At 39.4% G+C, this 72,089-nt stretch overlaps 2 protein-coding genes and 1 pseudogene across 2 annotated transcripts; all 3 read left to right on the top strand.

Annotated features, from left to right (window-relative positions):
- Positions 1 to 13,719: 13,719 nt before the first annotated feature.
- Positions 13,720 to 14,643, top strand: LOC118835731 (vomeronasal type-1 receptor 1-like). Its single transcript, XM_036742973.1, has one exon. The coding sequence runs from the start codon at positions 13,720 to 13,722 to the stop codon at positions 14,641 to 14,643; it is 924 nt and encodes a 307-aa protein (XP_036598868.1).
- Positions 14,644 to 32,154: 17,511 nt separating this feature from the next.
- On the top strand, positions 32,155 to 33,093 carry LOC118835727 (vomeronasal type-1 receptor 1-like). The gene has a single exon (XM_036742969.1). It carries the CDS (start codon positions 32,155 to 32,157, stop codon positions 33,091 to 33,093), a length of 939 nt encoding a protein of 312 aa, XP_036598864.1.
- A 133-nt stretch (positions 33,094 to 33,226) lies between these two features.
- LOC118835723 lies at positions 33,227 to 65,858 on the top strand (annotated as a pseudogene).
- The last annotated feature ends 6,231 nt before the right edge of the window (positions 65,859 to 72,089 follow it).

The raw sequence follows: 72,089 nt of genomic DNA, 5'->3' as shown, positions 1-72,089 counted from the left end.
CCCCTCCCCTCCTATCCCTTTTCCCCTTACTTTCTTGTAGGGCAAGATAGATTTCTATGCTCCATTGCCTGTATATCATTTCCCAGTTGCATGCAAAAACAACTTTTTTTTTGAGCATCTGCTTTTAAAACTTTGAGTTCCAAATTCTCTCCCCTCTTCCCTCCCCACGCACTCTCCCTAAGAAGGCAAGCAATTCAACATAGGCTACACATGTATCATTATGCAACACATACCCATAAATAGTCATGTTGTAAAAGATTAACTATATTTCCCTCCCTCCTGTCCTATCCCCCTTTATTCAGTTTTCTCCCTTGACCCTGTCTCTTTTCAAAAGGGTTTGCTTTTGATTACTTCTTCCCCCATCTGTCCTCCCTTCTGTTGTTCCCCCCTTTTGATTCCCTTCCCCCTACTTTCATGTGGGGTAAGATACCCTACTGAGTGTGTATGTTATTCCCTCCTCAGGTCAAATCCGATGAAAGCAAGATTCACTCATTCCCCCTCACCTGCCCCCTCTTCCCTTCCAATGAACTGCTTCTTCTTGCCACTTTTCTGTGAGATAATTTACCCCATTCTATCTCTCCCTTTCTCCCTCTCTCAATACATTCCTCTCTCATCCATTTATTTTATTTTTTAGATTTCATATTCAACTCACCCTGTGCCCTCAGTCCATACACACACACACACACACATACACATATGTATATATTTCCTTCAACTACCTTAATACTGAGAAAGGTCTCATGTGTTACACACATCATCTTTCCATGCAGGAATGTAAGAAAAGCAGTTCCACTTTAGTAAGTCCGTTATGATTTCTCTTTCTTGTTTACCTTTCCATGCTTCTCTTGATTCTTGTGTTTGAAAGTCAAATTTTCTATTCAGCTCTGGTATTTTCACTGAGAAAACTTGAAAGTCCTCTTTTTTATTGAAAATCCATATTTTGCCTTGGAGCATGACACTCAGTTTTGCTGGGTAGGTGATTTTTGGTTCTAATCCTAGCTCCTTTGACCTCCAGAATATCATATTCCAAGCCCTTCGATTCCTTAATGTGGAAGCTGCTAGATCTTGTGTTATCCTGATTGTGTTTCCACATACTCAAATTGTTTCTTTCTGGCTGTTTACAGTATTTTCTCCTGGACTTGGGAATTCTGGAATTTGGTGACAATATTCCTAGGAGTTTTCTTTTTGGGATCTTTTCCAAGAGGTGATTGTTGGATTCTTTCAATTTCTATTTTACCCTCTGGCTTTAGAATATCAGGGCAGTTCTCCTTGATAATTTCTTGAAAGATGATATCTAGGCTCTTTTTTTGATCATGGCTTTCAGGTAGTCCAATAATTTTTAAATTATCTCTCCTGGATCTATTTTCCAGGTCAGTGGTTTTTCCAATGAGGTATTTCACATTGTCTTCTATTTTTTCATTCCTTTGGTTCTGTTTTATAATATCTTGATTTCTCATAAAGTCACTAGCTTCCACTTGCTCCAATCTAATTTTTAAGGTAGTGTTTTCTTCAGTGGTCTTTTGGACCTCCTTTTCCATTTGGCTAATTCTGCCTTTCAGGGCATTCTTCTCCTCATTGGCTTTTTGGAGCTCTTTTGCCATTTGAGTTAGTCTACTCTTTAAGGTGTTATTTTCTTCAGTATTTTTTTTGGATCTCCTTTAGCAAGTCATTGACTTGTTTTTCATGATTTTCTTGCCTCACTCTCATTTCTCTTCGCAAATTTTCCTCTCCTTCTTTTACTTGCTTTTCCAAGTCCTTTTTGAGCACTTCAATGGCCTGAGACCAGTTCATGGTTTTTCTTGGAGGCTTTTGTTGTAGGCTCTTTGACTTTGTTGACTTCTTCTGACTGTATGTTTGGATCTTCTTTGTTGCCAAAAAAAAGATTCCAAAGTCTGAGTCTGAATCTGAGAGCATTTTTGCTGCCTATTAATTTTCCTAGCCAACCACTTGACCCTTCAGCTTTTTGTCGAGGCATGACTGCTTGTAGAGTAGAGAGCACTTTGTCCCAAGCTTTAGGGAATGCCCTGCTGTTTTCAGAGGCATTTCTACACAGTAAGTTCTGCCACACCAGCCATCTTCCTCTCCCAAGAACCCCCAACCCAGACCGCGACTCAGATCCAAGCAGGCTCTGCACTCTTGCTCTGATCTGCCACTTAATTCCTCCAACCAGGTGGGTCTGGGGCTGAAAGCAACTATACCTGGAGCTCTGGAAGCAGCCCTGGAGCTGCACCATTTCTGCGCCCCTGGGGCTGGGGCCAACTGCACACTCCTTTCACTCCATTCTAGCAATTTTTCCCACTAACCTTCTCTGTTGTCTTTGACATTTGTGAGTTGAGAAGTCTGGTAACTGCCACAGCTAAATGATTCAGGGCCCTTCTGCCTGTTCCACCAAGCTCCCAGTCTGGTTGGTCCTGGCACGGTCCATGCTGGGCTGTGCTCCGCTCCGCTCCCAACTCCATACAATAGACCCTTCCCAGCGACCACCCAGGCTTTCCTGGGCTGGAGCCCTGCTTCCCTCTGCAATTTTGTGGGTTTTGCAGCTCTAGAATTTGTTCAGAGCCATTTTTTACAGGTGTCTGGAGGGACCTGGGGGAGAGCTTAAGCAAGTCCCTGATTTCCAGCCACCATTTTGGCTCTGCCCCCCTGCTCTGCTGTTTTACTCCTGGTTTTATCTTGGCTTGTTCTCCAGGATTGTGCTGCATTTATGTTAGGCAGTGCTGACATATGTGCTATTTGGTTTATGACAGAGACTTTCCAATCTCTGAGTATTTCTGCTATCCCTCCTTTTTTTGTTCAATGGGCAACAGAGTGCCCTGCACAAAGCCAAGCAGGCAGAAACCCAGGGTATCTCTACACTTAGTTTCAGAGACCCAAAGTCCATTGCAGGAAGGAGTAATCTCTTAAGCCTTTCAAGGGGCCTGCTTGGTGGAGGGAGTAGTATGCTGGTGAATAGGATCTGCTATACCTCAAAGGGGAGAGAGCGAGACAGTAAGTAGGTGGCCCAACACCAGGGGTTGTACCTTGCCACTCAGGGCCATGGTGGCAGCAACATCACTGACCTGATAGAGGTGGAGGTAAGCAACAGGATGGGGTGGCCCCCATGGGTCTGGGTCATTACCCCAGAGGCAAATTCAGAGGTCTAGTGGCAAAAGAAAATATATAGTCTGGGATTCTGAGGGCAGAGGCTGGTTGGAGGGCAGCTGGGAGTTTCTCAAAAGATTCCTGGACCTCAGGTGGCCAAGGCAAAGGCTGGTCAGTGATGTCTTTGGTAGTCTGAACTTCCAGAGGTTTCACAATCTGAGTAGTCGTGGATCCAGAGGTGGCAATAGCCAACCATACCACGTAAGCATTGAAGGGCCTTCCTGCTCTCAGAAGAGTGCAAGTTCATAATGTCCTGGATGCAGTTGGGGAAAAGACACATCTGACCATGGGACAGGGTTGGATATTTTTTTTCTGGAGACCTCAGAAGCCAGGTAATGCAATACCAACAATAAGTTCATAGTGCCCTTCTTCCAGGATAACAGGATCAAATCATTGACATATTGAACCAAAGTGGAACTGTGAGGAGGCTGGAAAATCTGTAGATCCCAGAAGTAATTGCATGAAAAAATTGTAGGGGAGTCCCCTGGGGCAAACAAGTCCAAGTTTACCTCTGCCCTTGAAAGTGAAGACAACAGAATTGGAGGTTGGGGTGCACAGGTATGATGAAGAATGAAGACTATAGATCAATGACAGTAAATCAAGTGGATTCAGGAGGTACCAGGGGAATTATGGAAATGGAATTGGGGACCACAAGGTATAAGAGAATCACAAAATTGTTGGCCAGAGGTCCTGGACAAACCAATAGATCAGTGTCCCTTCAGGTATAAATTTCCCTTTGTTATGGGCAGGATGGTGAAAAATATCAAACTTAATATTATCTCTAATTTCTGCTGTATTGATTTTATGATGTAATTGATTTTTCTGCTGTATTGATTTTTATAACTGAGTTAATATCTGCCTAAAGCCACTTTTCTATGTTCTTGAGATAAGGTCAGGGATATACCTTACCCTCCAAGGTAGTTTAAAGGTATAATTAAAAGAAGGGTTGTTATCACTCATATCATTATTTCTTGGGACACCTGCTTGTTTTCTTTAAGTCCACCAACTTAACCTGGTATCATCCCCCAAAAGGTATGTCATCTTTCCTTGCCTGTCCTTGGAAGAGATTTTATCTCTTCCAAGAGGACAGCAAGTCTGATAGTTTTGGTCCCCCAGTAAAGATTACAAAAGGCAGATGGATCCCATAAAACAATTAACAGTCCTTAAGTGTCAGAGAGGAGCATGATTAGCTTCCCCTAAATTCCAGCTCACTTTTCTTAGTATAGCCAATTATAAGGTTTCATGACTACCAAGACCCCATTCTTTCTAGTGTATCAATAAAGACAGTGCCCCCTTCTTGTTAGGTTGCCAGCTTTACTGAGGTGACTAGTCTGATCTACTCGGCTAACAGTTATATGCATTACTATGTGGGGTATGGGGTGTTCGGGGAGGACTAGCACTTTTGGTATGAGGACTTGCTGAGCCTTTTTCAGGGCCAATCAATCACCCACCTTTGATATCCACCTGTCATCTAGCTCTTACCTGTGGCTACAAGAAGCTGTAGCATGCACAGTGGTTACACCCTGATAAAATTATCTTGGCAGACATGCTAAACCTGGTTGAGGGTTATTGACAGACCTCAAACCTATCAGTGAGTTAGGGGGATATCTACCCCAAGAACGTGAAAATTTCCCCTAGAAGAATGGGTGCATGAGAATAATTTGTTCCAGTAGCCATGAAGATGACTGAAGCAGGCACTGTAGAGTGCTTAGATCTTGGTTAGCCATAGAAGATGCCAAGGTTGTCTACTGCATCCAGGATCATTGCCAGTCTTCTTGACTTTTGTCTTGCCACTGGACTTTGATGACTTTGGAAGAGAGAGTGAGGTTGACAACTTTGTGGAACTCTGCCTCACTTAATCCTAATCCATGCACAAGTCAAGACATCACTCCACAATGTCACTGGTTCTCTTCGAAAACAAAGGACAAACAACAATAACAACGAGTCACTGTTAGTAAACTGATTTTGCTTGGAGTATGTACCTGAGTTTACTTTTATTAAATTTACTCATGACAGTTTGGAGGTTCCACTGAGACCAAGGAGAGAGCTTGGTTCCCCAGCTCTCTTGAAGGAACCCTTCCCTTTTCTTTTAGGTTCTCCCTTCCCTACCCCCTGCCATGGAACTTTAAATCTGAAGGGAGGTCTTCTTCTAGAGAACTGTGATTGAGACCTGACTCTGCCCTTGAACCTAGATCTTCTCTGAGCTGGAAAGGTAATCACCCCTTTGGGGAAAAATTCCCTTTGTCCATCTATGTCTGTCTTGGCTGTCTTGGGCCACTGTTTTGGTTCGATGTGATAATTTAGTAATTATTGGAAATACAGAACCCGAGAATCCCCCCTCCATTGCTGATGCCTCTCATCTGACACATCTTTAGGGAAGTCATTAAAATGTTCCTGAAGACATTTTATAGAAGCAGAGCCCTGGTTTTAGCCTGGAAAGGCTACTTTCTAAACAAGGTTGAAGAGGCCTGGAAAAACAGTGAAACATTCCTAGTTAGGATAAAAAGGGGCAGGGGAAATTTAGGCTTTCCATTTGAGAGGGCAATAACTAAAATTATAACAAACCTAATCAAAGAACCCTGAAAATAGCCCCAAACAGCCACAGTGCAGTGTTCCTCTTTCTTTCAGGTAAGAACTTTTATGTTCATAATTGGAGCAATGGTTAGTTAGCAACCTTAAATACTTGTTTTCTTCGCAGTAAGTCATTCTCAGCCCTCTATGGTTGGCACATTTCCCTCTATTCCCCTTTCTTCCCCTACTCCTAGTTCTATTACACTTTAATGAAATATAATTATGTCTAAATGGTATTTTTCTGAATTTTCTTCCTTGTTACATGTGAAACATATTCTCTTTCCCATGAAGACTAATCCACAGTCAGCTTTTCTTCAGAGCTTGGCTTGGCCTGTCACACATCTAAGGTATTCCTCTGATGATTTAATCATGGGGGTTGTGGGGGTGAAGAGGTGACCCTGGATTCTTTTTTTTAATTAAGATTTTTCTTTAGTTTACAACACTCAGTTCCACATGTTTTTGAGTTCCAAATTTTCTTCTCCTCCCTTCCCTCCCCCCTAAAACAGCATGGAATCCCATATATGTTCTACACATACCTTTGCATTAAACTTATTTACACAATAGTCAAGTTGTAAAGAAGAATTATGATCAGTGGAATGAATCATGAGAAAGAAGAAACAAAACCAAAAAAAGAGAGAGAAAAAGAAAAAAAGAACAAATTGTTTACCTCAATCTGCATTCAGACTCCATAGTTCTTTCTCTGGATATAGATAGCTCTTTCCATCCCGAGTCCTTAGGAGTTGTCTTTGAACCTGGTATTGCTGAGAAGAGCCCAGTCTATCAAAGTTAGACATCACAGAAGAAATATATCTGCGGTTGTGTACAATGTTCTCCTGGTTCTGCTCTGCTCCCTCAACATCATATCATGTAGGTCTTTCCGGGTTATTTTGAAGTCTATATCTTATTCATTTCTTACAGCACAATAGTACTCCATTACATTCATGTACCACAACTTGTTTAGCCATTCCTCAATTGATAGGCATGCCCTTGAATTCCAATTCTTTGCTACCACAAAAAAGATGCTATAAATATTTTTGTACATACGGGTCCCTTACCCACTTATTTGATCTCTGTTTTTAAAATTTTATTATTTATTTAATATTTTTAGTTCTCAGCATTGATTTCCACAAGATTTTGAGTTACAAATTTTCTCCCCGTTTCTACCCTCCCCCCACTCCAAGATGGCATATATTCTGATTGTCCCATTTCCCAGTCAGCCCTCCCTTCTGTCACCCCATTCCCCCCATCCCCTTTTCCCTTACTTTCTTGTAGGGCAAGATAGATTTCTATGCCCCATTGCCTGTATATCTTATTTTCCACTTGCATGTAAAACAACTTTTTTTTTGAACTTTTGCTTTTAAAACTTTGAGTTTCAAATTCTCTCCTCTGTTCCCTCCCTAAGAAGGCAAGAAATTCAATATAGGCCACATGTGTATCATTATGCAAAACCCTTCCACAATACTCATGTTGTGAAAGACTTAACTATACTTTGGTCCCTCCTATCCTGTCCCCCTCTATTCAATTTTCTCCCTTGCCCCTGTCCCTTTTCAAAAGTGTTTGCTTTTGATTACCTCCTCCCCCTATCTGCCCTCCCTTCTATCATCCCCCCTTTTTTCTACTTCCCCTTCTTTCCTGTGGGGTAAGATACTCAATTGAGTGTGTATGTTATTCCCTCCTCAAGTCAAATCTGATGAGAGCAAGATTCACTGATTTCCCCTCACCTGCCCCCTCTTCCCTTCCAATGAACTGCTTTTCTTGCCACTTTTATCTGAGATAATTTATCCCATTCTATCTCTCCCTTTCTCCCTCTCTCAATATATTCCTCTCTCATCCCTTAATTCGATTTTATTTTTTTCCAATATCATCCCTTCATGTTCAACTCACCCTGTGCCCTCTGTCTAAATATATATATATATATATATATACATATATATATATATATACATACATGTATACACACACACATGTATATTCCCTTCAGCTACCCTAATACTGAGGTTTCATGAATTATACACATCATCTTTCCATGTAGGAATGTAAACAAAACAGTTCAACTTTAGTAAGTCTCTTATGATTTCTCGTTCTTGTTACCTTTTCATGCTTCTCTTGATTCTTGTGTTTGAAAGTCAAATTTTCTATTCAGCTCTGGTATTTTCACTGAGAAAGCTTGAAAATCGTCTATTTTATTGAAAATCCGTCTGTTGCCTTGGAGCACTGTACTTAGTTTTGCTGGGTAGGTGATTCTTGGTTTTAATCCCAGCTCCTTTGACCTCTAGAATATCATATTCCAAGCCCTTTGATCCCTTAATGTAGAAACTGCTAGATCTTGTGTTACCAGTTATGTGATCTCTTTGGGATACAGCCCTAGAAGTGGTATTGCTGGGTTAAAGGGTATGAACAAAAATGGTAGCTGCACCTATTCTAGGGTAGTATAGCATTGTAAACCCAGATGTAGAAAAGAAGGGTCAAAAGGGGAAACTTGTATTCTTCAAGTAAAGCTTTATTTGTATAGAATCTATGGGTTTTTCCTTAGCCATGAATCTAGCACCAGTTCTGGCACTAAAAACTGGTCTCCAGTTTTGAACACCATGAACCACCAGAAAGACTCCTGCTAGGGTTTCCTGAACCCTTATTAAAATCTATGAACTGAGTACCAGGCCTGTGACTAGGCCATTCAGCTAAGCCACTTGGCCCCTCAGGAGAGATTCCTGAAAAATGATTAAAACCTTAGGCATTCTTGGGGACTGTATCTCTATTAACAAATGTGAATCTCTCCTCAAATGATTTTGAGCCGCCCCCCCCCCCCCCCCCCAGATCTGAGAAAGGCCTAAACCTGAATTGGCCAATCAGGATAAAGATATTTTTGGCTCACTCTCTCACTCTGAGCTTAACCTACCCTTATGTTTTGCATGCTCTGGCATAACAGACATGCTTTGCTTTTTTCTCTGAGTGAACTCAAAATGCCCTTTCCTGCATCAGCAACTATAAGGCTAGATGAAGCTGAGGAGGAGCATTCTTCTGTTTATGACTATCCAGGGCAGGATGCCTTGAACCAGACACTATCTTGAATAATGGGATTTTTTTTAATCTTGGTATTTTATGGATACGTTAGGCTTTGTTATGCTACACGTGTGTGTGTGTGTGTGTGTGTGTGTGTATACGTATATGTGTATAGATAGATCTATAGATAGATAGATAGATAGAAGGTCACGTTAATGATAAAAGAAACACAGATAACCTGTATTTATAATTTCATTTGACACCTTGACATTCTCTTATTTTATCATATTTACAATCTATCCCATTAAGAAATTCCTTTCTCATATTATGGTTAACGCATATGGAGACTCTAATTTTGGCTGACACAGGCATCCTGAGCCAGGAAGGGAGGGAGGGGTTATTATAAAGGAGACCCAAGATTCAATTCGGAAGTTGGTGTCTCAAGCATTTTATTCAAGAGGCTGAAGAGTTTCCCGTCTCGATTCTCGAGAAATGGGGACAACTCCTCAGAAAGGAAGAATGTGCCCAGTATAGAGATGTGAGTGAACTTTATAGGATTAGTAACTGCAAACCCCTCCCCCCCTTCTGGGTCAGGATTGGTCCTGATCTTTCTGGGTTACAATATTCCCTATATGCTCATTTTAGTTACAAGCAATTGCTACACTGTTGCTGGCCAGGAGTTAACTCTGGCCACTTTGCCTGGGGTCCCAAAGTTTGTGGTTTCTGAGCTCCTTCCATAGGTTGCTGACTGGGCAAGATTTTTTTTTATCTTTTCCAAGCAACTTTTGAGTTGTCACAAGGTTGGGGCCCTATGGCTCCAACTGTGTGGAAACTTATTTCACAAGATTGTCACAAGATTGGGGTCCTATTCATCTTACAGGATGAGAAAAACTTTATTGGATTGTTTGAGCCTAGCCCTGCATGGCCTGGAAACAGAACTGTTTCAACGTACCTTTAACCAAGGACCTCTGTTATGCTGTTTTCTCTCAATTGTCAACCCATATGTCTTCTAAAGGCCCCATCAGGTCTTTCTGCCTACTCCCGCAGCTGCCGCTTCGTGGTTGTGGACTCTTGGGTCATCTGAAGATGTCTGCGCCAAGTGGACATCTCTTCCCACTCCCCGGGGAAGAGCAAAGTTTTGCCTTCCTTGGTCTGCAGGTGGTACCTTTTGTCGCATCTTTCCAAAAGGAGGGGAATGTGAACCATTTTGAGTCCCCCCCCCCCCAAGACCTGAGAAAGGCCTAAAATCTGGATTGGCCAATTAGGAGAAAGACATTTTTGGCCCACTCTGAGCTTAACCTACCATAATGCCTTGCATACTCTGGCATAATAGATACGTGTTGCTTTGCTCTCTGAGTACACCTAAGCTCTCCTTCTGGATTTTGCTGACTGGGAATATTCTTCTGCCAATGACAAGGTACCTTGAGCCTGACACTATTTTGAGTAATGACATCCTTCTTCCTTGTCATTTATGAGCACTGTTATGCTATGTTATGTCCTGTTAATGATAGAAAGAACACAGACATCTTAGAAGTACAATTTCACTTGACACTTTGACCCATCTCTTATATTATTGTATTTATGAATCTATCTTATCAGGAAAATTCCTTTCTTGTACTATGGTTAACACAGATGGAGACTATAATTTTGGCTGACACAGGCGTCCTAAGTCAGGGAAGGAGCGGGAATTTCTCTGAAGATATAAGGTCCCCATGCTCTGTCCTTCCTTCAGTTCATTGTCCCAATGAACTCCCATGCATATCTCTATATGGCATGATTCATCAGCATTGAGAGGGATAAACATGCAGCCTAATTTTGTTTGTCTTTCTTAGAAAAAAATCTGTAAAGGTTAATGGTTGATAAGAGAAATAGTGAATCTGCAGAGAAAAATCTATCTAGATTCTGAAAACTGCGAAGGGAGATTCCAAGGTGAAGAGTAAGTGAAAAAGAAGAAGAAAAAAAAAGAGTAAGTAAAATTTAATTTGGAAAAATACATTGTGTTACTTCTCTGAATGATATGACAGAACTTAAATGTTATTTGAATTGAACATCTTAAACGGACTTTGGGAAGTTTGCAGCTAGGATTAAGACTAAGATTATGCAGTATTAGCCTCTCTCCCCTTCTGGGAGAGTGAGAGAAGTAGAAGGTGATTTCATTCCCTAGAGAATAACAGAATTACAACACTCAGCAATAATTCAACAGTTTATAATTGCTTTAGATAAATTAATGACAAAGTCACCTGAGTTGCAATGCACTATGTAATTTAGGAAGTAAAAGTTTGGTAAGTAATTGGTTTTGTTCAACAACAGTTTGTTCTAAAGAAGAAATTCAGTACAGTAAAGATTGGTTTTATAGATAGTCTGGGATATGATTGAAATACAGACTCTAGAGAAATTAAACAAGTAAAAAGAGTTTAGGGGAAGAATATGAAAGAACTTAGAAAAGTGTGGTTTTGAAGGTTGCTGGAGAGGTGTAGAAAGAAAAGAAGGTAGAAAATTTGAGCAAAAGGTTTAAGAAAGAAGGGGGTTGGAGTTTTGCAAAGAGAGGTGTGAGGTAGTTTTTTTGATCTCTTGCTATAACAAGGATTTGAGAATCATTATGTGAACATACCTATAGGATGCCGTACAGGGCTGTTGACACCTTGTTTTGGGCTGCTTGCTATTTCTGTTTTTAAAAATAAATAAATTTATTTATTTTTGTTTTCAACCTTCACTTCCATTAGTTTTAAATTTTCTTCTCCTCCCTCCCCTCCCTCCTCCTTAAGATGGCGTGTAATCTGATATAGGTTCTACATATACATTCTTATTCAATATTTTTTCACATTAGTCATGTTGCATAGAAGAATTAGAATGAGTGGGAGAAACCATGAGAAAGAAGAAGCAAAACAGAGCAAAACAACAAAAGAAAGAGAGCAAATAGTATGCTTCCATTTGCATTCAGACTCCATGTTTCTTTCTCTGGATGTGGATGGCATTTTTCATCATGAGTCTTTTGGAGTTGCTTTAGGTCCTTGCATTGCTGAGAAGAGCCAGGTTTATCAAAGTCAGTCATTATACAATGTGGCTGTTACTGTATACAATGTTCTCCTGGTTCTGCTTGTTTCACTCAGTGTCAGTTCATATAAGTCTTTCCAGGTTTTACTGAAGTCTGTCTGCTCATCATTTCTTATTGCACAACAGTACTCCATTACAATCATATGTCACAACTTGTTCAGTCATTCCCCAGTTGATGGGTATCCACTCAATTTCCAGTTGTTGGCCACCACAAAAAGCACTGCTATAAATATTTTTGTACATGTGGATCTTTTCCCCATATTTATAATTCTTTGGGATACAGCCCTAGAAGTGCTATTGCTGTATCAAAGGGTATGTACATTTTTATAGACCTTTGGACATAGTTCCAAATGGCTCTCCAGAATGGTTGGAGCAGTTCACCACTCCAACAACAATGTTCCAATTTCCCCCCATCTTTTCCAGCATTTATCAGTTTCCTGTTTTGTCATGTTAACCAATCTGATAGGTGTGATGTGGTGCCTCAGAGCTGTCTTCATTTGATGTTATCTAATCAACAGTGATTTAGGGCATTTTTTCACATGACTATAGATAGCTTTAATTTTTACCTCTGAAAACTGCCTATTCATATCCTTTGACCTTTTCTCAATTGGGGAGTGACTTGTATTCTTATAAATTTGACTCAATTCTCTATATATTTTAGAAATGAGACCTTTATCAGAGACACTGGCTGTAAAAATTCTTTCCCAATTTTCTGTTTCCCTACTAATCTTGGTTGCATTGGCTTGGTTTGTGCAAAAACTTTTTAATTTAATGTAATCAAAATTATCCATTTTGCATTTCATAAAATTCTCTATCTCTTGTTTGGTCATAAATTCCTCCATTCTCCTAATTTGCTTATAGTATCTGCCTTTATATCTAAATCATGTACCTATTTAGACTTTATCTTTGTATGTGCTGTAAGACATTGGTCTATGCCCACTTTCTGTCACATTATTTTCCAGTTTTTGCAGCAGTTTTTGTCAAATTGTGAGTTCTTATCCCAGAAGCTTGGGTGGCTTCTTGCCATTTCAAGAAGGAAGTAGGTCAAGTGACATAATGGGGAGGTAGTAGTGGTGGCAGGATGATAAGGTCAGGACGCATCAGCATCTATTGAGTACTTTTTATTTGTAATGTATTCTGATGGCTGGTTCTGGAGTAATACTAGAGAAATGGAAATAGTCCCTGGAATTGAGAAGTCTTTTTTTTCTGGCACATTCCCACAGGGAAAAAGAAATACAAGCAAATATATAGGAACATAAAGCAACTCTGGCATTGTTAGAAAGTAGAAACCCATTGCATTCTTATCCTATAAGGATGAGTAGCATAATTGGATCTCTCTGAGCTTACCTAGCTGCCTGCACAGTGGCACCAATTTCTTCAGTGTATCTTTATTTATGACATGTTCCTTCCTTTGTTGGCATGCTTAAGTGAGGAAAAAGTTTTATTTGTGTTTTTGTATATACAGCACTTAGTTCAGCCCTTGGCTCTTAGCAAGCATTTAATAAATGTTTAGTAACTGAATGGTTAATACTATTGATTGATTCCCAAAGCAAAAATGCTACTTAAGAAATTGGCTTTGAAGCCTGTCTTAGGGGTTGGGTTTAATAATTTTGACCACTATGTCTTCCCACTGTTCCTAACCATTCATAGAGGGTACTCTTCATGACTGTTATAATCATACATCATATGATCATTATAAAATTATAATCATACTGATAATTCTTTGAATGTTTCATAGACTACAAGTCCCCTTACCTAAAGCCGATCCATTGTTCACAGACCTCAGGGGCAAGGATGAGTGTAAGAATTTCTGTACAATGAACCGAAGGAGATATCATCATAGGTTCTTCCTCCTGAGTTTAGAAGGCAGTATTTACAAATACCATCAACTTGTGTTTTCTTCTAGGTCCATCTGAAGCTCATGGACATTCTTCTCCCCCAATCACAAAAGACATGATCCTGAGTATTTTCTTCTTTTTCCAAACAGTAATTGGAGTTACAGGAAATTTCTTTCTTATTAGTCTCTTCATCATCATGTTTCTCAGTAGACATAGGCTTAGACCCATAGACACAATTCTCACACAGCTTGCCTTGACCAATTGTTTGGCACTTCTCTCAAAGGGTGTTCCTAAGACAATGGTAGCCTTGGGAATGAAGAATTTCCTTGATAACACTGGTTGTAAAATTACTCTGTACCTTCAAAGAGTTGCTCGATGTCTTTCTGTCACCTTGACCTGCCTCTTGAGTGGCTTTCAGGCCATCACCATCAGCCCTAGCAACTCAAGGTCAGCAGGTCTTAAAGCCAGAACCCCAAAGTACATCATTCCTACCAGTCTCCTATGTTGGACTTTCCAGCTGCTTCAAAATGTCTTTATTCCTATAGGAATTATTGATCCAAAGCACACAAGGAACGTCACTGAGAGACAGAATTATGGATATTGTTCTCATTTAGTTCCTTCTGGATTTCGTGCTTTCCTGTATGCTTTCATTCTCTCATTTCCTGATGCTGTATTTCTGGGATTCATGGTCTTTGCCAGTGGCTACATGGTGTTTCTGCTGTACAGGCACCACAAGCACATTGAGAAAATTCACATTGCCTGCATCTCTGCCCGAGTCTCCCTTGAGACCAGGGCCACCAAAACTATCCTACTGCTGGTGACCATTTTTGTCTCCTCTTATTCCCTTGATTGTATCTTGGCAGCTTATATGTCTTTTATGAAGTCCTCACCCAGGCTGGTACACACTTCTGTATTCATGACTTCTTTTTTCCCATCTATTAGCCCTTATGTGTTGATTAGCAGTGACTCACAAGTTCCCAAGTACTGCTATACTCTTCTTGGGAGGAAATGCTCCAATTTTAACAGTAACAGCAAGTAAATATCCTCTGTTGTAGGGGACCCATGGAAGGTTAGAAGGAATTGTGACAACAGATAAAACCTGAATCTGACTCTAGATATTAGGCCAACCTCCTGTTCCTTAAAAGCAAGGATACCTTGGGGGTCTTGATAATAGGGTCACAGTAACTATAGGTTTCTCAGACCCTTATTCTTTGTGGCTATAACAACAATGTGGCTAGCAGCTACTGCTGAGGTATAAGACCCAATGACACCAGCACACAGAAGGACTGGCAGCACAGGGTCTTTGATCAGCTTTTGTAAAGAAAGCAACTTTAAGAGATAAACAATCTTACTTTAATTAAACATACATATACCATTCACTTAGTTAAGGGGAAAAGCCAGCATCCTGAACTTCAGAGCAAATAGAAACAGAAATTACAAACAGAAAATATCAACAGATCAAATAATACAATTCAATAAACAGGCTTTGTCTGATTAAGACATCACATACAGGGTTACCAAAAAGGGAGTTACCAAAAAATTTCGAGTTCCAAATTCTATCTCTCCCTCTCTTCCTCCCCCCCCACCCCTGGCAGTAAATAATCTGATATAGGTTATATATGTGCAAACATATAAAACATTTCCATAGTAGTCATTTTCTACAAGAAAACTAGAAGGAAGGGAGAGAGGGAGGGGGCACAGAGAGAGAGAGAGAGAGAGAGAGAGAATGATTTGGTCTATATTCAGACAATATCATTTCTTTCTTTCTCCGGAGGTAGACTGCGTGTTTTATCATGAGTCTTTTGGAATTGTCTGGGATCATTGTGTTGCTGAGAATAGCTAAGATATTCACAGTAGTTCATTGTACCATGTTTCTATTACTGTGTATAACATTCTCCTGCTTCTGCTCACTTCACTTTGAATCAGTTCATGTCAGTCTTTCCAGGTTTTTATGAAATCATCCTTCTTGTCATTTCTTATAGCACAATAATATTCAATCATAATCATATACTACAGCTTGTTCAGCCATTCCCTAGTTGATGGACACCCCTTTGATTTCCCATTCATAGCCACCACAAAAAATGCTACTCCAAATATTTTTGTACAAATAGGTCCTCTCTCTCTTTAAAATTCTCCTGAAAGTCATATCCAGCATACCAATTTATTAAGCAATGCATGCCAGTTGTGTAACAAATCAGGACCAGGCTTCCACAGCCTGGCACTGGACCCTAAATCCAGGGAGAAAAAGATCTTACACATTAAAAGAAAAAAAATGTACAGGTTATAAAGCAGGATACAAGATTAAGTATTCTGATTTCTAATTGAAAAAAAGATTAGGTACTTTCCAAATTGGGGGTGGGAGAATGAACACTTGCAGTTCTCTGAAATCAGAAGAGGTATCCCATTCCCCTTCCCCCATATCTTATTCATTCAAAAGAACATGGAAACAGTAACTGATTAGCCAGTATCAGGCCAGTTTTCAGGTAACACATATGAAGTGCTTGAGATGAATAATTTTGAGAAAACTTTCATCACTTTGGATCTGACTGGATTTCTGGTCAGCATAACCAAGTCCTTAGTTAAGGGTCTCTAAGCAACAGGTAGATGTGGTCCAGCTTCCCAGCCATGCAGAGCTAGGTTCAAACAATGCAATAAAGTTTTCTCAGAATTCTTGTAATTGAATAGAAAGGGAAGTGAACTAGATCCAGAATTGAGTCACAAGGTGGAGCTAGAGTGGTTCACTCATTTCCTACATAGGCTATCTATCCACTGGCTACAACTCTCAGTAGGTCTGATCTAGCATCAAATGCCCTTTCCCTATGTTAGCCAATTGTACCCTTTCCAGCATATATCGGTGTGTACATGTGAAATGATTCCCCTCCTCTATCTACAAAAGTTTATGGAATTGCTATCTAAAAGACAGATAAATAATCTTTCAAAGTACATTTCCAAATTATGATGGGAGTGGGTTTTGACTGTTAAGTGCTTGAGCATTCTAGTTGGGATCTTGAAGGTGTGTCTCATTAAGATTATCTTAAAAAGTAGTTTTTTTAAACAGGAATCTAGATACAAATGCTCTCAGACCAGCCTGTCTAACTTTTCCTTATAAAGCTAGCTGTTTATATTGTTTTATTCTGTTAGGGGAAGGGGAAAGAATTTACAATTTGGAAAGGAGTCTCTGAGTTTAGAAACACTTCCATCCCTGAAAATTAAATCCCCTCAGATCCACATCAGGGAATCCTAATGTTCACAACTATTTTGTGGAGCGTACCACAAACATGTAGGACAATTTAACATATTTTCTGGCAATGTTTTGGATTTGGACCGATCACAAAACACACTCTAGTGTTTTAGAGAAGCTATAAGAATATGTTCCTATTATTTATGAATCTCAAAGCCAAGACCAATTTAATTAGAAAACTGGCTTACAAAAGAACTAAGTTATTCTGTCCCCCATGCTCATACATGCATTTACACATCCAGATTTCCAACAAAGATTGTGTTAATTTTGTCGCACTTTGTTAAGGGAATATCTTGAAAAGTTTATTTTTTACAAGAAAGAAATGATTGACAGTGAACTCTAGGACCACTGATTATTATGAAATCTATGGAAATCAGCTACACAGAGGGGGCTTGTGGTAAGACAAAGCCCTGCTTGGATTCTAAAAATGCTGGATTCCCTCCACCCTAGAAGCTCAGTCTAAGTTTAGAGAGGCTTGAAGATGAACAGTAGAAAGACTTCTGCTAGCTATCCTCCACTAGCACAAGCATCCTGCAGAAATCTGGGATAGTCAAGTTGCCAAAGGGCCAGGTTGAGAGCCTGCAGTCCATTCAAATTTAGAATGGTGCCAGAACTTCCTACATGAGCTCCACAGTGCCTCAGTTCTCCTCCTGAGCTGCAGGAGACAAGCCTTAGGGAATTCTGGACGGATCAAACAAGGAACTACTAGTCCATGTGGGCAACCTGGGAACTCAGTCAAATCCTTGGCTTGCTGGGTAGCAGGCTGGGGACTAGTGGGCCTGCTGGTTAGCTGGCCCCTGGGTGGAGAGAGGGGCCCCAGGGACTTCAAAGAGGGTCCAGGACAGCTCTCCTGAACACAGAACCTGAAACTAGCAGAGTTCAAAAATCCTGGTCTACATTAGAGAATAGCCTTGGTCATTCAGAGAAAGGTCCAGAGAGGGCATCAGTTGCCTGAACCAAGGTATAGGAGAGATATCCTGGGCACATCAGTCTAAGCAATTCCTGAAACCAGTGGTGCAAGCCTAATGTTGGAGTAGCCCATGCACCCAGCACCAAAGGAAAAGGACCTGAGGTGAATAGTATGGCAGTTTACCCACAAATTGACCCACACCAAGAAAAACTCTAAGACTATGAGGAAATGCATTGGCCTGAGACTTAGCAAAAGGTAAATAGTGAAAGAGAAGAGTGATCTAACAATTCTCAGTGAAGCACCAGAGAAAAAATGACTCCTGGCCACAGGAACTGAAGGAGTGCCCTGGGAAAATTAACAAGACATAGAGAATGAGAAAGGCAGAGAGAAAAGAACACTAAGGAAAACTAATAACTCAGAATTGATGTGGAAAAGCTCATTCAGAAATGGAATACTCTGAATATTAGAAGGGATAAGGCAGAAAACAATTACTCAACAATACAAAGAATGTGCTGGAGCAAAGATTGGCAGAGCAAGACAAGGGAGTCACCTGAGATTTCCCAAATTCCTATCCAAGCAACTTTAAAGTAATACCTCAAAATGAATCCTAGAATGACAGGACCAATAAAAGATCAGGGCGAAGCAACTTTCCAGCCCAAGACAACTTAGAAGGTCTACAGGAAAGAGCTGTCTCACTGGAGTAAGAGAGGACTAGTCTAGTGCAAGCTGCATCAGTGCAGGGTATGTCACTGCAGACCCTACTTCAGCAATCCAGCAGCACATGATTTGGGAAAAGGAAAAGAATGTGCATGTTCTAAATATTTATACAAGCTCTCTTTGTGGTAGCAAAGAACTGGAAATTGCAGGAATGCCCTTCAATTGGAAAACACTGAATAAGTTGTGGTATACAATTGTGAAGTAATACTACTGTGCTGTAAGAAATTATGAACTCAAGGATCTTAGGAAAACATGGACTTGCATCAAATAATGAAATGTGAAATGAGCAGAACCAAGAGAACATCGTACACAGTAACAGCAATATTGTTTCATTTTTTTTTCCTTTGGAGAGAAGGCGGGGCAATTGGGGTTAAGTGACTTGCCCAAGGTCATACAGCTAGTAAGTGTGTCAAGTGTCTGAGGCTGGATTTGGACTCAGGCCCTCCTAACTCCAGGGCCGGTGCTCTACTCAGTGTGCCACCTAGCTGCCCCCAAGCAATATTGTTTTAAGAACAACTTTGAATGAATAATTAGTTTTGACTATTATAAATTCACTACAAAAGACAATGCAGACACTATGTGCATTCAGAGAAAGAACTAATAAATAGAAGTATGTGTAGAATGATTTTACACATATATAAATATTTATGACTAATGGTGGCTGTCTCTAGGGGAGAGGTGAGGAGAGGGGAAGGAAAAAAAGAAAATTTCCTGATAACTTTATTATATATTTAGAAGGAATAGCAAGTTGTTCACAACATATTTATAGTTTCATGTGCAATCATTTTTTTAAATTTATTTAACATATTTAGTTTTCAGCATTGATTTTCACAAGAGTTTGAATTACAAATTTTCTCCCCATTTCTACCCTCCCCCCCACTCCAAGATGGCGTATATTCTGGTTGCCCTGTTCCCCAGTCAGCCCTCCCTTCTGTCACCCCTCTCCCCCCCATCCCCTTTTCCCTTCCTTTCTTGTAGGGCAAGATAAATTTCTACACCCCATTGTCTGTGTATCTTATTTTCTAGTTGCATGCAAAAACATTTTTGTTTGTTTTTGAACATCTGTTTTTAAAACTTTGAGTTCCAGATTCTCTCCCCACTTCCCTTTCCCCCCACCTTCCCTAAGAAGTCAAGCAATTCAACATAGGCCACATGTGCATCATTATGTATAACCCTTCCACAATACTCATGTTGTGAATGACTAACTATATTTTGCTCCTTCCCAACCCATCACCCTTTATTGAATTTTCTCCCTTGACCCTGTCCCCTTTTGAAAGTGTTTGTTTTTGACTACCTCCACCCCCATCTGCCCTCCCCCTCCATCATCCCCCCCATTTATTTTTATCTTCTTCCCTCTTCTTTCCTGTGGGGTAAGCTTCCCCATTGGGTATGTATGGTATTCCCTCCTCAGGCCAAATCCGATGAGAGCAATGTTCACTCATTCCCCCCTCTTCCGCCCTCTCCCCTCCTCCCACAGAACTGATTGCTCTTGCCTCCTTTATGCGAGATAATCCACCCCATTCTATCTCTCCTTATCTCCCTCTCTCAGTATGTTCCTCTCTCATCCCTTAATTTGATTTTATTTCTTTTAGATATCATCCCTTCATCTTCAATTCACCCTGTGTCCGCTCTCTCTCTCTCTCTCTCTCTCTCTCTATATATATATATATATATATACACACACACACATAGATATACATACATACACCTTCACCCATATATATACATAAACATATATGTATACATATTCCCTTCAGCTACCCTAATACTGAGGTCTCATGAATCATACTCGTCATCTTTCCATGTAGGAATGTCAACAAAACAGTTCACCTTTAGTAAGTTCCTTGCAATTTCTTTTTCTTGTTCTTTTTCTTGATTACCTTTTCATGCTTCTCTTAATTCTTGTGTTTGAAAGTCAAATTTTCTATTCAGTTCTGGTCTTTTCACTGAGAAAGCTTGAAAGTCCTCTATTTTATTGAAAATCCATATTTTGCCTTGGAGCATGATACTCAGTTTTGCTGGGTAGGTGATTCTTGGTTTTAATCCTAGCTCCATTGACCTCCGGAATATCGTATTCCAAGCCCTTCGATCTCTTAATGTAGAGGCTGCCAGATCTTGGGTTATTCTGATTGTGTTTCCACAATACTCAAATTGTTTCTTTCTGCCTGCTTGCAGTATTTTCTCCTTGATCTGGGAGCTCTGGAATTTGGCGACAATATTCCTGGGAGATTTTTTTTTGGGATCTATTTGAGGAGGCAATCAATGGATTCTTTCAATTTCTATTTTGCCCTGTGGCTCTAGAATATCAGGGCAGTTCTCCTTGATAATTTCTTGAAAGATGATATCTAGGCTCTTTTTTTGATCATGGCTTTCAGGTAGTCCAATAATATTTAAATTATCTCTCCTGGATCTATTTTCCAGGTCAGTGGTTTTTCCAATGAGATATTTGACATTGTCTTCCATTTTTTCATTCCTTTGGTTCTGTTTTATAATATCTTGATTTCTCATAAAGTCACTAGCTTCCACTTGCTCCAATCTAATTTTTAAGGTAGTGTTTTCTTCAGTGGTCTTTTGGACCTCCTTTTCCATTTGGCTAATTCTGCCTTTCAAGGCATTCTTCTCCTCATTGGCTTTTTGGAGCTCTTTTGCCATTTGAGTTAGTCTGTTTTTTAAGGTGTTGTTTTCTTCAGTGTATTTTTCAGTATTTTTTTGGGTCTCCTTTAGCAAGTCATTGACTTGTTTTTCATGGTTTTCTTGCATCCTTCTCATTTCTCTTCCCAATTTTTCCTCTGCTTTTCTAACTTGCTTTTCCAAATCCTTCCATGGCCTGGAACCAGTTCATGTTTTTCTTGGGGGCTTTTGTTATAGGTTCTTTGACTTTGTTAACTTCTTCTGTCTGTATGTTTTGGTCTTCTTTGTCACCAAAGAAAGAATCCAAAGTCTGAGACTGAATCTGGGTGTGTTTTCGCTGCCTGGCCATATTCCCAACCAACTAACTTGACCCTTGAATTTTTCAGCAGGGTATGACTGCTTGTAGACTAAAAAGTTCTATGTTCCACGTTTGGGGGGGATGTGCCAGCTGTGCCACACCAGCACTCCTCCTTCCCTAAGAACCACCAACCCAGACTGGGCTTAGATCTTCAGCAGGCTGTGCACTCCTGCTCTGATCCGCCACTTAATTCCTCCCACCAGGTGGGCCTGGGGCTGGAAGCAACTGCAGTTGCAGCTGCCCCACCTCTGCTGCCCTGGGGGCAGTGGCCAAACCGCGAACTCCTTCCACTCCTGCAGCTTTTCCCACTAACCTTCTCTGTTGTCTTTGGTGTTTGTGGGTTGAGAAGTCTGGTAACTGCTGCAGCTCACTGATTCGGGGCACTAGGGCACTTGGCTCCTGGTCTGGTTGGTCCGCGTCACTCATGCTGGGTTCTGCTCCGCCCCACTCCCAGCTCCCAGCTCCGCGTGGGATAGACCTCACCCAGAGACCATCCAGGCTGTCCTGGGCTGGAGCCTTGCTTCCCTGTGCTGTTTTGTGGGTTCTGCAGTTCTAGAATTGGTTCAGAGCCATTTTTTTATAGGTTTTTGGCGGGCGGCTCAGGCTAGGCCCTGCTTTCCAGCTGCCATCTTGGCTCTGCCCCGCCAAAGTCTTAATTTATTTGCCTACAGGGTCAGAATTTAAAATGGACTCCAAGGGAGGCATGTACCTGGACCTGAAAGTATACAGTAGGATCTCCAGAGCTTAATAGTAATTCTGCATATGGTGTTTGAATATTTTAAAAGTGTTTCACACTTGCTACACCTTTTGGTCTTCAGAACCACCCAGTGAAAGAGGTGCTACTAGGGGCAGCTAGGTGGCACAGTGAGTAGAGCACTGGCCCTGGAGTTAGGAGGACCTGAGTTCAAGTGTGGCCTCAGATAGTTGATATACTTACTTAACCCTAATTGCCCTGCTTTCCCCTCAAAAAAGGGGTGCTACTTGAGAAATTGTCCAACTAAAGAAACAGGTTGGGAGAGGTTCAGCATCTTGTCCAGGGTCACATATTTGGTAAGTGTCTGAGGCAGGACATGAACTCAGGTTTGCTGGACTCAAAGGACAATACTTCAGCCATTATGAAAGTAGCATCCTCAAGTCTGGTTCAGGACAGAGGCACAGAGGCCTTCACTTCTCAGGCCTATTCACTATCCTTTTCCTCTTCTCTGGGTGATCAGGTCTGACATTCTCATCCCCCTCCCTCAGGGCACAGAAAAGTTTCTTGCCCAGCTGCTCCTACCCGCTCATTTGTCATTTCTCCTTATTTATAATTAGTTTCAATTAGGGAGTTCTTATTAATTAACAGTAATTTCTGATGGTAATTTGCATTGGGGCAAAAAGTTCTCTCCTCCTGGAACATCCCTTGGCTCCTTCTGCCAACAATGTCGATGTCATTGACACAATAAATACAGTTCCCTGATGGGAATAGGATGGGAGGGGGCAGATCCTCTGCAGGAATCAAGACCCTTTAACTAGGGCCCTGGCTTCACACACCCCACCCACTCACACACTGATTGCCACTACCATGCCTGACAGACCAGCAGCTGAGACCAGCCTGGTAAGTGTCTCAGACATGTGCTACATCTATTCAAAGGGAGAAAGCATTCTAGTCTAGGACAAGGAAGGGAGACAGGACCTGGTACACATTTTCTACAATATGGGGGCAGAGAAGTAAATATAAAGGAATACTCTGGAACAAGGCACATGATTTTGCTGAGGATCCAAGAAAGATATAACCTTTTCCTTCCCTCCTCACAGCTCAGCTCAGGGCATCCTCCCTCCCTCTCTGCCGAGCTCCTTCTGGTGCCTCTGTCTCGCTTCCCTTCCTCCATTGTGTCCTTGTCATAGAGTAATCTAAGACTTGTTTTCTGCTTTTGCAACCTATTGTTTGGAAAGCCAGAGGCTTCTAGAACCAGAGATTTGAAGTCAGAAAAGACGTCATAGGACAGAGGAGGGAACTGTGGCACAGAGATATTTTGTGAACTGGCCATTGTGACCTGTGTATGGAATACACTGTATCCAGCATAATAAGGGAAGTGAAGTAGCTTATGAAGTAGGATGAAGTGACACCATAACACACCAGAGACTCTTATGTGGATATCTATTGAATTCTTATGTATTTTAGATCAATGTAGGTAGCTCTTCAGGGAGCTCCCTAAATTAACTCCAATAGCATATAGAAAAGTGGCCTTTGTTCAGGATATATTCTGTAGCCCATGAAATTGAACCAATAAATGAAATGCATATAATCCATTAATAAAGGACAGTCAATGTATACCTCCATTTGTGCGAAAGACCCAGATGGAAGGCAAATGGCAAGTTTTATACCTAAATGTATCTTCCTTCTGATTGGATTGACTGTACATAATTGGAATTTCTTCTCGCAATGTTGCTTGGTGGATATTTTAATGAAGAGATAGACCAAGAGTTCTCAGCTCCTCCCCTTCTTGGGGAGGGCAAAAGGCAGTGTGTTGGCCCTCAGATGTGGCCAATCATATCCCTCTCTGAGCCCTAAGGAAAGGAATGTTTACTAGTTTATGAAGGTCACCTTGCCTCTAGCAAAGTTGGCCAGAAGTCGGTTTATATGTATTATAAGCCATTTCAAACTGACACTTACTGGCTTAGTCCTTTTTTTATAAACTATGTGACTCCAAATGTTGATGAGGAGAAAAGGAAAGAGAGAGATATGTCTCCAAGAAAGACCTAGCTCTAGCTGGCTTTTGTTTAAAGGGGAATAAACAAATTAAGGGTCTCTGACAAGGTAGAAACCTTGGGGGCTAGGAGCCTTCCCGTTACTCTGGTCATCCCCTTCAAGGACTACCTCTTGTTTTAGGAGTGAGGTCTTGAGAAAAGAAAAAGAAGGAGAAAGATGCATCACAAGTAGTTGATTTATTAGTATAATAGTATAATACTGATTTTCCTCAGTTCTCTTGGGATGGCCACCTTTGGTGTTAATCTATAAAAGTGAGCCAAGAGAACATTCTTCTACCTCCCCACCCCCAATGGCTCCTGTCAACTTTTTTCCGGACATGCTGTGAGAATACTGCAGAGTTAAGTGTGGGACTTGGGTTCACGGATGTCTTTCTACCTCAGGTAGGTCTTTGCACAGTTGGCTTGGGTCAAGGCACAAAGGTTCTATCTGACTAAGGTAACTAAGCATCTCAGAGCTGGAAGTTGTGCACTAATAAGACTTCATCTCCCTTTCATTCCTCCTGTCACTTAATTAGATAGTACAGGTGCCATGGGAAGGGGGTTTGCCTTCTAGCAGCACTGGGTACTTTCCATGATGAGGAAGAACCCAAACCTTACTGTAATACTCTTAGGGTGAAAGTGGGACTCCCTGGAATGGCCAGCATTGCCTGTGTAACAGCCCCAACTTTGTGTCACTTTGTGCAGACTCCAAACCAAGACAGCCGTTATAAGTCCATGTGACTGTATTGGATCTGGGAGCAAGATGGGAATGAGCAGAAAGCACAGAGAATCGTAACAGTAATCCCTGTGCTACTGTGAGTTCTTTATGCATGTTCCATAGTTTCTATGATGAGAACAAAAGCTGCCCTGTACTTGACACGCCTTGCTACCTTCAGTGTTCTTTGGGAGATGTGGAGGTAGGGATGGAAGGCCTGGGGAGGAGCCTTTTACCCACAATGTGTGTCCACACTGATTCAGTGGAAAACAAGCTGTATTTATAGCCTAAGGACGTGGTTTCAAATGCCAGTTTTGTTTCTTATTCTTTGGAAAATTTCTTTTACCTGACAAGGACTATAATTCTCTCATCAATAAATCAGTGAATGAAAGTAGATCACACTTTAGTTCTATTTCGCTTCTACACAATAAGCTTATGAAATGTAGTGGCCAAGTCATAGGGTGCAATTTAGAAAACTCCCATTGAAACTCAGAATCATAGAAAAGCAATCTAAAAAGCTAATAGTTGTATTATATATAACAATTAATAATAATAATGGTAGATTGATAGAATTTACATACATCTACTGTGTGCCAGGCACAATACTAAATACTTTGCAAATATTACCTTATTCGACCTGTGCAACAACTCTGGGAGGTAGGTACTATTACCCATGTTTTACACTTAAGGAAGCTGGGGCAGAGTATAAATGACTTGCCCAGGGTCACATAGCCAGTAAGTGTCTGATGCTGCATTTGAACTCAAGTCTTCCTTACTCCCAGTCCAGTAACTCATACCTGCCTCATTTTGGTATATTGGTTGATATGCCCCAAAATGAATCCAATCTATGCAGAAACATATTGGGCCTGTGGACCATAGGATACACAAGTAATACAGCAGCAATCTTCAACATTTGACACAGGATCTTCTCTGCCCTTAGTTTTAATGGCACTGCCTCCTCCTGGTGCTTCTATTCTTTGACTTTTTCTTTATCATCCATATTCTTTGCCAGTAATATAGTCATAGAACAAATGCTTGTTGAATGAATAAACAAAGTAAGCCAAGAAGGAGTCTGATGAGAACAATGGAGTAGGGGGCAGGGTAAGGTAGGATCACAAAAAGTCTTTTCTTGAAAATGGCACCTGATCTTAAATTTCAATGAACTTTCCTAGCTAGGAAACCCACAAAGATGAAGGCATGGGAGATAGCAGTACAATCCACTTCCCCTAATAAATATTCCAACAAGTTTCTATGCATCCAGAGAGAGTAGAGATTAGGAAACCTAAAAAGAAAGCACAGTGGGTTATTTATTCATTACAAGGTCATGAATTCTGTCACCTGGCAAGTGACCCTAACAAGGATTGCGAAGGGGGGTGGGCCAATAATTTTGTCACTTTTACTCTAGGGTAAGAGCAGGGGTTCATCACTCAGGTAGAGAGACCAGCACCTCTTTCACTCTGACTCTACCATAAGGTCTTAAATCCAATCCTCAGCTTCATAGCAGCTGTGAACTGGGATGTTTGTCACTCTGACCCTCACATTGTGTCTAGAACTCCAGTGAGAGATGACTGACCCAAGCAGAGGCTCTGGAACCAGAGATGCACCTACAGCTCTGTCATGCTGAATCCATAGAGTTTTCCAGCTAGCTAACAGTGCATGGGGCTATCAACTGTCTCCTGGAATTCCTGCCCTCCCAGCTGGGTAAATCTGTAATTATTTCACTTGGATCTGTACCAGGGTCTGAAGTCTGGAAACCTCAATCTAAGAGGGCAGTGATCAGATGATAATCAAGATCACAGTGTTTAGAGTCCACTCAAACTTTTCAGCTCCTAAGTCTGAACCTCCCCTCTCACTGCCACATTCAATACTTAGGAAACAAAGGTCAGAACACCAGAAAATACTGACTATGCCATGTAATTCCCAAACATCCTCTCCAGAAGTGCCTTGAGCCTAGCTCCCACACAAAGTTGCAATTCAAACTTGTCCAAACAGTAAGCAAACAAAAAAACTGCATTAATGAGGAGCTTATATGGTGGTAATAGTGCTCATCATACATACACCAAAGAAGTGAATAACTCCAAAATATCTGCAAGTAAGGCCTGAAGGAAAAACACTGCATGGACACAAGGACAACTAGAATGCCCAGAAGAAATGAAGGGAGAGCTTTTGAAAAAGACTTGAAAATTATATTATAAATGAAATAGTTAACAGTAAAAGAAAATGAATGAGAACTTTGGAAGAAAGTCTTGAAAGAAGAATTAATAATTTAATATGAAAAGAGCAAAAACTGATCAAGTAATGGACACATCATTAATGATCATAATAGATATATAAAATTAAAGACTCTTTGAGATAATAAAAATATTAAAATAAAGTCAAATGATTGACAAAATAGAAAAAGATTGAAGTATTTTATATTAAAATCACTTGACCTGGAAAATACATTAAGAAAAGAATATTTAAGAATCATTGGACTAACTGAAAGCCATAAATGAATTAAAAGCTCAACTAATATATTTCAATAAATATTCATAGAAAATGGGCTGACCTGTTAGAATCTGAGGGAACAGTGAAAAGTTAACAAAAAAAAATGATTGGTCCTCAAAGAGATTCCAAAAGAAAAATTCCACTGTCATTGTAGTCAAAATAGAACTCCATGCTAAAAGAAAATAATCTGAAATGATTCTGAAAGAAACAGTTCATGGCCTGAAAATCACAGTCAGGTTCACACGAGATTTAGCAGCTCCCACCATAAAGAAGTAAAGAGCTTGTAATATCACACACAGAAAAATATAGTCTTACAACCAAGAATAACTTACCAAGACAAACTGAGTACAAGCGAACAGACAAAGAAGTTTATTTTTAGTGAAACAGAGGACTTCCAATATCCCTGATTTTAAAAGACCAAATGTGAGTAGAAATTTGAAGTACAAACACAAGACTGAAGAGCAAAACTAAAAAGTTAATTGTAGAGAGGAATCATGAGGCCTATATAAGAAAAGGTGTTTATACTTTAATGGGAAGGAAAATGTAGATATCTTCCTAAAAATTTGAATATCATCAAGGATGACAGAAGTAGTTAAATAAGATAACAGACTTAAGAGTGATTTTGCTATGCTAAATCATCTGAAAAGAAAAAAGGAAAGGGACAGCAGGCATAAAACAGCTAAGAAAGTGGTAAGAATGATGAAGTACACTTTCTCATATATTCGGAAGTGAGTGCAAAGAGAAATTTATTGCATACAGATTTATTAATATAAATGTGGAGAGGGGAATGAGTATGTGTTAAACCTTAATTTTATTTCAACTAGTTAAAAGTAGGTAGAATACACAAACACACACACAAGAAGGAAGGTTGGCATAAAAACATATTCAACTCAACAAAAAACAAGAGTGAACTGGGATAAGTGATGGGGAGAATGAAGTAAGGGTGGATTCAGAAAAGGATTAGTCAACGACAAAACAAACTTTAAGCTCAGAGGGGAGATTATAAAGGGGAGAAAGAAAGGATAGGAGTTTGTGACTGGTGCCTGGAGAGTGGAAGAGTGCAGTGAAAGACTGTGGCAAGCAGCAAGCACTTGTGGTAAGCATACTACTATCTCACCATCTGCTTCATTGTAAACACAGGGCCATGAGGAAAAAAATATATAAGGAAATGGAGGGAAATACACAGTCAATGACCATCTCCATGCAAACGAATAGGACAAACTCACATGTAAAATGGAAAGAGAGAGCAGAATGTATTAGAAAGCAGAAGCCAATAATACATTCTTAGAAGAAACACACTTGAAGTATTAAAAATCATGCTGATTACATCATGCTAATAAGTTCAATAGACAATGAATTGCCATTGTTTCACATGTGTGCACCAAATTCAAGAGTATCTAAATACTTGAAGAAAATGCTGAAGGAGTTATAGGGATAAATAAAGAAGAAAACAAGAACATTGCAGTTGTCAATGCATCCTTTTCAGAAATGGACAAATTCTTTTTTTTTTTAAGGAAGAGATAAAAAGTAAGAGATGGTAAAAGCCTGAGTAGAATTTCAAGAGCCAGATATTATTGATCTCTGATGATTATTGAATGGAAATGGAAAATGAATGCCCACATTTCTCATGGGAATAAAAAAATGAATATCCTCATTTCAAAGCTGTGTGCAACAATTTTTTTTTTTAAAAACTGGCCATGTACTAGAGCTTTAAATAGTCATAAAAATGCAGAAAAGCAGAAATATTTTATGGATAAAATGTTTGAGGAAGAAAGTGATAAATGTTGTAAGGGATGTGTAAAATTCCGTTGTTGGTGGAATTCTGAACTGATTCAACCATTTTGGAGAGCAATCAGGAATTATGTCCAAAGGGTTATTAACCTACCTACACTCTTTGGACAAGTGACACCAGTACTAGTACTGTTTCCAAAGATGATTAGGAAAAAAGGAAAAGAACCTATGTATTCTAAAATGTTACTAGCAGCTTTCTTTGTTATGGCAAAAAAATGGAAACTGCAGTCATGCCTGTAAATTGGAAATGTCTGAACAAAGTATTATACATGATTTTGATGGAATGCTACTGTGCTATAAGAAATGATGACATTGATGATCTTAGAAAAACATGATTAGGCTTGCATGAAATAATGAAGACTGAAATCAGGATAACCAAGATAACATCTAATACAGTAACAGCAATATTGCTTTAAGAATGACTTGCAGTGAAGTCATTTTGACTTTATATACCCAAATTCACTACAAAAGGAAATATGAAAGAAGATGCTATCTGCATTCAAAGAACTGAAAAATAGAATTATGTATAGAATGTTTTAACATCTGTGTGTATACATATACATATAAAGATTTATGCCTAATGGTAGCCATCTCTGGAGTGGGAGGGAAGAAAAAAAAGGAAAAAAAATTTACACGACAACTTTATTAAAAATATAAATGGAATAACAAGTTGCATGTAATACATTTGCAGCTTCATGTGCAATCACTTTTTAATTTGCTATGTTTTGGAAACGTTTGTTTTATTCCATAAATTAAAAAAATAAACAAAAAACAAAAGCCTCTGAAATGATGAAAAAAGAACAGAAATATTACAGATATCCTTAGCTGACCACAATTCAATAAAAATCATAGTCAATGATTATTCATTGAATAAAGGTGCAAAATTTAATCGGTGAGTTAATCACATCATCCTAAAGAACTTATAAGTAAAAGACAAAATCATAGAAATATTAGACATTTTCAATTAAAATTATGGAAACATTGAGACAGCATAGTAAAATCTTTGAGAGGAAGGCAATGAAGTCCTTATGGGAAGAATTTATGTCTTAAAACATTTTCTTCCCTGTTAGTGGGGAAGAGCTAAAGGTACTCCTATGGATGTGGTGAAAAGATTTTGAAAGAATCACAGTTGGAGAAAACTGAAGAGTGACTAGCCAGGTCATTTTTTCAAAATGGAGGCTCAGAAAGGTATTCACCAATTGAACAATGAAATTTCAGGGCCATAATGAACTGCCAGAGTGAGAAGGAAAAAGGAGATAGGGGAAATTTCAAGGATAAGAAGGCAATTTAGGAATGGTGGTGAGGTCCAGAGATTGAGACTCAGAGCCAGGAAAATAATGATGGGTAACTGGCCTGGGTCTAACTCAAAATGACATTTTCCAAAATAACTTGCCAATCAATAGCAGAATGCTGCCTAGAACTAGAAACAGAAAAGACATCAATGAAAATCTAGCAATCCATTTTAATGTAAACAGAGAGTATGTGAAAGGGAACAATATGAGCTGAGGTGGAAAAGGAATATGGGAAAAGCTAAGTGCAGACATATTACAGTCAAAGAGACGATTGAATTTAAATCTAAAAGGAAAAAGAAGATATAGAACATGTTTTAGCAAGGAAATGTCATAGATCAGTACATTAGAGATATAAACTAACCAGGTCTGACAGAGGATGGATTAGGGAGGGAAAAGACTTGGGACGTGGAGTTGTATTGGAAGGCTATTGTAACAATGCCCCATCCCCACAGAAGGGTAATGAATTCAGAATGCAGAATGAAATATACATTTTTGCATGTGGAAGATGTCAAAATTTGTATTGCTTGACCATACTTATTTTACACACGGTTTTATTTTCCTTTTTTAATGTAAGTGAGAGGGAGAGAAAAAATTAAAATAAATTTTATTGAGAAAAAGCAATTACAATATTTTATATAAAGATCATGTGGCCCTGAACTAGGCTAGTGGTTGGGCAAGTGAGAAGGGCACAGACATGAAAGTTGTAGATCTCTTTCTCTCTCTCTCTTCTTCCCTTTCCTAGACCCAGAAACACCCAAATGCACACACACACACACACACACGCACACACACACACACTCTAAATGTTTTAAGGATGGATCAACGAATATTATATATATATAATATTCATTGATTCATCCATCCTTACAACATTTGGCATCTATTGCTTGCCAATCATTTGTCAGGTCTTCTGATAGATGCTCTAAGTGGAAAATTGATGAAACGGAAATAGTCCTTAGAACATAGAAGTCTATTCTCACAAGAAAGAAAATACCCTCCAATATACCCACACAAAGCGATCTCTGCCATGGTGAAAGTCTGGGAGCCCAAAAATCTGTAAGTCTGTAGGAAAGCCTGGCTGGAGTGGACCTCCCTGAGCTGATCCAGCTGCCTGCACAGTGATGCAGGTTTGTTCTAACCATGTTTATATAGCGACCTATTCCTTAGTCCATTAGAATCCTTGAGGGCCAGGAGAGTTTCACTCATTTTTGTATCTCCAGGGCTTGGCTCAGAACCTGGCACAAAATAAGAACTTCATAAATGTTTGTTAATTCATTAATATTTATTTATTCTCTATGCAGGTTTAGAAAAGTAGCTTCAAACCAACTTTGGGAGTTTGGATTTGATAATCCAGGTCTCATATCGGTCACTGATCAGTCATTGAAAACCTCATTGTGTGGAAGGTCTGCCTTTATAAGGCTAATAACCTGAATATTTCAGGAACTATCGTTTAAATTAAAACAGGTTAAATGAACAGCATCCCACCCCTAACACCAAGGTCTCTGCTCCATAGACCAAAGCTGAATGTGAGAATGTTTCTGTTAAAATTAGAAGGAAACACCTTCAATAAGATCTGCTAGGTGGGAATGTGGGGGTAGTGCTCACAAATAACATCAACTTTTTCTTTTCTCCAGGCCCCTCTACCTTTGATGACAGTTCTTCTCTCCAAGATACCACTATTATGAAATCTGAAGACATAATTCTGAGTTTTGCATTCTTCTCCCAGACAGGAATTGGGGTTCTAGGGAATTCCTTCCTTATTTGTCTCTTCATCTTTGTGTTTCTCAGTGGACATAGGATGAGGCCTATAGACACCATTATCAGTCAGCTGGCCTTCATCAACTGCTTGGTGCTCTTCTTAAAGGGCATCCCTCAGATGATGACAACTTTGGGTCTGATGAATTTCCTCGATGAAATCGGCTGTAAAATTATTTTGTACCTTCACAGAGTAGCTCGGGACCTTTCTCTCAGCATGACTTGCCTCCTGAGTGGCTTTCAGGCCATCACTATCAGCCCCAACAACTCCAATTTTGCAGACCTTAGAGCCAGAGCCCCCAAATACCTCATTCCCTCTAGTCTCTTCTGTTGGACTTTTCACCTGCTTTTTTGTAGCTATATTCCTTGGGGAATTAAGGGATCAAGATACACCAGAAACATCACTGAGATGCAGCATAATGGATATTGTTCTCATAAAATTCCTTCTGGATTTCAAGCTTCTTTATTTGCAACCATTCTCTCCTTTCCTGATGCTATTTTTTTGGTACTCATGGTCTCTGTCAGTGGCTACATGGTGTTTCTTCTGTATAGGCATCATAAGAAAGCCCAGCAAATTCTTACTACCTGTCTCTCTCCCAGAGCCTACCCTGAGATGAGGGCCACCAAATCCATCCTACTGCTTGTGAGCACCTTTGTTTCCTTTTACTTATTCAATTGCATCTTGACAACGTATATGTCTTTTGTAAAATCCCCACCCTGGTTGATTCATACCTCTGCTTTCCTGGCAGCATGTTTCCCAGCTGTTAGCCCCTATGTGCTGATCAGCAGTGACTCACAAGTTACCAGGTACTGCTCTGCTCTTTGGGGGAGGAAACCCCACATTCTGACCATAATAACAGATTAATATTCTCTGCCCAGTATGACCTTCTGAAAGCTCCAGTTAGAGGACAGGGATCTGCACATCAAATGAGACCTGGATCTGATGTTCATTCTTAGAATAACCTGTCATTTCTTAGAAACAATGGGTGACTAGGAACATGGATACTAGGGTAAGAGACTGATCTCAGACTAAGGATTCTTAGAACTTCTATTCCTTGTGCCATCCACAGGATTCTGGAAGATCAACACTGGAAGGTCCCTACTAGATCAATACTCCACAGAAATCCAAGAAAGAAGGAAAAGATTTTCTATGGACAACAATAATCATTACTACTCTTCTCATAGTAGCCCCAAATTGGAAGCTACTGGGGTGTCTTCTCATTTGGGAGTAGCTAAAGAAATTTTAATACATTACTGTTTCAGAATATCATTGTCTCAAAAAATTGGCAAAGTGTACATTTGGAGAAGGGACTTGGAAGACCTCAATGAACTAATACAGAGAGATGTGAGCAGAAATGGGAAAAGAATCTATACAATGATTAAAACATTATAGACACACCTAGTTTGAAAGACTTAAAAACCAGATCACAAAATGATAGCATATTAGTTTGGAAGGCTAACCGTGAAACATGCCACTCACTTGCTGTCATAGAGGAAATGACTTTAATGTGCAGCTGTATGTCACAGTGGATTGAGCACGGGGCTTGCAATCAGGAGGTCTCTTTTCTGGTCTGAGACACTTACCAGCTGTGTGAGCCTGGGCAAGTGAGCTTGCCTCAGTTTGTCCCTGTATCCCTCACTTCCTCATCTGTAAAATGAGGAGGAGAATGAAATAGCAAACCTCTCCCATGAAAACCAGAAACGAGGTCACAAAGAGTCAGAGATGACTAAAGGTCCTGAACAGCAGCAACAGCAACAGCAAGAAAAATACTGGATGGCATAGTAGGTAGAATGCCAGGCCTGAAATCAAGAACACTCATCTTCCTGAGTTCAAAACTGGCCTCTGATATCTACTACATACGTGACCTTTGGCAAGTTGCTTAACCTTGTTTGTCTCATTTTCTCATCCGTAAAATGAGCTGGAGAAGGAAATGGCAAACAAATCCAGGACCATTGAAAAAAAAATAGGATCAAGAAGAGTCAGACATGACTTAAATGATTTGAGAATGAAAAGAAACATTTTGACATGGCCAGTGAAGGGAATTGTTTTACTAGACAATAATCTGTGTATTGACCCCACCATTTTAAAGATTTTTTTTAAATTTAATAAGTTAATATAAGGCTACGGGGAAAGAAGGCAGATAAGGAACTTAGGATAAAGTTAAAACAAAATATATTAATAATTTCTCAAAGGAATGGAGGTTGGTAAGAAACCATCTAGTCCAACGTACATGTAAGAAATAATAGCATCTATAGCATTGCTCACAATTTGTCATCTACACACAGACTGACCAACTTGATCACTAAGGAAACTTCCTTTTCATACAGATCTAATTGGAAGAAAGAAAAATGTTTCCTTATTTAACCACCAGGTGGCAGCAACAGCTACTATAGTAAGTGAGAAATACCTACATCTTGTCAGTTCTGCACTGTAACTCACTGAGAAGTCAAGGAACTGCAGTACTTCTCCAATGCTTTTCAGAGAGTGAATGATCATGTCAATGTCACCCTTCTAAGTGGCCACATACACTGCCTCATTAGTCCAGGTGGTGAAGTTAAGGTAGATTTGACCAATGTGTGTTAGTTCCCCAATCATCACTCAGTGGCTTCTGTTTCCCCTCTCTGAACTCGTTGTATTTCTTTGATTCCTAGCCAAGTGGATTAATCGTAATGAAAATGATGCCTCCTCAAGAATAGGTGGAACATGCTTAATGGAATAAAGCAATTTTAATCTCCATAGAAGCAATACAAACTACTTTTTATTTTGTTCATTTTTTTTGTCATGCAGGGTGAGTGTTTGGCAATGTTTGACAATATTTGTATCATATTGTTTATCTGGTTATCTGCCTAAAATTATATTCTTGTGTAGTCTGATGAGCCACAAGAAAAAAGGGCTATAAAACCATGCATACCCTTTGACCCAGCAATAGCACTACTTGGTCTGTATCCCAAAGAGATCATGAAAAGGAAAAAGGATCCACATGTACAAAGATATTTATAACAGTTCATTTTGTGATAGTAAAGAATTGTAAATTGAGGAGGTGATCATTAACTGGGGAATGGCTGAACAAGTTGTGGTACATGAATGTAACTGAATACTATTGCACTATAAGAAATGATGAGCAGGCAGATTTCAGAAAAACCCTGGAAAGACTTACATGAACGGATGCTGAGTGAAGTGAGCAGAATCACGAGGATGTTGTGCACAGGAACAGTAACATTGTACAAGAATCAATTGTGAATGATTTAGCGATTCATAGCAATACATCTATTGAAGACAATCCCAAAGGATCCATGATGACAAATGCTATCCATACACAGAGAAAGAACTGATTGAGTTGAAATGCAGATCAAAGTACACTTTTGTAATGTCTTTTTTTTCCTTTTGGATTGCTTTTTATTTCAATGACTAATATGGAAATATGTTTTGCATGACTGCACATTTATATCCTATATCAAAATGCTTACCATTTTAGGGAGGGGAAAGAAAGGAAGGAAAAAATTTAAAACTCAAAATATAAGAAATAATGTAAGAATATAATAAGTAATTGTGTTCTATTAAATTATGTTATATTAATTATATTAATATTATATACTATTATATATTAATATTATATTATATCAATTATATTAATATTAGATATTATATTAATTACATCAATATTATTATATTAATTATATTATTAATGTATATTATAATAATTAATTAATAAATAATATATAATAATATTATAATAATATAAGAAAATATAAGAAAGAATTCAAGTATCATGGACCCACAGTAGGGATTACACAAGATTTAGCAGCTTCTCCATTAAAGGATCTGAGGGCTTGGAATATGATATTCCAGAGGGCAAATGAGCAGTGATTACAAGCAAGAATCACCTACCCACAAAACTGAGTACAATATTTTGGTGGTGGGGGGGGGGGGATATTCATTCAATGAAATAAAGGACTTTCAAGGATTCTTGTTGAAAAGACTAGAGCTGGATAGAAAATTTGACTTTAAAATACAAGACCCAAGAGAATTATAAAAAGGTAAACAGGTAAACAGGAAAGGGAAATAATAAGGGACTTAATAAGGTTAAACTGTTTACATTCCTACAGGGGAAGATGATGCTCATAACTCATAAGAACTTTCTCATTACTTAAGCATATATATATATATATATATTCAGAGTGCACAGCTGTGAGTTTAATATGTGGGATGATATCATTAAAAATAAAATTAAGGGGTGAGAAAGGAATGTACTGGGAGAAAGAGAAAGGGAGAGGTAGAATGGGGTACATTTTCTCACACAAAAGAAGCAAGAAAGAGCTTTTACAGTGGAAGGGAAGAGGGGGGAGGTGAGGAAGAGTGAGTGAACCATATTCTCATCAGAATTGGCTCAAAGAGGGAATAAAATACAGACTCAATTAGCTATAGAAATCTTTCCTACCCTACAGGAAGGCAGGAGGGGAAGGGGATGAGAGAAGGGGGAAAGTGATAGAAAGGAAGGCAGATTGGGGGATAGAGCACCAATGCAATATTCACAGTACCTATGGCAGCTGTGCATATGCTGACATAGTTCTGAATTACAATATATAACAGACTCTCTATATGGAAGACAGAACCAAAACATTTATTCAAACACCGGAAAGCTGAATCCCAGCACCAGAAAGTCAAATCCATCGTAGCAACAAAGAAGTCCATACACAATAACAATGCAGGGAGCACTGCCACCCCCAAGCCTCCCCCTGTTAGGGCCTTCCCACAAATGAATAATCACAGTTAGCTGCCTGCTTCCTCTCTCTCTCTCTCTCTCTCTCTCTCTCTCTCTCTCAGCTCTAACTGCTCTGACCAACTTCCTCTCAGTTCTGCTCCACTCTTTCTGCTCCACCCTTCCTTTTCTTCCCATTCACAAGCTCCTCCCATCACAGACTCGTTTGAGTGAGGCTTCCATGTGACTTAAAAAGGTCACATGGGCCTATTAATGTATGGCAAAGAACTTCCCATTAAGCAAAAATACATTAACTATACAGGGAAGGGAGTAGTTAGAAGCAAAACACTTTCGAGGAGGGAAAGGGTAAAAGGTAAGAGAGAATAGAATAAACAGGGAGGGATGGGATGGAGGGAAATACAGCTAGTAGTTCTAACTGTGACAAACAATTTGAAGCAAATTCCTCTGATAAAGGACTCATTTCTCGAAGATATAGAGAACTGAGTCAAATTATGAAAATAAGAGCCATTCCCCAATTGAAAAACGATCCAAAGTTGTGATCAGTTTTCAGATGAAGTAATCAAAGCTATCTATCACCATATGAAAAAATACTCTAATTCATTATTGATTGGAGAATTGCAAATTAAAATACTTCTGAGATGCTACCTCATAACTATTAGATTGGCTAAAAGGAAAGTAAAGGTAAATGACAAATGTTGGTGGGGATATAAGCAAAAGAAATGAGACTTTAATTCACTGTTGGTGAGTTAAATTGATTCAACCATTCTGTAGAGCAATTTGGACCTATGCCCAGAGGGCTATTAAATCCTGCATACTCTTTGACTGAGATAAAAAAAACAAAAGGGAAAAAAGTCCTATATGTACAAAAATATTTATAGCAGTTCTTTTCTGAGGGCAAAGAATTAGAAATTCAGGGGATGCCCATTGATAGAAGAATGGCTGAACAAGTTGCAGTATGTGACTATTATGGAATACTATTGTACTATAAGAAATGATGATCAGAATGCTCTCAGAAAAACCTGCAAATACATGACCATGCAAAGTGAAACGTACTGTGCACAAAGTAACAGCAATGTTGTAAGATGACCAACCATGAATGCCTTAGCTATTCTCAGCAATACAATGATCCAAGACAACTCAGAAGGACTTATAATGAAAAGCTATCCATCCCCAGAGAATGTTTCTGAATACAGATTGAAGCAGACTTTTGTTTTACTTTCTTTATTTGTCTGGAGGTTTTTTTGGTTTAGGTTTTCTTTTACAACATGTCTATTATGGATATGTTGTACATAGTTGTACATGTAAATTTCTTGCTTTCTCAATGAGGGGGGCTGTGGGAGGGAGAAAGGGAAGGAATTTGGAACTCATAGTTTTAAAAACAAATGTTAAAATAATTTTTGTATGTAACTGGAGGAAAACCAAATATGAAATAAAAATAAATAAATTTTTAAAATGAGGCATGATTGGGCTATTATGTTCTGCTCTTTAAGTCTCAGTGAGCAACTGAGAAAAAAAATTTGCTTGATAGAAATTTATATTCATCACTAACTTTATGTTAACTCTACAAAGCAATAAATTAAAAATTTTTTTAAAGTAGCTCATGCCTCTTGGAATTTCTTTTAAGTAATAACTCTGTATAAAAATAAATGAGAATGTATGTTGAAATGTCTTTGCATATAATTGGAAAAGTAAAAACTATTAAACATTTGAATGCTATAGCATTTGGTACATATTGGTTTAGTACTGATATTACTTTATTATCCATGGTATCTTTTATCATAATGTAGTTTCCCTGTTTACTTTTTAAAATTAAATCTCTTTTAGCTTGAGCTTTGTCTGAGATTATGATTGCTATTCTTGGTTTGTTTTTTGTTTGTTTGTTTGTGTTTTTTTGCATCAGCTAAAGCGTGATGAATTCTGTTCCAGTCCTTTATTTTTATCCTGTGTATCCCTCACTTTTAAATGTGTGTCTTCCAAACAACATATTGTCAGATTCTGGTTTTTAATTCATTCTGCTATCCTTTTCCTTTTTATGGGTGAGGTAATTTCATTCACATTCAAAGTTATAATTACTACTTGTGCATTTCCTTCTATCCCATTTTTCCTCACTGTTTATCCTTCTTGCCTTCTCTTTTTATTCCTCAGATGTCTACTTTACTTCTAACTACTGCCTCTGTAATCCATACCCTTTGTAAGAATCCCTCCCCTATCTTCTCCCCTTACCCTCCTATTCCTTAATCTACTGACCTGTCTAGGAGTTTTCCCTTGTCATCTCCCCATTTTAAGAATCTTTCCTTTATTGTCTCTTCTTCCCCTCCTCTTTCTTGATCTGCACACCCTTCTAAATTGCCCTCCCTTATCCTGTTCCCTCACTCTTCCATTTCTCTGAAGTAAAGACTTTTATACTCTTGTAGATGTATACATTATTCCCTATTTAACCTAGTTTGGATGAGAATAGTGTTCTAGGACCAGCAGCTCTCCACTCTCTCCTGTCTCTACTGGGACAACTCTTCCATTCATGCCTGTTTTGTAAGGACTGATTTGATCTCCTTATGCTCCAATGGATTCTCAAAAGCCTTCTTCAGCACGACAATTCAAAAGGATTGATTCTGCAGTACTCAGCTTTCCTTATAGTCCAACTCTCAAAGCCATACATTGCTACTGGAAAAACCATAGCTTTGGTTATATAGACCTTTTTAGTATGCTGTTCAGATTTTCTGTAGCTTTTTTTCCAAGAAGCAAGCATCTTTTAATTTTATGGCTGAAGTCACTGTCTAGTGTTGTTCTTTGAGCTCAAAAATATGAAATCTGGCACTGTTAACATGTCTTCTCTCTATATTTGCCAGGAAATTAGAGGACTAGTTGCCAGGGTCTTATGATTTTAATGGTAGGCTTCAGGCCAGCTTTTCCACTCTCCTCTCTCATTCTCATCAAGAGGCTTCTTACTTCTTCTTCAATTTCTGCCATTAGAGTGGTATCATCTGCATATCCAAGAGAATTGATATTTTACCAAGCAACCTTAATTCTAGCTTTTGATTCACCCAGCCAGGCATCACATATAATGTTTTCTGAATAAAAAGTAAATAAGGAAGTGACATATAGAGCCTTCTTATTCTCCTTATCCAATCTTAAACCCATCAGTTATTCCATGTTCTATTCTAACTATTGATTCTTGGACTGTATACAGCTTCCTAAGGATACAAGTTGTTGTTTGCCCTTCATTCTGAAAGAGGACCAAAGACATCATGAGGGTGATTTCTTGATTTTCATATTAATTGGATATAAGTGAGGCAGAGCTGCACAGAGTCATCAGCCTCACTCTCTCTTCCAGTCCTCAAAGTTCAGTGGCAAGACAAAGGTTAAGACCACTGGTGATAGCCCAGGATGCAGCGGGTGACTTTTGTCTTTCTAAATTAAGGTCTTTCCTTTGTCTCAGTTTGTCTGAGGCCACATCCATTCTAGGTAAATGTTGAGGCAAAATATGGCTCATTTTGAGAGAGGATGCAGGGACGATAGTGAAACAGGTCAGAAAATTCCAAACTCTCCACAAAAGAGGTAAAATAGCAGTATAGGGTGAACAAAGTGTGTGTGAGAGTAAAAATAAATAATAGAGGCACGAGAGGGCCTTTCTTGGACAATCTGCGAAAATCTGAAGAAAATCCCAGGGTGAGCTTTAGTCCCTGTGAAGAGTAAATGCCTCCAGGCTAGGATTGCTTAAACAACAAGAGGTCAGCCCTGGAATTAGCTGGGTTGGAACCCTTCCTCAGTCCCACCTACAGGAACTTTTATCCCTGGGAAAGTGAAAGGAGTTTGGCATCTGAACCAGGGAAGATCTAGGGAACCTCTGCTGACAAAGAACACCAGACCCAACTGTGCTGCAGAGATGTGACAGGATGGGAAAAAACAAACATAAGCCTGTTGAGTGCAGAAGCAGTGGGGCTGGGACACTGGCTGACAGTGGGCACTTACAAGAGGCAGGAGGTCTTGGTTTGGGTTCAAGGTCAGAGGGGAGAACTGAAGGGGGATCTGAGGCCACCGGTAGCATCCTATCTACCCCAGGACTAGAGGTGATTTTTTTTTAATTTAAATTTATTTATTTAACATATTTGGTTTTCAGCATTGATTTTCACAACAGTTTGAATTACAAATTTTCTCCCCATTTCTACCCTCCCCCCACTCCAAGATGGCTTATATTCTGGTTGCCCTGTTCCCTAGTCAGCCCTCCCCTCTATCACCACCCTCCCCTCTCATCCCCTTTTCCCTTCCTTTCTTGTAGGGCAAGATAAAATTCTGCGCCCCATTGCCTGTGTATCTTATTTTTTAGTTGCATGCAAAACCTTTTTTTTTTGAACATCTGATTTTAAAACTTTGAGTTCCAAATTCTCTCCCCTCTTCCCTTGCCACCCACCCTCCCTAAGAAGTAGAGCAATTCAACCTAGGCCACACATGTATCATTATGTATAACCCTTCCACAATACTCATGTTGTGAAAGGCTAACTACATTTTGCTCCTTCCCAACCCATCCCGCTTTATTGAATTTTCTCCCTTGACCCTGTCCCCTTTCCAAAGTGTTTGTTTTGATTACCTCCACCCCCATCTGCCCTCCCCTCCATCATCCCCCCCCTTTTATTTTTTTTTATCTTCCTCCCTCTTCTTTCCTGTGGGGTAAGATACCCAACTGAGTATGTATGGTATTCCCCCTCAGGACAAATCTGATGAGAGCAAGGTTCACTCATTCCCCCCTCAACTGCCCTCTGTCCTCCTCCCACAGAACTGCTTCCTCTTGCCACCTTTATGCGAGATAATCCACCCCATTCTATCTCTCCCTATCTCCCTCTATCAGTATGTTGCTCTCTCATCCCTTAATTTCATTTTATTTCTTTTAGATATCTTCCCTTCATCTTCAACTCACCCTGTGTCTGCTCTCTCTTTTACATATATGTATATATATACACATATATAAACACACATATATATATATATACACACATACATACACATACATACATATACACATAGATATATACATACATACACATTCACTTATATATATACATAAACATATATATATGTGCATATTCCCTTCAACTACCCTAATACTGAGGTCTCATGAATCATACACATCATCTTTCCATGTAGGAATGTAAACAAAACAGTTCAACTTTAGTAAGTCCCTTGCAATTTCCGTTTCTTGATTACCTTTTCATGCTTCTCTTGATTCTTGTGTTTGAAAGGCAAATTTTCTATTCAGTTCTGGTCTTTTCACTGAGAAAGCTTGAAAGTCCTCTATTTTATTGAAAATCCATATTTTGCCTTGGAGCATGATACTCAGTTTTGCTGGGTAGGTGATTCTAGGTTTTAATCCTAGCTCCATGGACCTCCGGAATATCGCATTCCAAGCCCTTCGATCTCTTAATGTAGAAGCTGCCAGATCTTGGGTTATTCTGATTGTGTTTCCACAATACTCAAATTGTTTCTTTCTGGCTGCTTGCAGTATTTTCTCCTTGATCTGGGAGCTCTAGAATTTGGCAACAATATTCCTAGTAGTTTTCTTTTTGGGATCTTTTGCAGGAGGCGATCAGTGGATCCTTTCAATTTCTATTTTGCCCTCTGGGTTTAGAATATCATGGCAGTTCTCCTTCATAATTTCTTGAAAGATGATATCTAGGCTCTTTTTTTGATCATGGCTTTCAGGGAGTCCAATAATTTTTAAATTATCTCTCCTGGATGTATTCTCCAGGTCAGTGGTTTTTCCAATGAGATATTTCACACTGTCTTCCATTTTTTTCATTCCTTTGGTTCTGTTTTATAATATCTTGATTTCTCATAAAGTCACTAGCTTCCACTTGCTCCAATCTAATTTTTAAGGTAGTATTTTCTTCAGTGGTCTTTTGGACCTCCTTTTCCATTTGGCTAATTCTGCCTTTCAAGGCATTCCTCTCCTCATTGGCTTTTTGGAGCTCTTTTGCCATTTGAGTTAGTCTATTTTTCAAGGTGTTGTTTTCTTCAGTATTTTTTTGGGGGTCTCTTTTAGCCAGTCATTGGCTTGTTTTTCATGGTTTTCTCACATCACTCTCATTTCTCTTCCCAATTTTTCCTCTACTTCTCTAACTTGCTTTTCCAACTCCTTTTTGAGCTCTTCCATGGCCTGAGACCAGTTCATGTTTTTCTTGGAGGCTTTTGATGTAGGCTCTTGCACTTTGTTGACTTCTTCTGGCTGTGTGTTTTGGTCTTCTTTGTCCAAAGAAAGATTCCAAAGTCTGAGACTGAATCTGAGTCCGTTTTCGCTGCCTGGCTGTGGTCCCAGCCAACTACTTGACCCTTGAGTTTTTTGACCAGATATGACTACTTGTAGAGTAGAGAATACTTTGTTCCAAACTTGAGAGGATGCACTGTTGTTTTCAGAGCTATTTCTATACCACAAGTTCTGCCACACCAGTGCTCCTCCTCCCCTAAGAACCACCAACCCATACTGGACTAAGATCTTAAGCAGGCTCTGCACTCCAGCTCAGATTCGCCACTTAATTCCTCCCACCAGGTGGGCCTGGGGAAGAAAGCAACTGCAGTTATAGTTCTATAGCTGCACCACCCCTGCTGCTCCTGAGGTGGTGGCCGAACCATGAACTCCTTTCACTCTGTCCCTTGTAGCTTTTCCCACTAACCTTCTCTGCTTTCTTTGGTGTTTGTGGGTTGAGAAGTCTGGTAACTGCCACAGCTCACTGATTCAGGGTGCTAGGGCCTGTTCTGCCTGGCTCCTGGTCTGGTTGGTCTAGGCTCAGCCCACACTGGGCTCTGCCCTGCTCCACTCCCAGCTCCGTGCACGATAGACCTCACCCCACAACCATCCATGCTGACCTGGGCTGGAACCCGGCTCCCCTCTGCTATTTCATGGGTTCTGCAGTTCTAGAATTTGTTCAGAGCCAATTTTTTATTAGTGTTTGGAGGGTCCTGGGGGAGAGCCCTAGACAAGTCCATGCTTTCCAGCTGCCTTCTAGAGGTGATTTTAAAAACTAAACTATTACCAAAAAAAAAAAAATACACAATCAGATAAAAAGAATCCAACCATAGAGAGTTATTATGGGAATGGAGAAGACCCCAGGGTTCATCTTCAGAGGAAGATACTAAAGCAAAGAAACCCTCTTCTGTGCCAAAGAGTAATGAAAAATGATTGCCTGCCCAAAAAGAATTAGTAGAAGAACTTGAAAAAGACTTTAAAAATTAAATGATGGAGATTGAGGAAAAAACATAAAAAAAAGAACAATCCAAGAAAAATAAAAAAAATTATGAAAAGGAAGTAAACCACATAGAAAAGGAGGTACAGAAAGTTTTTTTTGCACTGGGTATTTTTAACAAACTTTTATTTAGTATTTAATTTTTCCTCAGTTGTATGTAAAACAACTTTTAACATTCATTTTGAAAATTTTGGATTCAAAATTCTCTCTCTTCCTGCCTCCCCATACACTCTCATTGAGAAGGCAAGAAATTTCATATAGGTTATACTCATGTAGTCATGCAAAAAACATTTCCATGTAAGTTATTCTGTGAAGGAATACACAGACAACAAAAAACAACTAAAGAAGAATCACATTTTTAAAACATATACTCCAATGTGTATTGAGACACCATCAGTTTTTTCTCTGGGGATGGATAGCATTTTTCATCATAAGTCCTTCAGAGTTGTCTTGGAAAATTGTATTACTGAGAACAGCTAAGTTGTTCACGGCTGATCATCACACAATATTGCTATTATTTTGTACACAGTACATTTCACTTTGCATCAGCTTGTGTAAGTCTTTCCAGGTTTTTCTGAGAGCATCCTGCTCATCATCTCTTCTACTACAATAGTATTACATCATAATCACCTATCACAATTTGTCCAGCCATTCTCCAATTGATGGCTATCCTCTCAACTTCTTTTACCCCGAGCAAAGTGCTGCTATAAATTTTTTTGTACATATAAGTCTTTTCTCTTTTTGTTTTTTTTAAATCTCTTTTGGGATACAGACCTAGTTGGGGTATGACTAGGTCAAAGAGCACCCATGGTTTGATAGCCCTTTGGGCATAGTTCCAAATTGCTCTACAGAATGGTTGTATCAATTCACAACTCTACCAACAGTGCATTAAAGTCTCATGTTTCCAACATCCCCTCCATCAATTGTCATTTACCTTTTCTGGCTTATTAGCCAATCTAATTGGTATGAGGCAGCACCTCAGAATTGCTTTAATTTACATTTCTCCAATCAATAGTGAGTTAGAGTATTTTTTCATATGGCTATGGATAGCTTTGATTACTTCATCTGAAAACTGATCATATCTTTTGATCATTTATCAAGTGGGTAAAGGCTCTTATTTTTATAATTTGACTCAGTTCTCTATGTGTTTGAGAAATGAGGCCTTTATTAGAGGAACTTGCTTCAAAATTTTTTTTTCACAATTATAATAACTAACTGTATTTCCTTCCATCCTATTGCCCCCTGTTTATTCTATTCTCTCTCTTTTCACCCTTTCCCTCCTCAAAAGTGTTTTGCTTCTGACTACTCCCTCCCCCATTCTGCCCTCCCTTCTATCACCTCCTGCCTTCTCTTTATCCTTCTCCTCCTAATTTCCTGCAGGGTAAGATAGATTTCTATACCCAATTGAGTCTGTATGTTATTCCTTCTTTAAGCTAATTCTGATGAGAGTAAGGTTCAATCATTCACCTTCACCTTCCCCTCTTCCCCTCCACTTAAAAGCTTTTTCTTGCCTCTTTTGTGTCAGATAGTTTACCCCATTCTACTTCTCCTTTTCCCTTTCTCACAATGAATTCCTCTCTTACTCCTTACATCATCCCTTCATATTCAAGTCACATTTGTGCCCTCTGTGTATATATACCCCTTCTAATTACCCTAATAATGAGAAAGGTCTTATCAGTTACAAATATCATCTTCAAATGTAAGAATGTAAACAGTTTAACCTTAACTCCTTTGTGATTTTCCTTCCTGTATATCTTTTTGTGCTTCTCTTGAGTCTTGTATTAGAAAGTACAATATTCTATTCAGCTCTGGTGTTTTCATCAAGAATGCTTGAAAGTCCTGTATCTCATTAAATATCCATTTTTTTTTTTGGCCTGAAGGATTGTACTCCGTTTTGCTGGGTAGGTGATTCTTGGTTGTGATCCTAGTTCCTTTGCCCTCTGGAATATCATATTCCAAGCCCTCAGATCCTTTAATGGAGAAGTTGCTAACTCTCATGTAATCCTGACTGTGGCTCTGTGATACTCGAATTATTTCTTTCTGGCTGCTTGCAGTATTTTCTCCTTGACCTGGGAAATCTAGAATTTGACTATTATGTTCCTAGCAGCTTTTGTTTTGGGATTTCTTTCAGGAGATGATTGATGGATTCTTTCAATGTCTGTTTTATCATCTATTTCTTAAGTGTCAGAGAAGTTTTCTTTAATAATTTCTAGAAAGATGATGTCTAGGGCCTTGTTTTGATCATGGCTTTCAGGAAGTCCAATAATTATAAAATTATCTCTCCTGGGTCTATTTTCCAGGTCAGTTGTTTTTTCTTATTTTCACTTTCTTTCCTTCTTTTATTTATTTTTTTCTTCAAGTTTCCTTTCACAACATGACCAGTATGGAAATATGTTTTACATGATTGCATGTGTATAACTTATATCAGACTGTCTACCATCTCAGGGATGGGGGAGAAGAGGGAGGGAAGGAAAGGATTTGGAACTCAAAATTAAAAGAAAAAGAATGTTTAACATTATTTTTACACGTAATTCAGGAAAAAGAAGATACTATTTTTAAAAAACTAAAATAAGACATAACAGAACCACTCTCAGGCCTTGTCTAATTGGATTCCCATCATTATTTCTGAAGATGATAGGGTTCAGAGGGGACATAAATATCATCTCCCCATATTTTATTGTAAACAGTTTGTCTTTGTCTGGTATTTTATCACACATGTTTATCTTTTTGTGTTTCTTCTCAATATTATGTTTGAATTTCAAAGCTTCTATGCAGTTCTGGGCTTTTCATCAGGGATGCTTAGAAATCCTCTATTTCACTAAAGGTTCATTTTTTTTCTCCTGAAGCATTATACTCAATTTGGCTGGCTGAGCTGTTCTTGGCTGGAGCCCATATTATTTTCCTCAAAATATTATATTTCAAGTTCTCTGATCCTTTATAGCAGTATCTGTTAAATGGTGGGAGACCACGGCCATGGCTCCTCAGTACTTGCATTCTTTTTTTCTGGCTGCTTGCAATATTTTTTATTTGACCAAGAAGCTCTGAATTTGGGCTAAGATATTCCTGGGAGTTTTTGTTTAGGGATTTCTTTCAGAAGGCGAATGGTGGATTTTTTCTTTTTCTACTCTGCCCTTTGATTCTAAGAGATCTGGATAGGTTTGTTTGTTTGTTTGTTTTGGGATTTCTTGAAACAATGTCCAGGCTCTTTTGTAAAGGTCATGGCATTCAGGTAGTACAACTCTTCTTAAACTTTTCTTCAGGTCAGTTGTTTTTGCCCTGCACTCCTTTGAAGATTCTTCTATTTTTTTTTCCAGTTTTTCCACTTTGTTTTAATATTTCTTGTTGTTTCATGAAGTCGTTGGTTTCTATTTGGTTGATTGTGATTTTCAGGGAGTTTGTTGCTTGGGCAAAGTTTTGTACCCCTTGTGCCAAAACATTAATTCTTTTTCCAATTTTTTCTCCCATACCTCTCATTTCTTTTCCAATTTTTTCCTCTAGCACTCTTATTTCACTAAGTAGAAAAAAAATTCAAATTTGTTTTAACTCTTGCTTTAGCTCCTTCAGAAATTCTGGCTGATTCTGTGCTGAAGCCGTGTTTTTCTTTGAGACTGTTTGAAAAGATGTTTTTAAGAAATTCTTTTCTTCTGTGTTCATGTCTTGAGAATTCTTGTCATCATTTTATGGTGGAACTCATTTTATTTGCTCATTCTTCCATTTTGCTTCCTGACTTTGGGCTTATAGTTAGGTCTATTCTCTGTACTTCTGCAAGAAAGGTCTGGACTGGCCCTGTTGATGTTTTCTTGGTGTATTGAAAGTTGTATTGTTCCAGGATCTCAGGGAAAGCTCAAACACAAGACCTTAAAACTTCCAAATGCTTCCAAAGTAATCTGATCCAGTGAAAATTCTGATTATTATCCATTCTGGACTAAACTCTGCAATTTCCTAACCTGGGTTTGGGTCCAAGCAATAGTAGACCACTGGTGGACCCAGGCACTGTTAGCCATCTGGAAAGCTCTACTGGCTCAGGGTGACAAAAAGGCAGGCTCCCCTTTGGTCTGGTATTCTTGCTTTGGCTTTCTTCCATACATTGCAGACTGGGCTTGAAGCTGAAATCCTTGCTCTCCTCCTGGGGTGTTCTCAAGGAGATTGTTGGTTGTCACAGTGGGTGGCGTTTGTCCTTCATTCTCAAAGAGGACCATGACATCAGGTAAATGATGACATAACTTGCAGTTGACTTCGAGTTGAGTGAGGGGGTGCTGTACAGGCTCACCAGCCTCACTTTCTCCTCCAAAGCCATCTGGGTCCAGTCTCAGTTGCTTTTCCAATGAAATATTTCACATGATCTTCTATTTTTTTCATTCTTTTGATTTTCCTTTATTGTTTCTTGATTTCTCATAAAGTCATTAGCTTCCATTTACTTCATTCAAATTTTTAAGGAATTATTTCCTTCAGTGAGTTTTAGGACCTCCTTTTCCATTTAGCCCATTGTACTTTTTAAGGCATTCTTCTCCTTGTTGGCTTTTTGGACCTCTTTTACTGTTTGGCCTAGTCTATTTTTTATTTTTTATGAATTCCATATTTTATTATTTGATATTTTTTTAGTTTTCAGCATTGATTTCCACAAGATTTTAAGTTACAAATATTCTCCCCATTTTTACTCTCCCCTGCAGTCCAAGATGGCATATATTCTGATCGTTCCATTCCACAGTCAGCCCTCCCTTCTGTCACCCCACTCCCCCCCATCCCCTTTCCCCTTACTTTCTTGTAGGGCAAGATAAAATTTTATGCCCCATTGCCTGTATATCTTATTTCCCAGTTGCATGCAAAAACAAGTTTTTTTTTTATCATCTACTTTTAAAACTTTGAGTTCCAAATTCTCTCCCCTCTTCTCTCCTTCCTAAGAAGGCAAGCAGTTCAACATAGGCCATACATGTGCCATTATGCAAGACACTTCCATAATAGTCATGTTGTGAAAGACCAACTATATTTCGCTCCATCCTATCCTATCCCCCTTTATTCACTTTTCTCCCTTGACCCTGTCTCTTTTCACAAGTGTTTGCTTTTGAGTACCTCCTCCCCAATCTGCCCTCCCTTCTATCATCCCTGTTTTTTTATCCCCTTCCCCCTACTTTCCTGTGGGATAAGATACCCAATTGAGTGTGTATGTTATTCACGCTTCAAGTCAAATATGATGAAAGCAAGATTCACTCATTCCCTTTCCCCTGCCCTCTCTTCCCTTCCAACAGAACTGCTTTTTCTTACCACTTTTATGTGAGATAGTTTACCCCATTCTATCTCTCCTTTTCTCCCTCTCTCAATATATTCCTCTCCCACCCCTTAATTTTATTTTCTTAGATATCATCCCTTCATAGTCTACTCACCCTGTGACTCTGTGTGTGTATATATATATATATATAGATATAGATATAGATATATATATAGATATAGATATACATATATACATATATGTATATATTCCCTTCAACTACCCTAATTCTGAGAAGGGTCTCATAAATTACACATATCATCTTTCCATGCCAGAATGTAGACAAACTGTTCCACTTTAGTAAGTCCCTTACTATTTCTCTTTCTTGTTTACCTTTTCATGCTTCTCTTGATTCTTGTATTTGAAAGTTAAATTTTCTATTCACGTCTGGTCTTTTCGCTGAGAAAGTTTGAAAGTCCTCTATTTTATTGAAAATCCATATTTTGCCTTGGAGCATGATACTCAGTTTTGCTGGGTAGGTGATTCTTGGTTTTAATCCTAGCTCCATTGACCTAGGGAATATCTTACTCAAGTCCTTCAATACCTTAAGGTAGAAGCTGCTAGATCTTGTATTATCCTGATTGTGTTTCCACAATACTCAAATTGTTTCTTTCTGGCTGTTTGCAGTATTTTCTCCTTGACTTGGGAACTCTGGAATTTGGCAACAATATTTCTAGGAGTTTTCTTTTTGGAATCTTTTTCAAGAGGTAATCAGTGGATTCTTTCAATTTCTATTTTACCCTCTGGTTCTAGAATATCAGGGTAGTTTTCCTTCATAATTTCCTGAAAGATGATGTCTAGGCTCTCTTTTTGTTCATGGCCTTCAGGTAGTCCAATAATTTTTAAATTATCTCTCCTGGATGTATTCTCCAGGTGAGTGGTTTTTCCAATGAGATATTTTAAGTTGTCTTCCGTTTTTCATTCCTTCAGTTCTGTTTTGTAATATCTTGATTCCTGATAAAGTCACTAGTTTCCCTTGCTCCATTCTAATTTTTATGGTGGTATTTTTTTCAGTGGTCTTTTGGACCTCCTTTTCCATTTGGCTAGTTCTGCCTTTCAAGGCATTCTTCTCCTCATTGGCTTTTTGGAGCTCTTTTGACATTCAGGTTGGTCTATTCTTTAAGGTCTTATTTTCTTCAGTATTTTTTGGGTCTCCTTTAGGAAGTCATTGACTTGTTTTTCATGATTTTCTTGCAACTCTCTCATTTCTCCTGCCAATTTTTCCTCTACTTCTCTTATTAGCTTTTCCAAATCCTTTTTTAGCCCTTCCATGGCCTGAGACCTGTTTATATTTTTCTTGGAAGCTTTTAATGTAGGCTCTTTGACTTTGTTGACTTCTTTTGGCTCTATGTTTTGATCTTCTTTGTCACCAAAAAAAGATTCTAGAGTCTGAGTCTGCATCTTTTTTCACTGCCTTGCCATGTTCCCAGCCAACTGCTTGACTTTTGAGCTTTTTGTCAGGGTATGACTGCTTGTAGAGAGTGTTTTGTCCCAAGCTTTATGGGACAGGTAGTGCTCCTCCTCCCCCAAGAACTGCCAGCCAGGATTGCAACCCATATCCAAGCAGGCTCTGCAGTCCCGCTCTGATCTGCTGCTTAATTCCTCCCACCGGGTGGCCCGGGGCCAGAAGCAACCACAGCTAGAGCTCTGAAAGCAGCTGCAGCATTGCAAGCAGCTGCAGCACTGCACCACCTCTGCTGCCCCCAGGGCTGGGGCCAACTGAGCACTCCTCTCACTTTGTTCCATCAATTTTTCCTCTACCTTCTCCGTGGTCTTTGGTGTTTGTGGGCTGAGAAATCTGTTGACTGCCATAGTTCAATGATTCAGGGCCCTGTGGCCTGTTCTGCCCAGTTCCTGGTCTGGTTGGTTCTGGCATGACCCATGCAGGGCTGTGCTCCATTCCGCTCCCAGTTCTGTGTGATAGACTCTTCCAAGCAACCATCCAGGCTGTCCTGGGCTGGATGCCTGCTTCCCTCTGCTATTTTGTGGGTTCTGAAGTTCTAGAATTTGTTCACAGCCATTTTTTACATGTGTTTGGAGGGACCTGGGGGACAGCATAAGCGAGTCTCTGCTTTCCTGCCCCCATCTTGAGTCCGCCCCACCCCAGTCTATTTTTTGAGGTGTTATTTTCTTCAGTATATTTTGTGTCTCCTTTACCAACTGTTGACTCATTTTTCATGATTTTCTTGGATTGCTCTTCCCAATGTTTTCTCTCTCTGTTACTTGATTTTCAAAAAAAAAGCTTTTTTGAGAGCTTCCATGGCCTGAGACTAATTCATATACTCCCTTGGAGGCTTTGGATGTAGGGCTTTGACTTCGTTGTCTTCTGAGTGGTGTTTTGCTCTTCCTTGTCACCATAGTAACTTTCAATAAGCAGTTTTTCCACATTGTTTGCACATTTTTTGTCCTGTCAGTTGACTTCTAAGTTTTTGTTAAAGCAGGGCTCTGCTTCCAGAGGGCCAGCTGTCCCAAGCTTCAGGGGTTTTGTGCAGCTGCTTTCAGAAAATTTTCTAGGGACCTGTAATTTTTCTGTTTTTCCAAGGTTGTATGATCTAAGGAGAGACACTTACTCCTCTCCTGGCCTGTGTTCTTGTCTGTGAGTGACCACAAGCACTCTTTTCTACCATGGTACTGTGGGGAAAGTCCCCTCTCTATTGCAGCTGCAAGCTCTGCTATGCTAGTGATGCTTCTAACCCTGGGACTGCCACCCAGGACCATGATCTAAGTCCAAGTATGGGCAAAGCAGCAGAGACCTGTCTCAGTGCTAGCATTAAAGACCCTTGTAATCTCCTTTTGACCAGTTGTTCAACCCCCTTACCATCTATTTGCTGCAATTTCCTGAAGCAGCTGCTGCCACTGCCACTGCCACCGATGGTTCAGTGACTCCTAAGGCCTGCTCCAGGTTTGCTCAGGCCCAGTCTGCACTGGTACAGCTTGCACTGGACTGTGCTCCTCAACAGACATTTCCAGCCAACCTTCCAAGTTGTCTTGGGCTGGAAATTTGTTTCACTCCGTCTTTTTGTGTGTTCTGCTGCTCTAGAATTTGTTTTAGTCACTTCTGAAGGTATTTGGAGGGTTTTGGGGGAGAGCTCAAGTGAGTATCTGCTTCTACTAAGCCATCTTGGCTCTGCTTCCAAAATGAGCTCTTAAGAACCTCATTTACTTCTCACAAAAATACACATCATCCATGGAAGGAGTAAGCTTAAACCTATATTTAATAGCATTCAGGAACATATTTATAAACACTACTTATCATAATTATTATTATAGATGATGTTAATAATGAAATTAATATTACTAAATATTTCAGATCTTTAAAATCTTTTACATTTATTTTATTTTTAATTTATGGAACAAAACAAGCATTTCCCTAATGTAGTGTAATTCAAAAGATGATTGCATGTGAAATTGCAAATTTGTTGTGCACACCTTTCTATTCCTCTTAAATATGTAGTAAAGTTGTCATGCAATATTTTTCTTTTTGTATCTGTCCTTCCTACTGGCCTAGAGATGGCCACCACTAATCCCAAATAAGAATATATGTGAACATTATTCTACACATATGTTTATTTATCAGTTCCTTCTCTGGTTGTAGCTTGTGTCTTCCTTCATACGTCCTCATTTTAATGAGCATGGGAAGGAAGCACTAAGCCTGTTGTTGTTGTTGATAGCCATTTAATACCAATTTCCTAACTTCCATAAGGGCCAGAGCCTGAACTAATACTCAACCAGAAGATGAGCCTGGACCTAACGGCCTCTTTGTTCTCTGAGTGAACTCAGAGAATACCTCTTCCTATGTCAACAAGGCCAGATGGGGCTGACTTCAGAACATTCTTTCCTCTGTTCACGGCCATTAAGGATGAGACCTTAACCTGAGGCACTACCTTGAATGACGGGACTTTTCCTTATCTCAGTATTTTATGGTCACATACTCTGTTATGGTATATTAATGGTAAGGAAAATACAGATGTCCTGGATCAGAATTTCAGTGGACATTTTGGCAGCTCTCTTATCTTACTGTATTTACAACCTTTGCAATTAAGATATTCCTTTCTTATACTGTGATTAAACATACATGGAGATCATAAATTTTGAGTGACACAGACATGCTGAGTTGGGACTGGCCTGAAATGTGTTTAAGTTTTCTAATTCTTTTGTTCAGACAGTCAGAACTTATGCTCTGGCTCCTCGTACAAACAAGTAAGGTAGTTTTAAGGAAATAAACAATATGAATTTACATATCACCTACCTTGTTTGCCTCCTTTAACCACACTTTCTGATCAACATTGTTCAGTTGTGTGGGATTATTCAGAACCCCTAGGACCATAGCATTCCCAGTCCTTCTATCCTCTACTCCCTCACGAAGGCTCTCCAGGTTTGTGTTCATTGTTTTCATGATACAATCTATTGATCTCATCCTCTACAATCCTCTTCTCCTATTGACTTTGGTCTTTTCCAATATCAACATCTTTTCAATGTGGCCAAAGTATTTAAGCTCCAGCTTCAGTATTTGACCTTCCAGTAACTGGTTTAAATTAATTTTCTTTAAGTATTCTCTGATTTGATCTCCTAGCTGTCTAAGGGATGTTCAGAAGTCTTCTCTCACGTTGTAATTCTAAAGCATTGATTCTGCAGCGCTCAGCTTACCTTATAGTTCAACTCTCATAGTCAGACATTGCTACTGGAAAATCCATTACTTTGACTACACGACTCTTTGTTGGCAAGGTGGTATCTCTGCTTTTAATATGCTATCCAGATTTGCCATAGATTTCTTTCCAAGGAGTGTCTTAATTCCATGGCTGCAGTCACCATCTACAGTGATCTTTGAGCTCAAGAATATAAAATCTGATACTCTTTCCATTTCTTCTCCTTTTTGTAGCTAGTTGTTGCTCATCCTTCATTTCCAAAATTACCAATGACATCATCAGAGTGATGTTTTGACTTGCAAGTGAAATGGATTTAAATAAGACAGGGCCGTGCAAAGTCATCAGCCTCACTCTTTCTTCTAGAGTCACCTGAGTTCAGTGGCAAGACATAGGTCAAGATGACTAGAAATGATGGGGTACAGGTTCTGGGAGCCCTCTTGAACTCTCCTTGAATCTTCCCACTTGATGAGGCATTTGCCTGAAGCCATGAGCTTTTCATTATTTCTAGGCCCAAATCTCTGTTACTCTTAACCTAGCCTAGACCTGCATTGTCTGTTCTCTCCAGGTAGCCTTCAGCTACTGCCCACCCTTAATCCCATTCTCTTTGTTCCTAGAATCTGACCTCACCCCAGGCCCATTAAGATCCTTCTTAGACTCTGTCCTCAAGACCCTCCCTAAACCCCTCCTCCCATCACCCCAGAACAACTCCTAGATGCCTACGACATTCTTTCTGTATATAAGCTCCATCTTGCCTCCATGAAGGTGGTCAGATTCAATCTGGCTCAGACTCAATCTAGCTAAGATTGTTCTGGCCTGCTTGTCAACACAAGCATCACAAAATGGTGAGATTTCCTAAGACTCTACCCAATATGGTGAATCTTTAATAAACTTTGTTTTTCTTTGGCTATTAGAAGGTTTGGGTCCAATTCATTCAGCAGAAACTGGCGTGTTGGTATTTTGGGGCCCCAGCACCCCTAAAAACCTCAACATATGATTCTCCAACCTCAACAGAAATGGCCCCGAATGCAATGGGAGACCTTGGCCTTTTTAAGCTAAGGTCCTTCCCAAGTCTTGATTTGTCTTAGACAACACCCATTCAGCGAATAAAGGCTAAGCAAGAACTCAGGCTAAAGATGGCTTAGTTTGCCTTTACAAAACAATCAGTCTGGGAGGGAAGACCTTCAGAGTTTCTGGCCAGAACAGAAACAATTGCTACTTGTATTCACTCTGAGCCATCAAAACCCAAACAATGTGCAGGTTAAGATTGGTCTGGGATCTATTATTGGCCAATCAGTGGGAGCCAGAGCAGTTTGGGTTTAAAGGTACAATCAAGTAGGTCCATTTGAATACTAATGGGCTTTGTCAAAGCCTGTTTTTGCAGAACTATATTTCAGGAATTACTAAATGAAAGCTTGTTTCAACAATCTGGCTAGCAGCTTCTCTGGGGGTGTAAGATCCACCCACAGCCAGCACCCAGAAAGCTGCCGGCACGCCAGGAAAGCACAGGTTCTTTTTATCTGCTTTAATAAGGAAAGCAAGGTTAAATGGGTTGACAAGTTTACTTTAATCCAGCATACAGATAGCATTCACTTAGTTCAGGGGGAAAAGCCAGCACCCTGAACTTCAGAACAAAATACAAACAAATTACAAATATCAACAGACAGACCCAATACAATTCATAGTTACCAACATCTAGGTTCAGCCCGGGTGCTCAGAACAAGGGCTGGCCCAGAGTCATGCACCACCACTGCTGCGGCAGAGAGCTCCAAAGAACAAACAGCCAACCCCTGGTTTTTATATCTTTTTCAGCATCAGGGGTGAGTCACACATGCGACTCACCCACGTGTCACAGAGAGGTGGACTTAAACCCACGTGGTCTAAAAGCCTCTACTCTCTCAGACACGTAAACTAGGCCCTCCCTGGAGTTAGCCCCGCCTTGGGCCCCACCTTAGTTGCCAATCCACACCCACTAAGGTTTTACACCTAATAGGGGTTTGGGCCTGGGGCTTAGCACCTAGTAAGACTCAATCAAAGACACTGAATTAATCAAAGGAAACAAAGGCCAAACGCTTCAAGGGCACTTGTTGAACTAAGTGCTAAGGAGCCCATTTTGATTACCAACATAAAGCTACATGAGACAAAAGAGTTCAATATCCCAGTTTCCCCCAAAAAATGATTGAACAAACATGTAAGAGAAAGAAAAGAAGTACAAAGTATAAGCAATTAAAAATTATTTTCCTTTGGACAGAACACCCACATGTAAGGTTATGACTCCGCATATGGACAGAGGGAGAAGAGGAGAAGAAGGAGATGAAGGAGAAGGAGGAGGAAGAGGAAAAGATGGGGAGGAGGAGGAGGGAAGAAATTTCATTGTTGTCCAACTGGAACTAACCATCTGGATCCCGGGGTGGGCATAGGGAGACAGTGGTGAGGAAGGTCACAGTTACTACTTACTACTGACAGATTGTTTTTCATCCTTTGTCCTCAAAGAGGACCAATGACATCAGCATGGTTGATGGGGTTCAGACTGTGGGAACACCCTTGAACTCTGCTTGAATCTTCCCACTTGATCTGGCCTTTGCCTGAGGCCAGATTTCATTAGGCTAGGCCCAAATCTCTACCTAGCCTAGCCCTCTATTGTCCAGCTACTTTCCACCCTTAATCCCATTCTCTTGCTTCTTGTAGTCTGACTTTACCCCAGTCCCATCAAGATCCTCCTTAGACTCTTCCTCAAGACCTTACCTAAACCCCTCTTCCCATTACCCCAGGACCACCCTAGATCCCTCCTACAACCTTTCTGTATATAAGTCTCATCTTGCCTTCATGAAAGCTCTAAGAGTCGCTCTAGCTCAGTAGATTCAATCTGCTTGTGAAAACAAGTGTCACAAACAGTGAAATTTCTTAAGACTCTACCCAATGTGTTGAATCTTTAACAAACTTTGCTTTTCTTTGGCTGTAAGAAGACTTGAGTCAAATTCATTTCAGCAGGACCTTGGGTGTTGGTATTTTGGGGTCTCAAGTACCCCTAAACCTCAACATATGGTTCCCTGACCTCATCAGGGTGATGTCTTGGTTTGTAAGTGAATTGGATTTAAGTGAGGCAGGGCTATGCAGAGTCATCAGCCTCACTCTCTCCTCCAGAGTCATTTGAGTTCAGTGGTAAGACATAGGTCAGGATGAATGGAAGTGGCCCTGGATTAAACATGAGACCTTAGCCTTTTTAAGCTAAGGTCTTTCCCAGGTCTCAGGTTGTTGGAGACAACATTTGTCCAGTGAATAAAGGCTAGGCCTAATTTCTGTGTAATTACTAATCAATGTATTAATTATGGCTAGCAAATAATAGATCATGGTGAGTGGCCTTCTCTCATAAGCCACAGACCTTACTGGTTACTTTTTTTACAGTGCTTGAGTATTTTAAAAGTGTTTCCCCCTTTTGTTGTATCTTTTGGCCATATCTTTTGGTCTTCAACAGCCCAGTGAAGTGGGTACTACATTACAAATTTTACAAATGAGACAGCTGAGGTTGGGAAAGGTTAAGTATCTCACCCAGTGTTATGTAGCTTGTAAGTGTCAGAGGCAGAATCTGAACTCAGGTTTTTCTGAACTCAGGTTAAGAGTAACAGAGATTAGGGCCACCAAGTCCAGTGTTTCAGCCATTATAGAACTAATTGCCTAAAGTCTGGTTCAGGAGAGAGGCCCAGAGGCCTTCACTACTCAGGCTCACTCACTACCATCTTCTCCTTCTCTGTGTGACCAGGTCTGATGTTCTCATGCCCCCTTCCCCCCACCCCCAACCTGCCTCCACCTTCCCTCAGGGCACAGGAAAGTTTTCTGCCCAGCTGTTCCTAATGACTCATTTGTCATTTTTCATTTTCCACAATAACTTTCCATTTGGGAGTTCTTATTAATTAACAATAATTGCTGATGGCAATTTGCATTGGGGCTGAAAGTTCCCTTCTTCTGGAATATCCCCTGGCTCCCTCTCCCAACAATGTCAATGTTATTGACATGACAGAACAAAGCTCCCTGATGGCGAGAGCTTAGGAGGGGGAAGATCCTTTCCAAGAATCCAGACCCTTTAACTAGGGCCCTGGCTGTACACACCCTGCCCTGTCACACACTGCCACTGCCATACCTGACAGACCAGCAGCTGACATAGAGCAAGGCTGGTGAGTATCTTCTTATATCTCAGTCTCACATATGTGCTGTAGCTATTCAAAGGGAGAAAGCATTCTAGCATGTGAAATGAAGAGAGAACCTGGTACAAATTTTCTCCAATACGGGGGCAGGGAAGTAAACCAAAGGAAGACTCTGTAACAAGGTATGCAGTTTGGCTAAGGATCCAAGAAAGATAGTGAATTTCTTTTCCCTCCTCAGATCCCAGCTCAGTCTCTTCCTTCCCTCTCTACACAGTTGAAGAAACTGAGGCAAAGTATAAATGCCTTGCTGAGGGTTACACAGTTAGTAAATGTATTAAGCTGGATTTGAACTCATCTCTGTGACTCAAAGTTCAGTACCTCGTACCTACCACATTTTGATATATCTGCTGATATCTCAAAAATTGAATCCATTCTGCATAAACAGATATTGGGTCTGTGTAGCATAGGATACAGAAATAATTCAATAGCCCTTTTCAGCACTTGATAGTTGATCTACTGTGCCCTTAGGTTTCATGGCACTACCCCCTCAAGATTCTATTCTTTTACTTTTAACTTCTCAGCTCTGTTCTTTGCCAACAATGGTTATAGAACCAATGCTTGTTGAATGAAGAAACAAAGTTAGCCAAGAGGGAGGCTGATGAGAACAAGGTGTTGGGGAGGCAGGGTGAGGTAGGATCACAAAAAGTCCTTTCTAGCAGATGGCACCTGAGCTTAACTTTCAATGAACTTTCCTAGGTTGGAAATCAACAAAGAAGGACATGTGGGCAATAGCAGTATAGTCCACTTCTCCTAATAAAAATTCCAACAAGTTTCTATGCATCCAGACAGAGTAGAGATTAGGAAATTTCAAAAGAAACCCCAGTGGGTCATTTATGCATTCCAAGGTCATGAATTCTGTCCACTGGTAAGTGACCCTGACAGGGAGTGTGGAAGAGGGGTGGGCCGGCAGTTCTGTCACTCTTACTCTGGGCTAAGAGCAGGGATTCATCACCCAGGTAGAGAGGCCAGCATCTCTTTCATCCTGACTCTAGAGTAGGGTCTGAAATCCAATCCTCAGGTGCATACCAGCTGTGAAATGGCATGTCTCTTACTCTGACCCTGGTGTTCTATCTAGGACTCTAATTATAGGAGACTGACCTGGGCAGGAGCTATGGAAGCAGTGGTCCACCTACAGCTCTGTCACTCTGAATGTATAGAGCCTTCAGGCTACCCCACAGTGGGTGGGACCAGCAACTGCCTCCTGCAACACTGTCCCCACCCCTCCCACCCCCAGTGCCATCCAGGTAAAGCTATAATTATTTTGCCTGGAACCAAAGCAAGGACTGAAGCCTGGAAACGTCAGTCCAAGAGAGCAGTGACTAGACAATAACCAAGATTAAACTGCTTAGAGCCCTTGGAAACTTTTCAGCTCCTGGATTGGAGCTTCTCCTGTCAGTGTCACATTCAATGCCCAGAAAACAAAGGGCAGAACACCAGAAAACAGGCTATGGCTAAGAGTCCTTAACATCCTCTCCAGGAGTGCATGAAGCCCAGCCCTCACACAAAGAAACAAACAAACAAAAAACATTCCACTGATGAAGAGCTTTTACATTGCTGACAATACCTTTGACACCCACTCCAAAAGGGTGGATAACTCTGAATTATGTGCAAATGAGGCCAAAAGGAAAATATAGCCACAATGTCAACTAGAATTACTAACAGAAAGAAAGGAAAAGATTTTGAAAAAAAAAGTTGAAAATTATACTATAAATAAAATAGCTTAGGGAAAAGAATTAAAAAATAAATGAGAATTTAGAAGAAAGTCTTCAAAGAAAAATTACTAGCATAGAAGTACAAAAACTTAGTCAAGTAATAGACATCTGATAAGTAATTATGATAGACATAGGAAGTTAACTCTTTGAGACAAGAAATATTAAAATAAAGTCCCATGACCGACAGAATAGATAAATATTAGAGCATTACATATCAAAAACACTTGACCTGGAAAACGAATCACGAAGAGAACATTTGAAAATCATTGAACTGCCTGAAAGCTACAAAAAAAGAGTTCCATAATTTTATTTCAATAAATTTTGAAAGAAAACTGCCTGACCTATTAGAAGCAAAGGGCATAGGGAAAATTGAAAGAATAATTAGGTCCTGAAAGAAACTCCAAATGGGAAATTTTTTATTATCATTGAAGCCAAAATGGAACTCCTCAGTAAAAGAAAAAAAATTATGAAAGTATTCTAAAAAAAAATAAAAGAGTTCAAGGCCTGAAGAATCACAGTTAGGGTAACACAAGATTTAGCAGCTACAACTCTAGGATCAGAGGATGAATTGTGAGGAAGAGTTTTAAAGAAGAGAAAGAAGTGCTAAGAGTCTGTGACTGGGGCCTGGAAGACTGGGAGTGCAGAGATACCTTCGGTCAAGCAAAAGGCACTAGTGCCCAGAGTACCTCTATCTCACCATCCTCTTCATTGTAAAGAGGGGCCATTACATAGTAATATGGGGGAAATACATAATTGATGATTATGACCATGCAAGTGAATTGAACAAATTCACACATAAAACTGGAAGAGGAAGGCAAAATGCTAGAAAGCAGAAGCCAACAATATGTTTTACTTATATAGTCCTCAAGTTTCATATCTACAATTTACCTTCTAGCATTGCTCTTCATTCATGTTTGTATTTAAATCAGGGATGTGTGGAAGTCCCTTACTTCATTGAAAATCCGTATTTTCCTTTGTTACATTATACTCAGTTTTTCAGAGTGAGTTATTTGGGGTTACAAGCCTCTATCTGTTCCTCTAAATAATATTGTGTTAACAATGTTAATTTGAAACATTAAAAATCAAGCATAGCTGGGTTAAACCTGAAAGTTTGGTTGAAGGAGGCAAACAAGGTAGGTGATAGAAAAATCCATGTTGTTTGTTATTTTCCCTTAAAGCATAGCGGAGCTAGCTTACTTGTACGTACAAAGAGTCAGAGTATGAATTCTGGCTGCCTGAACAAAGGAATGAGAAAACTTATATACATTATTTTAGCAGACCCAACAAGCCTGTGTTATGTCACTTTTATGACCCCCATGTATGTTTAACCATTATACAAGAAGAGTATTTTCCTTAATAGAATAGGTTTGTAAAGTCAAGAGTGTTGACAAAGGTCAGTTGAAGTATATAGCCATAGAATATTAAGTGAGTTGGTCTTCTCGGGATTAGGGTCTCATCCCTTAATGGCTAACAGGGGTAAGAATGTCCTTAGGTCAGTCTGATCTGGCTTTGTTGACAGAGGTAAGGGTATTGCCTGAGCAAACTTTAGAGAACAAAGAAGCCCAGGTCCTGGATCTTCTTCCAGCTACTCATTAATTCAGGCTCTGGGTCTGGTTGAAATTAAAAATGATATAAAATGGTATAAAATGTTCCACAGCTGGAATCAGTGAATGGAGCAAAAATTAGAAGGTTATACTTACAGTATGGACTAAAAAACAATGAAACAGAAAAATAAAAATATTAGATTATCCTGAAAAAATAAATAGACAATGAATTGTCATTGTTTAACACATATGCACCAAATTGCAGAGCATCTATATACTTGAAGGAAATGCTAAAAAATATAGGGAGAAATAAATAAGAGAACTATAATATTGCAGTTCTCAATGCATCCTTTTCGGAATTGAACAAATTTTTGTTCTAAAAAGAAAGAGATTAAAATTGAGAGGTGTTAAAGGCCTGATTAGAGGTAGATATTACTGGCCTTTGATGATTATTGAATGGAAGTGGAAAATAAGTAGTCATACTTCATATGGGAATTGAAAATAAATACTAACATTTCTAAGTTACTCATAACAATTTTTCAAAAATTTCCGTATATTAGAAACTAAAATATCAAAAAATGCAGAAGAGCAGAAATATTAAGGACATCCTTAGCTGACCACAATTCAATAAAAACTATATACAATAAAGAGCCATTGAAAAAAGCTTTAAAAATTAATTGACAACTAAATAATTTAATCCTAAAGAAATGATAGGTCAAAGACAATTATAGAAATGTTAGACAATTTCATTAGCAATAATAAAAACAGTGAGACTGCATAATAACATTTTTTTGGAGGAAGCTAATGAAGTCCTTATGGGAAAATTCACATCTTAAAACCCTTTCTTCATTATTGTGGGAGAGGAGGGGAAGGCACTCACATGGGCAAGGTGAAAAGATTTAGAAAGACAGAATCAGAGCTGAAAGAGGAATAAAGAATGGCTAGTCTAGGCATTTGCTTAAATGGAGGCTCTGAGAGGAATTCACCAATCAGAGAAGGAATTTTCAGGACCATAGTGTACTGCCAGAGTGAGGAGGAAAAACAAGATAAGGATGAGAAGGTAGCTTAGAAATGGCAGTGAAGTCCAGAGATTGAGACTCAGAGCCAGGAAAATAATGAAGGGTAACTGGCCTGGCCCTAACTGAAAATGGCATTTTCCAGAATAACTGACCAATAGGAGAAGGTTGCTCTAGTTTTGGAAACAGGAAAGACATCAAAGAAAATCTAGCAATCCATTTACTATAAATAGAGAATATATGAAAGGGAATAAAATGAAATAAAATGGAAAATGAAATTGGGAGAGACTGAGTTTAGATGTATGCCATGCTCAAAGACAGATAACTGGATTTTATTCTAAAGGCAAAAAGAAGATGTTGAAAATGTATTAGCAAAAAACGTCGTAGGTAGTTCGGTTCATTAAAGATATAAAGTAACCAGGCTGGATGAAAGATGTATTGGAGGGGGAAAAGACTTGAGGCATGGAGTTGTACTAGAAAGTTATTGCAAAACTACCCCATCCCCAAAGAAGGCTAATGAACTCAGGATGCTGAAGGAACTATACATTTTTGGATGTGGCCGACGTCAAAATTTGTATTGCTTGACCATCCATATTTTACACAAGATTTTGTTTTCTTTTTTAATGAAAGTGAGAGGGAGAGGAAAAAAATTAACAAAATTTTGGAGGAAAAAATAATTTCAATATTTTGTGGAAAGATCCTGAGACACTGGCCTAAGATAATGGCTAGGTGACTGAGAAGGGCACAGATGTGAAAGTTGTAGATCTTTCTCCTTTTCTCTCTCTATGAAATTCATAGACATAGATAATATTCCTTGATCCCTCCATCCTTCCTTAAAACATTTAGGATCTATTGACTGCCCACCATTTGCCAGGTCTCCAGATAGCTGTTGTAGGAGGAACACTGATGACATAGAAATAGTCCTTAGAATGTAGAAGTTTCTATTCCTTCAAAAAAAGAAAATATACTCCAACACACACACACAAAGCAATCTGCAATTGTTAAAGACTGGGAGCCCAAAGAACAGTGATTCTATGGGTAAGATTAGCTGAAGTGGATCTCCCTGAGCTGAATCAGCTGCCTGCACTAGGACACAACTTTATTCTATGTATGCTTATATAGGGACATGCTTCTTAGTTTGTTAGAATCCTTGAGGGCAAGCAGAGTTTTACTTACATCTTTGTATCTCCATGCTTAGCTCATTCTCTGAACCATAATTGGTACTTAATACATGTTTATTACTTAATTCATTAATATTGATTGATTTTCTATACAGATTTAGAAAATTGTCTTTAAACCAACTGTGGGGAGTTGGGTGTGATAATCCTAACACCATATGTCTCACATCTGTCTAATGACAAATTATTTTACTATTATATTAAGAACTAATTATTAACACATCTAGGTTTTTCTCCTTAATATTCTCATTCCAGCCTTGTTCTTGTTAAATATCAGTGTCTGAAGTACATAACTGATTCAGGAGATTACTCCTAGACCTCAAGGAATATGCTCTTCAATCTTAGGGAGTGCCTTACCAAACTAGGACACCTAATTTCTATTTAGAGCATGAAGAGAATCCACTCTTGGTGAGTTCTTCCCCTGGGGAAATAAGCCCCAGTTATTAGACCCCCTCACTAGAGTTTAGGATGGCCCAGCTCCTGAAGGAGAAAACCAACCAGAGCAGTCTAGATGGAGGTGCATTCCCCTATCCAGATTGCTGGAGGCAGCTGAGTCTCATGATCAAGCCATTGCCTCAGCAGGAGGAGCTGAAGACTTAGTCCACTTCCTTATTAAATATCCACAAATATGGATTGATCTTCAGTTGTCAAAGGAATTTCCTTTCAAGGCTTATTAAAACTTTCAGGCTCTCCATGGGGTTGATTTTGGTTACTAAAAGAAACCACTAACCATCAGTTTAGTGATTGCCAACTAGCCTAATTAATAAATAGGTAATTAACCAGAAACACTGTCTCAGGATTTGTTTTTTATTTTCCATTCATCTCATATCCCTAATCAGATGTTAAAAGGCTTAATATTTATGTGGCTAATTCTTTTATTTCATGAACTATTACTTAAATTAAAAGAGGAACAGAATCCCACCCACTAATTCCAGCTTCCTTATTCTATAGAACAAAGCCAAGTGTGAGAACATTTCTGTAAAGATCAGAAAGAAACAGCTTCCAAAGGATCTGCTAGATGGGATTGATAAGACAGTGTTCACAAATAACATCAACTTTTACTTTTCTCTCAGCCCCTCTACCTTTGATCACCTTTCTTCTCTCCACGACGTGAATATCATGAAATCTAAACATATAATTCTGGGTATTGCCTTCTTCTCCCAGACAGGAGTTGGGGCTCTAGGGAATTCCTTCCTTATTTGTCTCTTCGTCTTTGTGTTTCTCGGTGGACATAGTATAAGACCTAGAGATACTATTGTCACTCAGCTGGCCTTGGTCAACTGCTTAGTGCTTCTTTTAAACGGCATCCCTCAGACAACAGCAGCTTTGGGTCTGATGAATTTCCTCAATCAATTTGGGTGTAAAGTATTTTCTACCTTCACAAAGTAGCTCAGGACCTTTCCCTCAGCATGACCTGCATCCTGAGTGTCTTTCCGGCCATCACCATCAGCCCCAACAACTCTAATTGGGCAGGGCTTAAAGCCAGAACCCCAAAGTACATCATTCTCTCTAGTATCTTCTGTTTGACTTTTCATCTGGATTTTTTCATCTATATTCCTTAGGGAATTAAGGGATGAAGATATATCAGAAAGACACTGAGATACAGCATCATGGATATTGTTCTCATAAAATTCCTTCTGGATTTCATGCCTCATTAGTTGCAACCTGTCTCTTCTTTCCTGATGCTATGTGTTTGGGACTCATGGTCTCTGCCAGTGGTGCTACATGGTGCTACATGGTGATTCTCCTATATAGGCATTATAAGAAAGTCCAGCAAATTCACATTACCTGCCTCTCCCCCAGAACCTCCCCTGAGACCAGGGTCACCAAAACTATCCTACTCCTAGTGAGCACCTTTATTTCCTCTTACTTACTCAACTGCATCTTGGTAGTGTATATGTTAATTATAAAGTCCCCACTCTGGTTAATACATACCCCTGATTTCCTGGGTTTATGTTTCCCAGCTGTTAGCCCCTATGTCCTGATCAGTGGTGATTCTCAAGTTCCGAGGTACCTCTATGCTCTTTGTGAGAGGGGAACCTCACTCTTTGACCCTAATAACAGGTTAATATCCTCTGCCCAGGATGACTTTCTGGAAGCTCCAGTTGGAGGATAATAATCACAATATGAAATGAGACCTGGATCTGACCCTAAATATTAGACTAACCTCCCATTTCTAAGAAGCAAGGGGCAGGTTATGAATATTGATAATAGGATCAGAGAATGATCTCAAGCAAGGATTATTAGGATATTTATTCGTTGTGTCATCTATAGGATCCTATAATATCAATATTGGAGGTTTCTACTACTAGGTCAATATCCCGCAGAGATCAAATAAAAAAGAAAAGGATGTCTGTGGATAACAACATGACTCTCCTGGTTCAGCTTCTCACTCTCTAGACTTTGTCATCATGTCTCAGCTGCCTTCTCACACTAAAAGTTCTCTCTTCCGTTGTACTTCCCTTTTCCATTTGTGAGATCCTTCCAGAACCTCCACTTTGAGGAAAACTAAAGTAACCCATTGTTCATTCCTCTCTCAGATATGATTCTGACTCACTAGACTTCACCATTGGGCCATCTTCCTGAGATTGAGAGCTTTCTTGGATTCATGTTTCCCAGGTGTTAGCACCTATGTGCTGATAAGCAGTGACTCACAAGTTCCCAGGTACCTCCATGCTCTTTGTAGGAAGAAAACCCCACCTTTTGACCTTGATAGCAGATTGATATTCTCTACCTAGGATGATTACATGACTTCAAGTCAAGAAGAAGGAGATTCCACATCAAATGAGACCTGATTAAACCCACCTCCCATTTCCTAGAAGTAGTGCAACCTTGAGAGTATTAATAGTGGGGGTCAGAGAATGAACAAAGGCTGATGATTCTGAGTATTACTCATAATGGCATCCAGAGAACCACAGAAAATTAGAATTAAAGGCGCCTTGCACTAATAGGCAGATGCCCTCAAAATTTTTTTAAAAAATAAAAGGACCTGTACCTATTGAAATATTTATAGCAGCTCTTTTCATAGTAGCCCCCAAAAGAAAACTAATGGGTTGTCATCATATTGATGAATTGCTAAGCAATTTTTGGCTATTAATGTGATGGACTGGGCAACAAGGTGGCACAGTGGATAGAGCTTGGAGTCAAGATGACTCATCTTCCTGAGTTCAAATCCAGCCTCAGACACTTACTAGCTGTGGGACCTTGGGCAAATCACATAGCCCTGTTTGCCTCAGTTGCCATCTATAAAAATGAGCTGAAGAAGGAAACAACAAAGCACTTCAGCATCTTGGCCAAAAAAACCCTAAACAGGGTCACAAAGAGTTAGACATGTTTGCAAGGACTGAATGAATTAAATGGATTATTATTATGCCATAAGACATAAAGAAATGGACATTTTCAGAGAAGACTTGGAATACCTCTGTGGAACAATGGAAGGTGAAGAGAACAAAACCAGGAGAACAATTTATACAGTGATAACATCATAGAGAAAAACTACTCTGAAAAACTAAAAATCTGATTAAGTCCAGAAGCCAGAAGATGAAACATGCTACTCACCTCTTGTCAGAGAGGAGATAAATTTGACTTAGAGTAAAAGCAATGCATTTGTAGAGATGGACAACTTAGGAATTTCTTTACTGATTTAGGTATTGAAGACATGATTTTTCAAGCTTTTGAAAAATTCACTTATGGGGAGTTGGGTGATAGGAAAGACAGACTAATATAAGAAAAAATAGTAAAATAAATGAGAGTGAAGGGGTGGAAGCATGCAGAAAAGTAGATGATAGGAAAGCAAAATCTATTAATACTTTGAAGGCCTTAAAAAACATCTAGTCCAACCTGAAGAAGAAGAACAGATAAAACACCCTTAAAAGTGACAATCTCTGCATTTATTAAAAGCTTTCTGAGAGGTCACAGAGTAGAAAATGTTTACTTATTTAATTACCATATGGGACAGCTAGGTGATGGAGAGCAAAGAGCATTGGGACTAGAATCAGGAAGAACTGAGTTCAAATCTAGCCTCAGATATGTACTACCTGTGTGACCCTGAACAAGGTACTTGACTGCTTCCTGTGCAAAATGAGGATAACAGCAGCTGCCTCAAAAGGTTGTGAGGATCAAATGAGATATTTGTAAAGTGCTTAACACAGTGTCTGGCACACAGTAGGTGGGATAAAAAAGCTTATTTCCTTCCCTCCCATCAGGTGGCAGCACTAGCTACTTTTCTCAGACCATTCAACTGGAAATCTCTCATTGTGGGAATTCCAGGCCCACGCTGGCATTTATGTACTCCAAGGCACTGAAGAGTGCTGGGAAAGGACAAAGCATTCAAACAGTGCTCGAGACTAGACAACTTTCTCTCAGCTTCACCAGTCTTGGTAGCTGCATTATCTTATCAGTCAAAATGAAATGGTGAAGTTAATCAATCTAAGTTGACCTGCAAATCCCCACCAACTGACCTTTTCTCCTCCCCGAATTTGCTGTAGTTCGCTAAGCCTTGTCAAGTGAAGTTCTCTTAAGAGACATGTCTTCTCTATTCATTCAGTCATTTAAGAAACATTTATAAGGCACCAACACTGTGCCAGACACTATGTTAAGTGCTGAGGATTCATAAAAAGGCACAAGACAGCCCCTGCTCTTGAGGAATTTACAGTCTAATTAATGGGGAACATGACACACAAACAACTGTGTACAAATAAGCTATAGATAGGATCAATTAGAAATAATCAACAGAGGAAAGTCACCACAATTAACTAGGCAGAGCTGAGGTAGAGTGTTCCAGGCAAGGGGTAATAGCCAGAGAACATGCTCAGAGCCAAGAGATGCAGAGTCTGTTTTTGTGGCAAAGAAGCCAATGTCACTGGATGAGAGTACATAGTGGGAAATAAGATCAATCCATCAACCAATAAACACTTATGACACGTAAGAGGCGCCAGGAGGAATGCTAAGTGGTGGGGATGCCAAAAGAGGCAAAAGCCCCTAAGAAGCTTGCAATTTAATGGCGGAGAAAACACACAAACCAATATGTGTATGCTTATCAAGTTATGTGCAGGATGAAGAGGAAGTAATTAAAAGATGGATGGCACTGGAATTAAGAGGGACTGGGGAAGGCTTGCTACCTGGAAAGGGGGCTCAGTTATAAAGGAGGCAGTAGGAAACTAGTAGAATTTATTGAGTAGTAGCGGGTGATGTGGTTGGGCCTGCACTTCAGGGAAGTCACTTTTGTGGCTTAATGTAGAATAGATTGGAGTGGGGAGAACTTGAGGCAGGCAGATCCACCAGCAGCTATTATAATAGTCCAGAGGTGAGGTGATGAGGACATGCATTAGAGAGGTAGCAGTGTCAGAGAAGAGAAGGGGGTATGTTTGAGAAATGTTGCAAAAGTGAAATCAACAGACCTTGGAAAAAGACTGGATGTGGGAGGTGAGAGATGGTGAGAAGTTGAAGATGACTCCTAGGCTGTGAGCCTGAGGGACTGGGAAGATGATATTGTCCTATACAACAAAAGGCAAGGTAGGAGAGGGGTGGCCTTAGTGGGGAGGGAGATGATGAGTTCTATTTTGGGCATGTTTAGTTTACTAGTCTGTGGGACACCGGTTTAAGATTTCTAAAAGGCAGTCGGAAATGGGAGATTGGAGGTCAGCAGAGAGATTGGAGCAGGATAGATAAGAAAATCATCCTCATGGAGATGGAAATTAAATCCATAGGAGTTGATGGATCACCAAGTGAAAGAGTATAGGGAAAGAAGAAAAAAAGGCCCAGGACTGAACTCTGTATCATAAATAGAAAGAAAATTCTAGAACAATATAATGGTGTGTATCTAACTGGTAGAAAAATGTTTGCTTATTTAACCCCCAGGATGCACTATTAGCCACTACTTCATTCCATTCAACAGGAAATATTTGGAGGCCAAGGTTTACATTGGCACTTAAGCACTTTGACTTATTTTTGGCAGAGTAACAAAAAATGATGTAAAACATTTAAATGAAATATTAGTAAAGAACATATGACAATACATCGAAAATGTTATAGGTTAGGGCCAGGTTGGAGTTAGGCCAGGAATGCAGGCTTGGTCTAATATTAGAAAGATTATAAGCAATACAGACTAGATTATTAACAAAAAGAACAAAATTCATGTATTTAATTATATGTATTTAAAAGCTTGTTTTTAATACAGGCAGAATAGGCTTTTGACAAGAAGACTTTTCAGATAATTATAAACAGAACAGATTAGTAACAAGAATAAAAAAATTGTATAATTATGCCCCTACAAAAGAAGGAAGAAAAGGACCCAAAAGTAGAAACATATGTATAGCAAACAATTCTTTTGTGGTGGCAAAGAATTGGAAACTAGGGAGGTGCCCATCAATTGGAGAATGGCTGAAGACATTATGGTATATGAATGCAATTGACTACTATTGTGCCAGAAGAAATTATGAGAATCCTAGGAAGACTTTTACAGACTGATTCAGAGGGAACTGGGCAGAACAAGGAGGACAGTTTATTCAGTAACAACAATATTGTAAAGACAACATTGAAAGACTTAGGAAATTGGGTAGAAGTGAAGTAGGAGTGCATTCTAGATGTGGAGGACTGCTTTTGCAAAGCATACAGGAAGAAAACAGAATGCTGTGTACTGAAAACAGCCAGCAGACCAGTCTGACTGAAATTGAGAGTGCATGGAGGAGAATTAAATTTTTATTTTTTTATATTTCTTTTGCAATTTTTTTTAAATTTTATTTTCCACTTAATATTTTTTAAAATTTTTTCCAGTTCCTTGTAAGGATTGTTTTTAACATCCACTTCTCCCTCCCTCCCTCCCTCCCTCCTTTTTTCCCTCCCCAAGACAGCAAGCCATCTGATGTACATTATACATGTACAATCAGATTAAATGTATTTCCACAGGAAATCAAACTTTTAAAGAGTGGAAGTAGAGTTAGAAGTCTGATTGGTGATATATCCAGAAGACAGTGAAGTTTGTATTTAATTCTACAGGCAATAAGAAGACATTGAAGATTTTTGAGAAGGAAATGACGTGATCAGATCACTGTACTAGGATTAAAATTGCCATTGCTATGGGTGATGAACTGGAGAAATAAGAAATTGGAGGCAGAGAGTTGAATCAGAAAGCAACTGCGGTGATGTTAGCATCCTGACAGAGAGGTAGACAGAGTATGTAAAATGCCACATTTTCAGATATGACCGTTGTCAGAATTTGTTCTACTTGGCTGTGTGTATTTGGAACAAGGATGTTGTTTTCATTTCTTTTTCAGTTAACAAGAAGTGAATTGGAGGGAGATAAAAACTTTAAATGAATTTTTAATAAATTTAAGTGTTAGAAAAAAATATTGTAATGTTTTGTATGAAAGGTCGTGAGGCATTGAACTAGGAAAGACATCGAGTTGAGTGGTTAGCAGAGCTCAGTGCAAAGATTTTACTCCTCTTTCCCCCGGTTGCTTGTTCACTTTCTCATGCACAGAACATATATTTACATATAAATATAACCATAATATTCATTGATGCATCCATCTACTGAATGCCAAGTGTTTGTGTAGGTTTCGGACAGCTGCTACAAGGGGAATGCTTATGAAAGGGAAATTAGAATCTAGAATTCATTAGAATCTAGCAGTCTGTAGTCCAGCACATTTCTACACAAAACACTCCATGTGTCCACACAAAGAAACACACAGGAAGCAAGCTCAGGCATAGCTAAAGACCAGAGCACCTTTGCACAGAGATTGTGTGGGAAAGCTTGCCCAAAGTGGATTGATGTGAGTTTACCCAGTTGCCTGCACCAGAGCTGAAGTTGATTTTTTGTTTGTTTATGGGGAGACATGTTCCATTCCCACACCAATACTTAGCTTTGTATATTTTAGCAAGAAAAATCTATTTGTTTTTCCCAAACACAGATAAAAAGGTCTGCATGCTTTGTAATTATTGCTCTAAAGCAAAACTTCTATATACAGTGACCTCAATTTTAATGGTGCATAATAAACAGTTACACCTCCACCTGCAATGTTGGCTCACCTCACCAAGGATCTCCTTTGCATTGACCCATCACTGACTTAAAGAAACAAAATTTAGTCAAACAGGAACTGCCTCTACCAAGGCAATTTTAGCAGAAGAATAGCTTCCATCCAAAGAGACAAATTCAAATTTAGGTAACATACAATAACTAAACATTTCTGAGTAATAGCAGTACCATTTGCAGTGCTCCAGCTTTAGATGAATTAAACTTGGCCCAGCATTTTAAAGATAACAAAGATAGGGAGGAACCACAAGCCTGAGGGAATATATTCTAAAATGGAATCTAAGGAAGGAAAGTATCTGGACTTGGGAGTCAGAG

This window comes from Trichosurus vulpecula, chromosome 2, assembly GCF_011100635.1.
Source record: "Trichosurus vulpecula isolate mTriVul1 chromosome 2, mTriVul1.pri, whole genome shotgun sequence".
NCBI lineage: Eukaryota > Metazoa > Chordata > Mammalia > Diprotodontia > Phalangeridae > Trichosurus > Trichosurus vulpecula.
Note: the sequence above shows the minus strand (reverse complement) of the source record. Positions and strands in the feature narration are given on the sequence as shown.

Bases quoted from the DNA above. Each gene is read 5' to 3' on its own strand.
- LOC118835731 (XM_036742973.1), top strand. From the start codon at position 13,720: ATGATCCTGAGTATTTTCTTCTTTTTCCAAACAGTAATTGGAGTTACA.
- LOC118835727 (XM_036742969.1), top strand. From the start codon at position 32,155: ATGAAATCTGAAGACATAATTCTGAGTTTTGCATTCTTCTCCCAGACA.